This window comes from Lynx canadensis, chromosome C1 (assembly GCF_007474595.2).
Source record: "Lynx canadensis isolate LIC74 chromosome C1, mLynCan4.pri.v2, whole genome shotgun sequence".
NCBI lineage: Eukaryota > Metazoa > Chordata > Mammalia > Carnivora > Felidae > Lynx > Lynx canadensis.
In genome coordinates this window covers 98,471,278-98,532,225 of record NC_044310.1, presented here as the reverse complement: position 1 = coordinate 98,532,225, position 60,948 = coordinate 98,471,278, and the positions used below count along the sequence as shown (strand labels likewise).

At 49.8% G+C, this 60,948-nt stretch overlaps 1 protein-coding gene across 1 annotated transcript; it reads right to left on the bottom strand.

The window, feature by feature from the left end:
* Positions 1–1,056: 1,056 nt before the first annotated feature.
* VANGL1 (VANGL planar cell polarity protein 1) lies at positions 1,057–55,780 on the bottom strand. Its single transcript, XM_030324880.1, has 8 exons — positions 55,698–55,780; positions 46,546–46,749; positions 39,714–39,846; positions 35,027–35,634; positions 15,358–15,491; positions 13,705–13,837; positions 12,577–12,811; positions 1,057–8,206 (listed from the first exon to the last, which is right to left on the bottom strand). Exons 2-8 carry the CDS (start codon positions 46,614–46,616, stop codon positions 7,946–7,948), a joined length of 1,575 nt encoding a protein of 524 aa, XP_030180740.1. The 5' UTR covers positions 46,617–46,749; positions 55,698–55,780; the 3' UTR covers positions 1,057–7,945.
* Between the last annotated feature and the right edge of the window lie 5,168 nt (positions 55,781–60,948).

The following is a 60,948-nucleotide window of genomic DNA, read 5'->3' as shown; positions in this document are numbered from 1 at the left end:
GTCAAGTGCAGTTTTTGTTTTTCCAGGTCAACCTTAGCCTGTATAACCAGAAGATACTTGCGTGACACGTTGACACCAGCAGGGAACTGCCAAGTCTCTCCGGAAACAGGGACAATGCCCATGTCACGCCAATGCTGGTGAGCCCGGTCTCCGGCACTGGGCGTGCAGGCAGTGACTTAACTGGTGCCATTCTGGTATCTCTCACTCCACTTCCGTAATCTGATAGTTTATCATCTGATATTCTCAAAACTCTTCCAAAATTCCATAGCAGTAGAATGGGTAGTGAATGAAAAAGAGAGGACTCTTCGGTTTATGTCTGCAGGCAACTTTAATCTTTTCTCCAGCGGGGTTTGCTTGTGCAGACAGAAAGTATGCACGTCTTGGCCGATGGCCCAGAGAAACAGAATTTGTCAATAATCTATACAGTGAATATCTTCAAATCAATTGCTTTCTCTGACCCCTGTCCATGCAACAGGTGAGAATTTGATTGTGTGCTATCAGCATTCTATCCAGGTAAAAAGTAGCTGAGTGTAGCAGAAGGCAAGTTCCAATATTTCTTTGGAAAATAATCAAGTTCCTTTTAAATAGACCTACCTATCTGAAATCCCTCAATAATTAACATTGAATTACCAAACCACTCACCAAAACAATCCAATATTTACTCCCCCCCCCCCAACAAATCCAGGGTCTGACACTTTTCTTCCTCCCTACTTAACTCCAGGATCTTTTTTCACTTGCTGATTTATTCAAAAGGCCCATTTGATCTTCATTTTTAGACCCTACGATTTTAATGTCCAGTTATCTATTCATTTTAAAACATTCTCTTGAGCATAAAATGATCACAACAGATAGTTTTCATTACAGTGGCAATCCACATTTCATTCAATCTATCATTATAATTGTCTTGGTTTTCACGGAACCTTGACGTGTTTTTAAGAGGGTATCAAAATCATACAAGAGTGCAAATGTTCCCTAAAAAAAAAAAAAAAGAAAGAAAAAGAAAAACACCAAACAACTTTTTAGATTGAAATAATCACATGAAAAAAAGAAGCCAAATACAATTTGGGAGTTCAGTTTATTTTTCAAGTTTTACAGTATAAAAAAATGCAACATGTAAAATGTTTTAACAGTTAATTGGGATTGGGGGTGGGACCCAAAAGGGGACCAAATGACTTGGCTGCCAGGTACGCCGTGTCAGCTGTAAACACTAACATTGGTACTGATAGATGTCACAATGAGAAGACATCTCCTAGGACACATCTTGTGCATGTGTGTAAGTGTCCTCGTGTGGATGACTGCTGGTTGATCCATTCATTTAGATGTTCGAAAGGCCTCATCAGAGCCTATTCAGAAGTTCTCATACATACGTGGTGATGGGAGCAGAGACTGATTAGCAAAACTGCCCCCTCCCGGTTACAAAAAGCACAGTATCAACTACCAAGAAAGAACGCAAAGTCCCCCAGCCCCGTTTTTGCACAAACCATTCTGGCTCCCTCAGACAGAGACAGATGGTTTTGTCATGGAATCTTCCGGGTTGTAGATCCACAAGTGAAAATTTCTTTCAATACAAAAGCAATTTGTTGGCAAATGAACTTCTCTGAAGACCTGACTCGGCCCTGCTGGCCTTCTCTCTAGAGTCTTTGTTGAGTAAGTGGTCATTCACCAGGTGAGTGATGTTCACCACCCCCATGAGTCAGGACCCAGCTGTTCTCATTCTGGCTAGTGTCCTGTACTCTATACAACAGTTGTACTCACAGACGACTGCTTGGACATCAAGTTTGGGTAATGTCATAATTTAGGGATCTCAGGGGAGTTTGCTATTTAACTAAACCCTACAGCAAATCCATTATAAAAATAAGGAATTACCACCAGAGTTCGAATTTTACGATCATTTTTCTTGAAGAATGATGAACCACATGAAGCGAATATTCCATTGTTTCTATAACGGAGGGGCACCTCTTCCTACCTGGCCCCTGCAATGGTGACAGTGTGCAACGATCTGAATTCCCTATGACGTGAGTCAAACTAGACTTGTCACCCACAGATCCCATGCCTGGGTCCCATCACTAATTCCCTGAGCGACAGTCTCTGGTCCTCAGAGATGAAGCTTTCCTAGGCTTTGGGCTTTGGGGGGGCTTACCGACTCCTAAATGACCAGCTCCTTCAGAATGAAAGCTCATGTTACATGGGCAAACTCCGATAAATATAAGCAAACACAAAATCAGACAACTGTACATTCAAATATCTGTATGCAAAACTTATTTCAGTGCCAAAAGAAGTGCCAAAGACACTCTGAAGACCAAAGCCTTGGCATTTATCACATTTGTCCCACTGCGCCCCACCCCTCCCAGGCTCAAGGTAAGAGTGTTTTTATTCCCCTAAGACAAACCACTGGTGTTTTCAAGCTGCGAGACATCGTAATTGTAGATCCTCAGTGCCATATTGGAAGTAACCTTTCACTTAATGCTTCGGCTGTTAGAGATCTGTTGTTGTACCGGGGAAACTCTAAGACAACCCATTAAAAGAGATTTATTTTACAGGTGAAACAAAGCAAACTGGATTATCTAAATAAAAATGGGACAAGGCCTGGCAAGGGAGACTCACAGAGTCCCCAAATTCTATTTTATTTAGCAGTTTTACAGTTTCTTTTCTACCCTCTGGAAATCTGTGCCAATCCCTAAGGAGCAGCCATGCTGAGAAATGAGAGCCCCATCTTCGTTTTCCTGTCCTTTACGGAAAGCAAACAGCAGGAGAGAAAAAGGTAGTCTGTACTCCAAGGAACAAAACTTAAAGGCATCGGAAGAGAGGAAAACTGCGTTTCCAGAGTTCTGTTTCATCAGTTCTGTTAAAACTGTTGAGGGCAACTGTGGGGAAAAAGGGTGGGGTGCAAAGTGCTCGCTGAGAGCACCGACGTCACGGGGAGGCCAGGGACCCCCAGTTCCAGAGCTCCTGAGGCGGGGCCTGTGGGTGGTCTTTCTCCCACCCTAACCAGGTGAAGCAGAGCACCAGCGAGCAGCTTCCTCAGCTCAGGAAGAAGCCTGGTCCGCCCGCTGCCCACCTGCCCAAGCCAGCAGGATGGAGGCAGAGGGCCAGAGGGGCAAAAGCAAAGGGTGGCTGCCAGAACAACAGCACCTTGGTCGTGCTGGTTTTCCTGGGGGTGGGGCATTCTCAAATTCTTTCAATTAGAAATCGCAAGAAATATGCCAGCACCATAGAGAGGTTCCCCCTGGGGCCACAGCTCTGGTGCAAAGTGAAAGAATCGAAGGGATTCCACCACCTCCAAGGAACCCTCACCCCCAGGTTCAGATTCAAGGTCAAGTGTCCTCAGGTCCCTCCTCCACATTCCCAGATGCCAGATCATTTAGATCACACCTCGAGGTACAGAGAGCGAGGGGCTGGAATCAGACATTAGATTTGAAATCCCATTCACTAGCCATGAGACCTGAGACTGGTCCCTCCCTCCCTGATTGTCCTCCTTCTCACCTGTTAAACTGAGATAACCCTGCCTCCAAGGAGTTCCCGTTCTAGAACAGCACCTGACGTGATACCTGAGACACAGTGTCGGCACCCTTCTCTTCCTTGTCTGACCAAAATATGTTTTGTCAAAAACATGACCTGAAATCTAATTTTCTAGGCATCAACTTGGTTAAAGTGCAATACGGCAACTTCAATGTAGTGTCTAAATTACCTTGATTCACTACTGCCCTGAATACCATTTAAGAACTGTGCTATGGGCTTAAGAACGACTCATATTTTATTAACGATGGAATGTGATCACAAGGTTTCATAGTAAATTCACAGTAGTGATTTATTATTTTTTTTTTTGTAACAAGATCCATAAAGCATAAACACTACCCAGGAATACTTACATCACTTTACAATCGCAGGATCACTGCTGGACTATTTAAATATTATGTTAACATTTCTGTGCTACTTTTAGTAATCAGTCTTATCTTTTTTTATGAAGCTCAGTTTTTAAGTTATATTCAGAAACATAGAATAAGGCTTCCAAGGTAGTGAACTTGGAGCAGCAGAAAGCTTGACCTTTCTTTCTCTGCTTCTTACTGTTTTCAGGTCATAGGGTCCTGAGGCAGGAGAGAGTCTAATGGATTGTCTGCAGGACATCAAAATTTCCAGAAGACACTTCTATGCTAAAGCCATTTACTCCTGGGGAGAAGCCAGTATAACTGATGGAAAGGAATATAGGAGCCAAGGGAGAAATAACGGACTTTAGAGAAGCCTTCCGAAGGATTGGGTGCTGTTAGGAACTCTCTCCGCCATAGGGTATGGGGGAAACACAGACACCCTCAAGACACTCATCCATACAAACACACGCATCAATTACCTGCTGACAGAACTAACCCATCTATAGACAACGCAGATGTTCAGATGGCTAACATATAAACCAGACACCGCCTGTCTCGTAAATTACCCTCAAGAGAAATGCACACAGATATGGAAACACATACCCACAAACAAGTGTGCATCCCCATTTAGGGAACGCTACATCACAGAGCCCAGCCAGAGGGCGTGTGAACCAAGGGCCCGATTCTCTTGGTTTTGTGGAGTGACTAACACTCACTTCCCCAGGCAGCGGGGGTGGGGGTGAGGAGAGTCAGGGTAATTAATTCCTGCCATCTCGACAGACGACTTGCCACAGAGATACAGCCGTATCTAAACACATGCACGCAAAATGAAGGGGAGCCATGAGTAGGGTGAGAGGGGAGAGGGACACCTCATCTCATCACCCCCCCAAACACTGAAAAGGCGCTTGAACTCTAGCAATGAGCCACAATGCTGCATGTGTGCATGTGCGGGCGCGCGCGCGCGCACACACACACACACACACACACACACACACCTCCCCATCCCCCCCAGGGCCACCTACCTCCACCCGCCTCTGCACAGAGTTTCTCCTGGCCGTAGATGTGAAAGGGAAGGACAGAGAGGGAAGACGATGACAGCCAGGCAAAAACCTGGCCAAGCATTTTCTCAAGGGCTTTGTGAACTTCAGCATTAAGTATTCTGGCTTCTGACTTAACCGATAACGCAGAGGGATGAATAAACCACAAAGCCTTAGAGTTCCTTCCCCCTCTAGGAATGCAGACTTTTTAACTGTAACATGCAGTTCGTGGACGATTGAAAATTATAATCACCATCAGAAGTAGGCACCGAAGAACAAAAATTACCCACTGGTTAAAACAGCAGCAGGGAACAGAGTGATCTCAGGCACGCACTCCTCATCGGGGTCCTCTACTCCTCACATTGAACATTCATGTTTTAATACCTTAGGCTGAAAGTTATAGAAAATCTATAAACATTTAAGGCAAATGAAATCCTGACTCCTCTAATGTGAAGTCGCCTATATTTTACTAGCCCTCAGGCAGTTTACCCTCTTTTAAAAAGAATAGCCTATTGGTTCCATGGACTGAAATGAAAACGCATTGTTTTCGATTGTGTGACGCAGCTTTCTGAAACCTTCAATCTCTTTAATGTCACTTACAATGTTCCCACTGCACCAGCAACTCGAGTTATTAAGGTTTTGAAAGTGCAAAGGCTTTATCCAAAGATCCTGCATTTTATTTTGTTCTTCTTTCAAAGGGGACTCAATACGAAGCCAGTGTCAAAAATCGATATCCAATTTAAAACCGAAACAATAATTTCAGAAAGGCTGACATTCTCCTATGCAAAGACTGGGGGGAGGGAGGATGGGGGGAGGGGAGAGAGAAAACAAATTCCTTAATTTAAACCCTTTTTCACCCTGCTGGGAATACATGCACCAAGGCAGTGACACCAACGTAACTCCTGGGCTGGGGACTTAAGATCGGGTCGGAGGCACAGTATTTTAGGACGTTGATGAACAGTGTCATTACGAACTACGTGTCCTGTATATGAACTCTACGGACTTACGGCGTCTCCAGCCGCTGTGTCCCTCCCTGATGCAGAAGCCTCTGACACCCTTAGCCTGGGACATTAGAACTGCTGCACAAAGTCTCATCCACTTACACCTTTCCTCGCCCCATCTCCCAAAATAGATTTCCTGAGAAAGATATCATAAGGAATGTCCAGTTTGAAAGGACCTAAAGGCAACAGCTAGGAAAAAAGCACCATGGTTACATGGTATGTGTTTTTCATAAACAGAACCATGTAGTGACACAGCACATCCTGGCTCGAGGCCACACTGACTGGTGTCTCCTTTCTGCTTTTCCAACACTTGTCTTTTTGAGCGGAAGGCTGTTGATTCGAGAATGCTGTTTACTTTTTCAGGTACAGGTGCGTTACCAATATCCAAAGCCAATTGTGATTTTCAAAAATGATACACAAATACTGCACCACTTTTGGAACGCACAGCCCAGTAAGGGTATGTGCCAACACACACACACAGAGAACATTCCGACAGCACTCTCCTTTTCTAAAGCGAGGTGACTGAATACCCCCAACTTCCTGGGAAAAGCAAGGCCAAATACTTTGTAAAGGTTTGCCATGATACAGGAAGGCAGACGGAGGTACAGACAGGGGCTCCCTTACAGCAGGCCTCCGCCGGGTCAGCTTGCCACAACCCCCACCCCCAAGCCGCGGCTGCTCCCTCTGGCCAGGGGTGAGCCCACTGAAACCAGCGGCATTTCAGAAACCGATCACAGATGAATGGCTCGGGATCCTAAGACTGGCTCCCTCCCTTTCCTTCTCCCAAGCTCGGCCGCTTACCCAATCCCTCTCCCCACTTTCCCAATAACTACAAGAAATTCCAGCACCAGGGCCAAAGCAGCTCCTTCCCTGGTGCTAAGTGGCAGAGGTGACGAGTTCCACAGTGATGGTGGTCAGAAAGCAGGGAGTGGACAGCAGCAGCTGTCACTGCGCCGGGCACTGTTTCGTCTCCCGTGGCAGGGCAGCCGGCTCTGAAGCTTTGGTGAGGACTCATCTCCACGGGAAACGAGAGGCTCCGAGCTGCACCTGCCAGTCCCTGAGTCCCGGTGTCAGTCTTTCGCCTGGTCCCTATGAGCAGCCGGGAGGAGGACCGGGAGGGGAGGGGCTCCCACTGCAGCCTGGGAGGGACAGCCTAGCAGGCTTGCTCGCCCTGTGTTCTAGCTGGTAGGCATTCTACGCTTCCCTGTGCAAACAATCCCCGGGGCCCACTGGAGGCGGCACACAAAGCCTGCGAGCCCGCGTGAAGAGCCAGGTCCCGGCAGCCTTCCCTGGCCGGTGTGTGGTGTGTGCAGGGGAGGGCAGGTGGAGGGAGATGGGTGGGCAATCGTGGGGTCAGGAAAGGTCTACCTGCTCAACTCGAGGGAAGCAGGGTCAGAAACAGGACAGGCAGGTTTTCTCCTTGGGGGAGAAAACAACATAAAATCACGTAGAGCTGTAAACGGATAGTGCACATTTTCTGTCGTGACCTCTCTCTGCAGCACTTAAGGCAACAAAGAACAAAGATGAAGGCAGGCGTTTCCTGAACGGCCCGTGGCTCCCATGGGTGATGTGGTGCTGGACATTTACTTACACAAACACACGTGTGGACATGTCGCGTCTGGTTTCCCCGAACAGAATAAAGATGTGTTCCCCGGGAGCTCTACCAGGGGGTGGACCAGAAGTGACAGGAGGGCGTGGTCCTGGACGAGAGGCGGGGACTAGATGCTGTAAGGCGAGGCTCCTGAGAGCCACCAGCTCCGCTTTGGTTTACAGCTGTCACAGAAGCGCCAGGGAACAGCTTCTAGAGAAGTCCCATCCACAGAAGTCAGATGTCGTCAGTCACTGTTTTCCAGGGTGGACATCCCCTGCTTCCTTCCAAATAAAGTGCGGATGGTGAAAGGACACTGGTCTATCATCTGCCAGTTTCAGTCAGCGATGAAGAAGAATAAAAAAGGATGCCCCTCTGGTATACATATATATATATATATATCTCATATATTCTTTTTTTTTTTTTTGTAATAAAGCCACAAATATAAAACTTTTAAACTGAGGTCTCAGACTGTAAGCGAAGGACAAATTTGTGAGATTTGGGGTCTATGAACTCTTCCGAGAGTACGATGAATGGAATTTTCTTCACATTGACCACGAGGCTGAAGTCCAAGCATTTGAGGACGAAAACGATTCCATCCCGTAGTCCGTTAGTGACAGCCTCGTCACTGACCAGTCTCCACTGCGTCGAGAGCCAGCGCTCCTTGTCATACTGCAGGGTGGGGCCTGCGCTGAGGTAACGTTCCAGAAAGGCCTGGAAAAGAGGGGAAAGGCCATCAGGGAAGAATCACCCCACGCCCACGGCAGTGCCACCAGGGACCTATTCATCCTGTGCCGATGAAAATGTTTCCCAGCAAACCAAGATGGAACCCAGCTTATCACACCGTATTCCCATCAGACCCTCACAACGGAGACCTTGTTGGGTAGGGAAACCTCCTTGGATGTCCTCATTCCCCTCTGCCAACTTCCAACCAGAGATGGGGCGGGGTGGGGGTGATGGTGGCTGGCATCTGAATCTGCCCGGAAGCCATCGCTGAGGCACCAGCCCAGCCAAGGCTCGGCCCCACCACACATGCCACCACTTGTCCCTGTGCTGGGCCTGCCTCCTCTTGCACGGACAGCTCCTCAGGGCAAGGGCTGGCCCCGAGGGACACCAGGGAAATGTAAGCCTAACACATAAAAGGATATACTTGCATGCTTGAAAATGCATGCTGTACCACTCACAGGTTGTGTGACTGTGGACAAGTCATTTAACCTCCCTGTAAGTGGAGAGAGAAACAGCTCCTAACTCACAGGGCCGCTGTGGGGATGAAAAGATTACCTCCAACCATCGCATGGCACAAGGGAAACCCAACCAGTGTGAGCGATGGTGATCTCCTGTGGGACCAATGTGCACAGGGCAAGTCCGAGGGATGCCAGAGCCCATGTCCTTGTCCTTCTGCTCCAACAGTGCTTAGCTCCTTAGCTCCTGGGAGTTCTTGGACAGCACACCCTGCCCCCGTCCCACCCCAAATGGTGTCCACATGCACTGTTCCTCCTGGGCGTTTACATCTCCTCAGACCACCACCTGAACCTCTGGACACATGAACACACCCTCCTCCAAGCGCTTATAATCACTGGCCTGACTCCCGTGTGACATTCGGCTCAGCGGTGTATTAAATCAATAAATACACTGATTAAGCTGCAAGAAAAGAATGAGCCAGCAATTCAGACAGGATATATGGGGATATAGCACTCTGGTCCTAGACACAGGATGGTTTCTATGTGCATCCCCTTCCTTCTATACCTCACTCTGCTGCCAAGTATATTATTTCTGATCTGTACGCTTATATTCTAAGGCGGGAAGTACAGCCATGCCTCAACATCCTTCTAATATAAAAATAGCTCTTTCGGGGGCACCTGGGTGGCCTCATCGGTTAAGCATCCGACTCTTGATTTTGGCTCAGGTCATGATCTTACAGTTTCTGAGATTGAGCCCCTGCTTAAGATTCTCTCTCTACTTCTGAGCATCTGGATGGCTCTGTCGGTGAAGCATCCGACTTTGGTTCAGGTCACGATCTCATGGTTTGTGAGTTCGAGTCGTGCGTCGGGCTCTGTGCTGACAGCTCAGATTCTATGCCTGCTTCAGATTCTCTGTCTCCCTCTCTCTCTGCCCCTTCCCCACTCATGCTGTCTCTCTCTCAAAAATAAACATTTAAAAAAATTTTTTTTTCAACGTTTATTTATTTTTGGGACAGAGAGAGACAGAGCATGAACGGGGGAGGGGCAGAGAGAGAGGGAGACACAGAATCGGAAACAGGCTCCAGGCTCCGAGCCATCAGCCCAGAGCCTGACACGGGGCTCGAACTCACGGACCGCGAGATCGTGACCTGGCTGAAGTCGGACGCTTAACCGACTGCGCCACCCAGGCGCCCCTCAAAAATAAACATTTAAAAAAAAAATTTTTTAAGATTCTTTCTCTCTCTGCCCCTCCCCTGCTCATCCTCTCTCTCTCTCTTTCTCTCTCACAAAAAAGAAACAGCTCTTATGAATCATGAGAAAAAGAAATAACTCAGCAATTAGAGAAATGAAATTAATAATTTATAGAATAAATATTAATAGAAAATTAACATAGTAAAAAAGATGTTCTACCACATTAATAATTCAAGAAACAGGAATTAAAATGAAAAATATTTTTTTTCCTCTTATGTGGACAGTGATTAAAAAGAATGGTAACACCCAACACGTCAATTGTGTGGGAGAAATAAACAATCCTATCTCAGAGGCAAAAGTGTAAAATAGTAACATGCCTAGGAAGGACAATTTGGCAAGATCTGTACCTTTGATCTAACTGTTCCCTTACGAGAAATTTATCTTTCGGAAATAGTTACACAGATGCACAAAGACATGCAAAAAAGATATTTGCTGCAACCCTGTTTAGACCAGGGGTTGGCAACATTTTCTCTAACGTAAATATTTTCAGCTTCACAAGCCACACTCTGGCACAACTGGTCAACTCAGTCTGTGTAGAGAGAAAGCAGCCATACACGATATGGAAATAAAAGGGTGTGGCTGTGTTCCAATAAAACTCGATTAACAAAAACAGCTGAGCCCTGGTTTAAACTAGTGAAAGATCTTAATCCAGATGTGCATCGTAAGCACTGGTTAAACAAATCGTGCTATTCAGTGGAATAAGATGCAACCACTAAAGAGAACGAGTTAGATCTGTAGGACAGAGATCTGGAAGGTACGGACATGGGAAAACAGCCAAGGGATCGTTTTAAATGAAAAAAGCAAGTTTCCAAACTGCGTGTGTGTGTGCGTGTGTGTGCATAAGCTCCCATTTGTGGTTTGCTTTTTTTTCCACTTCTACTTTAGACAGACAGACAGACACACACACACCCCTCTGGAAGCATACATACGGACTCCTTATCACTACGAACAGTTTAGGGTAGTAGAATGGAGAGTTCCCTTTGCACATTGTATTTTTCTTTAACGCCTGGATTTTTACACAAAGAAAGAGTGTGAAATGAGTTTTAATTCAGAAAAAGTATACATTTTTGTTTTAAATGTTTATTTTTGAAAGAAAAAAAAAAGAAAGAGAGAGAGAGATATGGAGCATGAGCGGGGGGGAGGGGCAGAGAGAGAGAGAGAGAGAGAGACACAGAATCCATAGCAGGCTCCAGGCTCTGAGCTGTCAGCACAGAGCCCGACGCGGGGCTCGAACCCAGAAACTGTGAGATCATGCCCTGAGCCAAAGCCAGACGCTTAACCCACTAAGCCACCCAGGCACCCCAAAAGTATACATTTTTTAAACAAAAACAAAAGCAACCAGGACAGTAAGACATCTCAAATAAAAGGAAAACGGCTTCCGTTCCACATGGTCTCAGCTATCACTTTGCATGTGTAGATGTATCATACTCGTACTTTCTTGCATTCCGTTTTTTGTAACTTAATATTCTAACAAAGATTCTTCTATTTTTAACAGGTGACATACCGTGATTTATAAACCACTGTTCTATTTTTAAGTGATGGCCGGCGTGGAGTTATTCCAGATTATTTTGCAAAAATCACCTTCATGTATATTTGTATATGTATCTGACTGCGCTGAATACTTTTTCTAGGAGAGGAATTAGTGAGTCAAAGAAAATGGAAAACCTTACAGACCCCCACTGAATATCTCTGTATTGCTTTCCTGACGGTTGCTACTGATGAGTGACAACACAGCCACACGTTGTACACGTACAGGGCGATGCGTGTACATGGGCCCTTAGAACAAAAGCCACCAATCATTTCATGAGCACTGTATGCCAAGCTCATTTACTCCCTACCTTGTGATTTACACGTCGTGTTGCCACATTTAACATGACTTTCACACAACAGGCCTATCGGGTAGATGCTGCCACTGTCCCCATTTTATAAAAGAGGAAACAAATGTAGAGTGACTTCTACAAAGTCACCAACCAATCAACTGGTGGAGCTGGGATCTGAGCTCCCCTCTGTCTGGTGACAGGTCATTTACTCTATTCTGCTTCCTTGGCCACAGCCCTCTCTGAGATGCACAGCCGTTTCCTGCAATATCCCTGAAAACATGCTCACGTCATAATTCAAAACACCATTCAAGTAAAACTAACTCCACGACATCCAAAACACCTAACAGAGTGCTGGCATTCTTTCCTCCACTAATAACAGTCATTTATTCAGTCCTTACCATACGACGGGCACTGTTCTAAGTACTTCATATGAACGAGCTCTTTGAGTTCCCAAAGCAGCCCGATGAGGTAGGTATTAACCATTAGCCCCAGTGGATAGAGCAGGAAAGTGAGGCACAGAGCCATCGAAGCGTTTGCCCAAGGTGACCAGCTTGTTGGTGGAGGAGGAAGGTTAGAAGGAGTCTGCTCGGTTCCAGAACCCGCCGAGTACCTTTAACTACTGCCTATACCGTCTCTAAGTCAAAGTCCTTCCTCTGCGTGAACGTAGAGGCTGTCAAAGGGCCATTTAACAAAACCCAATCGCACCCAGATAATACAAAGTTAAGTGGGAGTCATGAATTCTCACGAGTCGGTGCTTTAGAGAAGACTTTGACCATATCGCTCCCGGGCACACCCGACAGCGGGACCTCCCAGGCTCAGGGACAGGTGGCACCTTGGGGGTCATGCTGTTGGTGATGCAGAAGGCCAGGTGCTGCAGGATGCTCTCCATGCTGTGGTAATGCTGCTGTCGAGTGGTGCGCAGGTATTTCTGCAGAGCCCGGGCCATGGAGGGGAAGATGGCCTGGGCGGCCTCCCGGGGGTCCATCACCTCCCCTGGGGCTTTCTGCTGCTCTTCGGCCTGGAGACGCTGGATGTGGATGAAGGCCTCCTCCACGGCCACCACCAGCCTGGCGGGCAACAGAACAGTCATCAGGACGGGACCCACTGCAGGCTTGAGAGCAGAGCGGTGCTAAAGGGTCTGGAAGGGCCCCCACCCGCCTCTGCGTCCCAGCCTGCCGCCAGCTCACCCAGGGCTCACCTCCTTAGCTGTCACTCCAGATGGCTGAGAGGGGACAGAGGGAGAAAGGAAGGCAGGGGAGCCAGAGGGGTGAAGAGGAAGGAGCCCTGGGACGGGGGGATGACCGCTCAAGTCGATTCTGCCACGAACGAGCTCAGGGGCCTCGCTTCAACCCTTCCATCTCCACAACGAAGGGTTAGAGGAAAAGAGCTGTACGATTACTCAAACTCTGGCCACACACAGGGCTCTGCACACGCTGAGGGGTGGCCGGCGGTTCAGAAGCAGCCTTGCAAAGAACCAGAGCTGTATCCCCCTTGATCCAGCCACCCACACCAGCGGCCTCGGGGGGAAAAGGAAGGAAGGGGCCCAGCATCCACGATGGAAACCAACTTTGTCCGCTTCCGTTCACATGATCAGAACTTGGAAACCAACCAGGGCCTGGGGGTGTAGGAGGGGGGCCCCTCAAAGCGTGGGCCACGCAGCCCAACGGCTTCAGCATCAGCTGGGAATTTGTAAGACGTGCAGATTCTTGGGCCCAACTCCAGCCCCACTGAATAGTAAGTCAGTTACTTTTGCAGGTGGGGCCCGGACCCTCAGATCCGTGCTTTAATAAGCCCTCCCAAGGGCGCCGAAGTATGAGAAACCCTGGGACGGGAGACACTCCTAAGGCTTGAGCGTGTCACGTTTACACATGGAGATTTCATTCCGGCAGTAAAAAAATAAAGAAATAAAAAGTCTACTATGACAGGGGGTTATGTCGGGGTGGGGTGGGGGGCGACAGACCTTGCTCTCCGCTTCTTCACCCGCCGCTCGTGCTCAGCCTCTTCATAATACAACTCGTTGTGGCTGGAATCTCGGCGCCGAGCGGCAGCAGCAATCATGGCCCGGGACTGACCAGTGGCATTGTTACTGGGGCCTTTGGGGAAGGACAGTGGAGGCGGAAGAACGGTTTTAATGCCATGGGGCTGCAAAGTACAGCAGAAAGCCAGTACCTCGGTCTGTCAGTACTGTCTACCCGCCTACCCGCACATACACAAATCTCAGAAGGAGCTTCCCAGGAGGGTGGACAGGACCTCCTGTACTCACATTCAGTGCGCTCCCTGGGGGAAGGAAATCTCCCCCAAGCCCCCTGGGATCAGTGGAAATGGAGAAAGAACTCAGGAGGAGATGATTAAAACGTTGGCCCAAAACAACACACGGAGTCCGCTGAAGAGGTTACTCACCATCGGCTACATAAAGTTTCAGTTTGGCCACAAAGGGTATGTGGAACATCACGTTTCGGCAACAAGACAACGAGAGAGAATGACACGCAATGGGGAGAACGAGGACAGAGAAAAAAGAAAGCCAAGGGACACGGACACACGGATTACGCACAGGACAGCAAGCCATGTTGGAATATCACAGTGGTCACAGTGTTTATTAAAAAAAAAAAAAAAAAAGGACTTGAGGTCTGGCAATATGGCCCGTCTGTTAATACAGACTTGGAACTCGCGGCCCTGTTCCCAGCTGCCCACAGACCACCTTCGCTTTTCAGAAGGACAAGGCAGATCACATGCTTTCTTCTGTATCAACTACTTAGTTAATAACTTGGTTTCACTCGTGGGAATTTATGCTAAGTTTTCAGAGCAGATGAAATTTACCAACCCTCTGGGAATCCCACCAGAGTGCATATCTCATGAAACCACCTCCCCCCGCCAAAAATGGGGAGGATATCGCCACTAAAAATTGACACCATCCATAAATCACTTGACTTGTTAACAATATGATCCTCTTATAGGGTCTGCAAAGCTCTTGCCCTGACCCAAGGCACTGAGCAAGAAATGACACTGTGTCCTGTTTCTTGCACTTAACCATCTGATAGCTCTGAAATGCAGCTCTGACGTTCCCAGGCTGGCCTCTGGCCTCCGGCCACCCACTCAGCCCCAGCTCCTAGCCAGGATTGAGAAATCCCTGTAAGTATCTCACCAGATGCCTGAACTACTGAAAGTTACGGACTCCATGGACCTAGGGAGCTGAGTCTGTGGGTAGCTTATCCAAAATTTCAAAAGCGGCTTTCTGAGCAGGATGCAGGAAACGTACATCACTATTGTTTTCAATCAGAAAGTCCCAAAATGAATGAACCTCCCACATGTGTGGGCTGTAAATCAACATTCCTTTGAAAGTATGTCTGCCTGCAGAAAGAGAGAGAGAGAGAGAGAGAGAGAACGAAAGAACAAAAGGAAGAAAGGAAGAAAAGGGAGGGAGGGGGAAGAAAAGAAAAGGAGAAAGAGAAGCAAAGCAAAGCAAAAAAATGGTTCTGAACTGAGAATGTACCATAGAGATGGACACTGAGGGGAGGGAGAACCAAACAGACGGACCATAAGGTTGAAGCTAAAGAGTTGCCCAAACTGTGCTCCCTAGATCCACCAACGAGAGACACCATTTCAAGGCACGTACCATCTACATTGTAGACTTTCAGCCCGGCCATGTGCTTGGCTGCTCGGAATTTGGAGGCTGTTAGGAGATTGGGGTTATAGATGGTGAAATCTTTATAGTAATTTTCCAGAACCACCAATGCTGCTCGCTGGATACTGAGAAAAGAGGGCAAAATTAATGCAATGCTTTTTCATTGAATAAGCAGGTCCTAAATGAAAAAAAAAAAAAAATCCTCTTCTGGAGTCAGGACACCAAGGGTAACCTGGCAGACTGGCAGTGGGTTTCACCACCCCATTTGTCTCCGGGACGAGAATTTAAAGGTGAGACTGAGCTCCATCATCAAGGGGCTCTCGTGCCTTCTCCCGGGCTATGTCATTAGCCACATCCCACCGAGACAACGGCTGAGAAAGGAATCAGTTATAACTTAGATTTGCTTAGGCTGCATGGAACTTTCCCGTTTTTCTCAGTTTACAAATGAGGGAAGCGAGGAGCCCACAAGGGTCAAGAGCCTTACAGATGGTGGCGGGGCTAACGGGTGAAGGGACCAAGTGTAGGTTCAGCTTTCTCAGGTCTCTGTGCAGGGGCTCCCTCTAAGCCCCATCGCCCCTGTTGTAAGGAAGGCTGGGCTTTCGGTTTTCTAGAAATCAGAACCAACCACAACCACACAGGGCAGAGGGCGCGTGATAGAAGCCGGCTCCAGTGGGGCGCCTGGGTGGCCAGGCTGGCAGCGCGGGGCCTGCTTGGGATTCTCTTTCTCTCCCTCTCTCTGCCCCTCCCCCATTTGCGCTGTTTCTCTCATAAAATAAATAAATATAAACACAAATACATAAGTGCATGATGCCTGCAGATATTAGTTAATCCCGATCCCTCCTCTGGGTTCCATCCTATCTGTCCCAGGTCAGCTGGAGCTCCGTGTTTCAGAGGGAGCAAGACCCCTTGAACCCTCAGCTGAGACCTTGACCTTTCCTGGTCTACGAGGCCTTCTGCCCTTGGCCCTCTGCTGTCTCTGGCCCTCAGTAGAGGCGTAGGCAGCGGGCTCTCCCTGCCCAAGGTCAGGCCCCTAGGAGCAGGGAAGAGGTAAGGCCAACAGGTACAGGGGCAGAGGAGGGAGGGCGTCCACGCTCCCTACTGGCGGCAGAAGAACCTGCTCTTGGTCAGGACACTCACCACCTCAAAGAAAAACTTGGGTTCATACAGCACTGATTTTTGCATACCGTCGTGTCTGAGTCCCACAATCATTCAAGGTAAGAAAACTGACGTTCAAAAATCTCTGACCAGGGACACCTGGGTGGCTCGGTCAGTTGAGCATGGGACTCCTGGTTTCAGCTCAAGTCATGACCTTGCAGTTTGTGAGTTCTAACCCTGTCGGGCTGTGTGCTGACAGTGTAGAACCTACTTGGGATTCTCTCTCTCCCTCTTTCTCTCTGCTCCACGGCTGCTCATGTGCTCTCTCTCTCTCTCTCAAAATAAATAAATAAACTTAAAAAAAAAAAATCTCTGATCGGCACACAGGAGAGCTGGAACTCCAATCTGGGTTTACAAACCTCCAGCCTATGCTCTTTCCTTGCGACACGTGGCCCCTGTGGGACAGTGTACGTGCTGACACCAACTCTACAAATTTATTTTTATCTTGCCCTGCTTATTTTCCTTCCTAGCCCCTGCTAAGTGGGTGAGATTACCAGGGTCACTCACAATAGCCCAGGTGCCAGGACAGGGTTGCCCTCCATTCCTGGATGGCCACTGTAACTCTCTGAGTGGCTCAGGGATGTGCACTTCACAGAAAGACAACACAGCCCCCTAACCTATCAGCTGGACACTCTGTCAAACCCCGGCTCGGCTCCCCTTGTTTGGCACAGAGTCTAAAAACGATCCAGAAGTCAATCAGCTAACCTCCCTGATAGCAGGGCCATGGCAAAGCTATCCCACTTATATCCCAACAGTGCTTCAGTCAATCACTGGTCTACCCTCGGCTGCTGCTTAGTATCAGCCTCGACAGGCACACTCACAGGAGGCTGGGAGAATCTGGCGAGACCAGCCCTGTATAATGGAAGTAAGAGTCCTACGAGCAAATGCGCGTTTTGAAAGCCCTAGTCATCCAGTCACACGGCTGCTCAATATCCCTTCCACATTTGAGTGCTTCCGTCTGCCCAGCCCCGGGAATGCAAAGGCAGGACGCAAGGGGCTGCTCGTTAGCCAGCCCTACAGAGAACCCAAGCCCTGTGACAGCTGATGGGAATACGTGTGGGTTGAGGGAGCGCAGGGAAGAGTGCAGGGAAGGTCCAGACTCCCTGAGCAAGCCGAGGGGTCCCTGAGACGAGGTTTTGTGTCACAGGTCTTAAGTCTGCTCAGTGGCTCTCCAGCTCAGAACGACCCGGGCTCCTCCTTGACGGCTGTCTCTGGTATTTTCCAAAGCGGGGCAAGAACTTCTTCACCCCCACCCCTCCATCCAGAGACTCTCTGCGGCCTGATCACGCGTGCACGCGCGCGCGCACACACATACACACACACACCCGCCCTCATAAGCACCCATCCCACCCCCTTCCCCGTGCACTGTCTCTCCAGAGGCTCCGGGCTCGGTGAGACCAGAAGTCCCCGCACACACAGTGTCTCAGTTCATGCACACAGACACGCTGGCGTGCAAATATTTCCTCCCACACTACCACATGCACGTGAAAGGTGAAAACATCCCTAGGCTCCTGGATTCCAGCTGAAAGTTATTTCCCTGATCAAAACTTAAAACTTAAAGGGCAACTCACAGGCTATTCTCAGGCCCGTCTTCAAAGCAAACCCTCTTGTGGTTGCTGGGTTTGGCTTTTCTGTCCAGCCAGGCCGCAGAGAGGAGCCCAGGGGATCCCGCTAACTCAGTCAGGGCCTGCTAGGCAGGAGAGGGAAAGCTGGATGGGAGCCCGGTGGCCCCATTTCCCAGCCTCTCTACCCCGAAACCACAGACAACGTGCTGTGCTGCCTGGAGAAGGGATGTTCTGCCCAGGCGCAGCTCCAGCACGGCTTCGCTTGCCGGGGTGCCCACCCCACGCCCTGCCTCCTTCTGGCACAGGGCTGCAGGCAGACACTCTCCAAACCGGGCAAGTCCACAAGCCTCCCTCGAAGCCCACTTACGCCAAAGCCCAGGCGGCCCTGGGGAGCGCGCAGGGATGGGGCAGGGAACCCGGGAAAGGAGCTGCTGACGTTACCTGTGTGGCTCTCCGAGTCCTCGAGAACCTTTGCTCAGGAAAACTGTTCAGTTCGGAATGAGGGGGGAAAAGTCAGGCAGTGCTCGCCTTCCCCAGGACTGTCACCTCCACAGAGGTACCAGAGTTTCCCAGAAGCAGCCACGGACCGGGCCAGCCCCACTCCAGGCTGACAAGCTGACACAGGAGCTGAGGGACTCCCCTGGGAAGGTTAGAAATGCCTCTAAGAGGGGTGCATGGCCTCGTCCATAGAAAACGAGGCCATGCCTCGTGCACCACTCAACAGATCTAGCAATGCCGGGTACAGAAAGCTCCACATAACTAAAAATAACGCATAACTGAAGTCCCAACTTCAAAAAACTGCTTGTGGGGCGCCTGGGTGGCTCAGTCAGTTAAGTGTCTGACTTCGGCTCAGGTCATGATCTTGAGGTTCGGGAGTTTGAGCCTCGCATCAGGCTCTGTGCTGACAGCTCAGAGCCTGGAGCCTGCTTCGGATTCTGTGTCTCCCTCTCTCTCCGCCCCTCCCCTGCTCAGGCTCACTCACTCTCTATCTCTCTCTCAAAAATAAATAAATAAACATTAAAAGAAAATCTTTTTTAAATGTTTGCAAAATCTGGATTAAAATGTGGGGCACCTGTGTGGCTCAATCGGTTAAGCATCCAACTCTTGATTTCGGCTCAGGTCGTGACCTCACTTGGGCTCTGTGCTGAGTGCAGAGCCTACTTGGGGTTCTCCCTCTCTCCTTCTCTCTCTGCCCCTCCTCTGCTCATGTGCTCTCTCTCAAAACAAACAAACTTTAAAAAAAAAATTCAATATGCCTTTTTTCACCTTTTTAAAGACAGTAACCTACACGTGACTTAAGCCTTGTTGGTGACTCAGGATGAATGTTTCATGTGTTCATTATGAGCTGTGCCACGTACATAGCCCCGTGAAAATGTCAGACCCCACAGGAGACAGAGGCCACCTGTCCCCACGCCCCACGCTGGGTACTCAAGGCTGTTTCTTCACATCTCTTCTGTACTCCAGCCTTCACTGTGGCTATCAGATTCCTTCCTAGGTGCTGTCTCCCTACCCGCCTCTGGCAATCATCTTTCTGTTCTCATACATCCTCAGCCTGGGTATAAATAGGGAAAAGGGCTTTGGCGGACCCAAGCGAGGAACTCTGCTCCAGCTAAGTGACATCCGCTATGGCACGTGAGTCTGAGGTCTATTTCAATCCAAAGCCTAAGGTCTTTTTCATGTCTATTCTGGATCCGGATTCATGCCGTGGACTGAGTCTGTCCGATAACTGACTGTAGGTTAAAAGTAACATGCTACTAATATGGCATTTGGCTTCCAGTAAAAGAGCAATTCAGCAGCCACTGAGGGGACATCCTGCAGGGCACCAGTGCTGGCCTCAGCCATGGCCCACAATGCCAGGATTCAGGAACACCCTTGTCCCTGGCCGTTGTCAAGGTTCAGTATCTTTCTGCGCCTCTGTCCTTCACCATCTTCCAAACTTGGGGTCTTCCAAGGCCCAAGCAGGCCCAATTTCTTTTAGGAAGCCTTTTCTAACTCTCTGGTCACCACTGATCTGTCCCTAAAACGCACAGCATCAACAGCCACCACACAGGACCTGTGGGGTTTTCAAGTGTGCTACTCTCCCTCTTCAGCAAGGCCATCAAAGTCCCCAGTGTGCAAGGGACACCTCCTATGATTTCCCCCAAGTACATACCACTCACTGGCTCAACTTGCTCGTGTAGGAAACCCCAGAATTCCAACAGGCATACGATCAGTCCAGAGCATGCATTTCATAAAACCATGGGGTTTCCAAGGCAAAAAGGGCCTCAGAGATGGAGGAAAGCAAATCTTTCAACTAGTCCCAGTCTCCAGACCAGACCGTCTCTGGGGACGGAGCGGGGGCAAGAACAATCAAGTTGGTGAGAAACCTGCCATCTCTCTTATCGCCGTCATATTCCGAGAACTAGTAATCTGACTAAACAACCCCTACGCAGAAACCCCGTATTACAGGCAGGTGGAGCCTGATGTACAGATTATAGACATGGCCTCACCCAAAACCCACGGCAAGGACCACCCCCCCAAGATGGAGAAGGCTGAGCTCAATCGATATCGTGTTCCAACATACACCCCTAGATCACGATCCAGGGAAATAACTGCTCACAGACCACACGGATTTGTGGAAAACAGCACGGTGATAGGCAGAACTGTAACAGAAATTCCCTTGAACCTGCACATAAAGACACGGACAGGAATGCCAGGTATGTGACAGACCACACGGACGATGGAATATTTAGGGTCAGAAGAGCCGACATCATTGCCAGAGCAAAAGCACACCCCTCTACTCTGCTTGGCCCAGGCTGACCCGAACTTGAACTCGCGGGAAAGACAGGCCAGCAATGGGTCAGCACACACATCTGAGGCAATTCAACAGCCACCTTTATTTACCTTTTTAAAATTTTTTTATTTTTATTTTGAAAGAGAGAGAGAGAGAGAGAGAGAGAGAGAGAGAGAGAAACAGCATTAGCGGGGGAGGGGCAGAGAGAAGGAAAGACAGAATCCCAAGCAGGCTCCGCCCTGTCAGCACAGAGCCTGATGCGGGGCTCGAACTCAGGAACCGTGAGGCCATGACCTGAGCCGAGATCAAGAGTCGCACGCTTGACGGACTGAGCCACCCAGGCGCCCCTCGACAGCCACTTTTAAATGTGAAACTCACTGCTGACAATGTTGCCTTCCTGGCCCACTTTCTTTTCAGGACAAAGACGGTGGAATGAGACGTGTCGTGGCCTCTGGCGTCTGTTACAATTGCCGTGGGAACAGAGACAAGGGGCTCGCCCTGCCCGTGCACTGCGGTGAAGACAAACACCTGGGAACAGAGTTCGTGCTTTAGTTCCTAAGAGCCTGAAAGACGTTTTTGAAAGATGAATCTGAAGGCCCAAACCAAATCAATGTCCTACACAGCTACGCTTGCTACTGTTCTCCACATCCTTGCTGTGGGAAATGTGCACAGAGCAGCTGGTACCGGGCTTTGGCCCCAGACAGCACGACTCTCGGCTCTATCGCTTATTCTCTGACCTTGAACTTCCTGAGTTCGAGCCCCACACTGGGCTCTCTGCTGTCAGCACAGAGCCCGCTGTGGATCCTCTGTCTCCCTCTCTGCTCCTCCCCTGCTCTCTCCCTCTCTCTCAGAAATAATAAACATTAAAAAAACTGGGAAAAGAAAAGAAAAGAAAAGAGGAGAGGAGAGGAGAGGAGAGGAGAGGAGAGGAGAGGAGAGGAGAGGAGAGGAGAGGAGAGAAGAGAAGAGAAAAGAAAAGAAAAGAAAAGAAAAGAAAAGAAAAGAAAAGAAAAGAAAAGAAAAGAAAAGAAAAGAAAAGAAAAGAAAAGAAAAGAAAAATTCCAGAGGCGCCTGGGTGGTTCAGTCAGTGAAGCGTCCAACTTTGGCTCAGGTCATAACCTCGCGGTCTGTGAGTTCGAGCCCCACGTCGGGCTCTGTGCTGACAGCTGAGAGCCTGGAGCCTGCTTCCAATTATGTTTCCCTCTCTCTCTGCCCCTCCCCCATTCTCTCTCTCTCTCTCTCTCAAAAATAAATAGCGTCCAAATTCAGCTCAGGTCATGATCTGGTGGTCTGTGAGTTCGAGCCCCTCATTGGGCTCTGTGCTGTAGCTCAGAGACTGAAGCCTGCTTCGAATTCTGTTTCCCTCTCTCTCTGCCCCTCCCCCATGCTCACTCTTGCTCTCTCTCTCTCTCTCTCAAAAATAAACATTAACAAAACAATTTTAATTCCAGGGACAGAGGGCAAGATCCAAATATGCCAGGATCTGACTGGAGTCTGGTGACACCTGTACTTAACTCCTGAGCTTAAATATCAGTGGAGACAAATACAAATTCTATGGCTTTCCAAGACTTTAAGGTCAGCTGGCATTTAGGTTGGGAGAAAAACCAGAGACCTCTACCTTCTTGCTCTCAAGGAGGACTTGCTTGCTTGCCTGGTTTAGGTGTATTTTTTTTTTAAGTATATTTATTTAGGGGCACCTGGGTGGCTCAGTCAGTTGAGCATTTGACTCTTGATTTTACCTCAGGTCATGATCCCAGAGTCATAGGATTGAGCCTGGCATCAGGCTTTGCACTGAACACAGAGCCTGCTTAAGGCTCACTCTCTCTCTCTCTCTCTCTCTCTCTCTCTTTCCCTCCCTCTGCCCCTCTCCCCAAAGTGCTCTCTCTCTAAAATAAATGAAGAAGAATCTTTGTACAGTTTATTTTGAGAAAGAGAGAGAGGGCGCACACACGCACAAGTGGCGGTGGGGCAGAGAGAGAGAATCCCAGTGAGGCTGCGAGCCCAACGCGGGGCTCGAACTCACACACCGTGAGCTCATGACCTGAGTCAAAACCAAGACTTGGACGCTTAACTGACTGAGCCACCTAGGCGCCCCTTCAGGTACGTTCGAAAGATTAAATGAGATACTACATTCCAAAGTACCTGGCCCGAAGCAAGGCCACAGGGCGCTGCCACAGGAAATAAGCCAGGACACATCCCCTCTGCACAGCTTTCCTTAGTGCCTCAGACCCTAGAGTTGTGCTACCGCCTGTTTTTACGCAGCGTCTGCTGCCAACCCCAGCCTCCTGCAAACCGGGCCCTGCTCCTGGAAGGCGCCCACGACGCACGCTGTGGACGAGGAGCAGACTCAGAGTCAGAAGGCCTAGACCCCAAATCTGCTCCCGCGGCCCTGTAGCTCTGTACAGTCCCTTCCCTTCCGGGGCCTGTTTCTCGGTCCCCGGAGCCGAGATGCCAGACAGCACCTAGGGCTGCGTGAGGATGTCCCGAAGAGCAAACGAAGGAAGGGCAGGAAAAGCATCTGTGAACTGCATGCGGCCACGGAATGCAAACGGTCCCGCTCCCAAGGGCAATGAGCACCTGGCAGCAAAGGGCTGAGGCTGGCTGCTGGCTCGATTCTTCGTGCGTCTCTGGGCGTGAAAGCACGACCTAAGCTTCCCTGCCCCTGAATCACAAAATGTTACTCTTCGCAGAAGGAAGAGAACCTTAATGCTCACCCAGGCAGAGACACAAGAAGCAAAGAAATCCGAGTCCATCTAGGCCAAACTCCCAATCCACATACCGATTCTCTTTATGGCGCTCCGGACGGCAACCAGCCTCTCCGTGAAAAGAAAGTTCTCTCTCACTTGGCCTTGAAATGACCTTCCTCTAAGTTCTACCCAGGGGTCCTGCCACCGCTTCCTTCTGCACCCAAACCCTCCTTTCTTGTGAAAGCTCATCAAATATTTGAAGGAAACAATTGTGGCCATAAACTTCCCCCCTTTTAACTCTCTTCCTGCGCAAATAAGGGCACCGAGGCCTAGAAACGCGTGTATGCAAATATGCACACATACGCATGCACACACAGAGAGCTCCCTGTTTTGTTCGCTTTTCCTTGGATTTGGTTGTGGCTTCTGTAATTAAATTAAGACATGCTATTAAAATCAGAAATATTCAGGTTTTAGAGCTCAGCCGGTCTGAGATCCTCGCGCTTTACAGGCTTTAATGTCTCTCCGGGCAGCTAGAAAGGTCCTCCCCTGACAGGGCCGGGTGGGGAGGCCTCAGGCAGGTTTTAGCCAGTTCTTTTTAAATTAAAAAAAATTTTTTTTCACGTTTATTTATTTTTGAGAGAAAGAGAGAGTGAGTGAGCAGGGGAGGGGCAGAGAGAAAGGGAGACACAGAATCTGAAGCAGGCTCCAGGCTCTGAGCTGTCAGCACAGAGCCTGATGCGTGGCTCGAACTCACAAACAGTGAGATCATGACCTGAGCTGAAGTTGTATACTTAACTGACTGAGCCACCCAGGTGCCCCTTAAATTTTTTTTTTAATGTTTATTTATTTTTGAGAAAAAGAGAGAGAGCATGAGCAGGGGAGAGGCAGAGAGAGAGGGAGACACAGAATCTGAAGCAGGCTCCAGGCTCCAAGCCATCAGCACAGAGCCTGACGCGGGGCTTGAACTCACAAACCGTGAGATCGTGGCTTGAGCTGAAGTCAGACATTTAACTGACTGAGCCACCCAGGTGCCCCTAGCCACTTCTTTTTAAATATTTATCTGCTCCCTTTATAGCTCTGTCAACAAAAACAGCTTTCTTCATGCGTGAAAAACGTGGAAGCATTTCTTACATGTTAGTGCCCCACGTAAATGACAGCTGCCATTAATCTGGTTACCTCGGTGTGTGCCGACAGGAAGGCACTGAAGAGGCAGGGTTCCAGTCACAGCAAAATCCGCAAGGGCTTGCTTTCAGGGCAAGTACTCATTACTAGCCGGCTAAGGATGCTGACACTCAAAAAAATCCTAACAACCAACCAGTCTCTCCAACACCATTCACAGGCTAGTATGAATTAGGAGCACCCGCTAGATCCCAAGGACCTGGAAACAGATGTGAAAAGAACCTTAAGAGGCTTAAGCTCCCATCGGTGGTGACCCACAGACTGTGACAGAACCTGTGACCAGGGGAGGGGTGGAGGGTTTCAGGTGAAGATCTGCGGCGGAGGCAAAGCGGAGTTGCTAAGCGTTAAATGATGGATGATGGCCACGCCGTGCGGACAACGGGCTGTAAAGTGAATTCCAGGCAGAGGAAGGGGTGTGGGCAAAGCAGGCTGGTGTGAAGCAACCCTCCCAAACAACTACAGTAACAGCGACAGGGCCACCCTGCTGAGTCACAGAACAGCTTTGAGACCCTGTTGGTGGGGTGAAGTGTCTCCCCAAATCCACGTGTGTACCCAGGACCTCACGACGGGATCCCTGCAGATGTAATTACAGCGAGTTAAGGTCCTACTGGTATCTTTATAAAGAAAAGGGGACACACACAGAAAGCGCCACGTGATGACAGAGCGCTGATGTGGACGCAAACCAAGGAGTGCCAAGGACGGCCAGCAGAAGCCAGGAAGACCAGGAAGGATTCAGAGGGAGCCCGGCCCTGCCAGGACCTAGATTTGAGACTCCTAGCCTCCAGAACGGACAGAAAAAACTGTTTTAAGCCACCCAGTCTGTGGTCCCACCGCAGCTTTAGGAAGTGAACACATGTATTTAGGGCAAGACGGATGGAGACAGGGAAACAGCAGGGCCAGGCTGAGAGGATGGCAAAGGTTGGAGACGGTGAGGGGGGACAGCGCGACAGAGAGGGAGTGTGTGGGTAGGAGAGAGGGAGAGCCGGCCAGGAAGATCCAGAGGATGCTAACAGTAAAGGCTGCCTGGGTACCAAGGCCTCCCTCTCTCCTACTACTCTTAGAGGCGTACCTGATCCGGTGACGGCTTTTTAGGCCTGAACCCGGGGTCTTTGAGAAAACGCTAAAATGGTTCGACTTTTTGTGACAACTCCCAGTGTGGGCGAGCCGGCAGATGGGCTCAGTTCTGACTAACTTCTCCCCACAAGAGTCAGCAAGGCCGCAGCCTGGATGTGTGGCCTTCGCTGTTGGCCTGGACGTAGAGATAAAGTGACTCTGGGGTGACCAGGAGTCAGGACAAGGTGCAGCAATATTCATGCCGAGTCCCAGAGATGCGAGTATAATTAGCCCCTCAGTGCCGCTGCCACCTCTCCTGGGAACCGCGCACACAAGCGTTTGCATCTCTGGCCCCTCCTGCCTTTTAATTAAAATGTTTGTCTCGAGACTGCCTTTGGGAATGTGGCTTACACGAATCCCACACAGGGAACAGGCAATGATCACCTTGGAACTTGAGGACAGGGAGGGGCGAAAATGGGAAACGGCTTGTGTTTACTGACAGACCTGGACTGGACGGTAGAAAGAGCTGGGCACAGGCCTGGATTTTCAGGGACTCTGTCACAATGGGCCAGGTGCGACACACATTGCTGCCTGAGATCCTGGGATGGGAGGCAGACTGCCGACCTTGACGGAGGCCCCACAGCTGGGGCCCTGTCCCGCTGGCGTGGCCCAGGGAGGCTCCCTTCCAGGGTGCGGGCTCCCCAGCCACACAGAAGCTGCAGAAACCTAGTTCTCTGAATCAATATTTATGGGTTGGAAAGTGTCCCTGGCATAGGCACCAAATGGGGCTGCACGCAAGCCCTGCAGGGGCTCCCCATCAGGAGGCAGAGACACTAGAGGCCGGGAGCAGCTCAAACGGGGTTGGTCACCAAGGAATGGCCTCCAAAGTGCAGTCTGGGGGAGCACCAGAGCCCTTCTCTCTGCACTTTACGTCCCCCCTCTTAACAAACGATCACCCTGGAAAATACCCTCCCGAATGTCAGGCAGGCCACACTGGGAACATGTGCAGAGACCACGCTCTGCCTCCCTGGGAGGAGTCTGGGAGGATGAGAGGTAGCTCACGGCTACATACACCGGCCTGGTTCTTCTGGTCTCAGGAGCCAGACAACAAAACGCTGTCCCGCGTGTTTCCCTTTTAGGCCACGACGCCATGATCCATGGGGCGGGCGGTTCTGAGTGTGGCGTCAACACTTGAGACCTCCTTCGGAGGTGATCCCGTCATGGCGGGCTGTCCCCTTGGCGGCCCTTCCCGCAGCAGAAATGCTGGCAAACCTGAGACACGCCTCCCTGTAAGGGGCAGGTTTGGCTATTGCCACGGTCTGCCCGAAGAGTCCGCAGCCCTGCTTCCGGGACAGGGCACCGACCCCATCACACCGCCACCTCCCTGCATGGTCCAATTTGGGCCGCACCTGCCGGCCCTGCCTGGGATGGAAATTCAGCTTTCTCAGCGTTTCAAATTACTGAGCTGAATCATACCAGATAAACATCAAAGACAACTGCCTGCTTGGGGCTAAGACAGAGATTTAGATAGGAACTACAGTACCTCCAGACCCACTTGGGATGCCTGACTGGCATTCTCTTAGCCAGCCTCCCATTTCTCAGCATCCCTCTGGCCTTGGGAAGAACCACGGGAGCAGAGCATGAAAAGTCAGGAATTCTGAGGGCCATCAGCCTGGCCCACTAGACCTCTGCCGGCAGAGACAGAGCCAAAACGGGCACAGAGCGGAGCCGGGCAGTGGCTCTGCAGGACAGGGAACGCAGACACCTGTCCATCCGCCTTCTTGTGTGTTGGCATGTCCTAGCCACCTGTGGCCCCACGGGAAGGCCATCTAGACCAGTTCTGCATCCACGGGCTCCTTGGCCATTCGGTGGCTGCGCTCTGTGAGGGTTGGCCCCTCGGGGGCTCAGAGCAGGGCTTATGGGCAGACACTGTGCAAGGGAAGCCTTCCCAGCTGTGGCCACTGCCAAGAGGCAGCTGTCCAAACACAGGGCTGCAGTGTCCAGAGTCTCACACCCTCATTACAGCCACTTCGAACAGGCACCCCCGGGCCAAACCGCAAACGGCAAATTCTCCCACAGCAACGCAGATCCGAGCAAAAACCTTTCCACTCTACTCCTCAGCTTATACTCATTTTTATCCTTTGCTTTTTTAGGGGACTGGCAAACGTCTTCGATGAAAAGCAGTTAAACAAAACACACCTCTCTAAAAATGAAAACTGTGTACGAAACCATGATCATAAATGACATGAACCAAAACCCCCGGTGGTCATTTAAAAACACTCCCCAGCTTTGCAGCCAATGGTGCTGGGTCCTAACCAAACCCGTTGATGCCAGTCTTGAATGTGAGAGGGAGGGCCCACAGCTCAGCGGGATGGTCAAATCTGATCGGCGGTGTAATTACCAGCTTGGATATCGCTTGACCCAGGATCACAGACCTAGGATTTCAAGGGGAGGTAGATCTGCCCTGGAATTACTGGAATAACCTTAATCTCCCCCAGAGACTCTCGCTTTCTCACTTCTAACTAGAAAACCCAAGTGCATTCGAGAGAAGCAAGGCTCCCACTCGAGCTGTGAGGACGCAGGCGTGAGCCGGAGAAGGGACAATATGAGCTCTGTTTCATCAGGGTTGAACTGCGCTCATTGATCCCATGGTTTCCTGGGGCTCTGGGCTCAAGAGTCACCACTGTGTCATGTTCCCGTCTTAGCTCGGGCTGCCATAACAAAATACCATAGACTGAGTGGCTTAAACAACAGAAACTTATTTTCTTAGAGTTCAGAAGCCCAGATGTCCAAGACCAAGGTTTGGCTGATTCAGTTTCTGGTGAGAGCCCTCTTCCTGGCTTACAGATGACAACCTTCTCATGATATCTACACATGGCTGTTCCTCGATCCGTGAGCACAGGGGTGAGAGAGAGAGAGAGAGAGAGAGCATATGTGTGTGTGTGTGTGTGTGTGTGTGTGTGTGTGTGTGTGTAAGCTCTCTGGTGTCTCTTCTTATAAGAGCATGCGTTTTATCAGATCTATGACCTCACTGAACCTTAATGACTTCTTCAGATACCCCATCTCTAAATAAAGCCACACAAGGTTTAGAGTTGCAACCTATAAATTCTGGGTGATACAATTCAATCCATAACATTCCACCCCTGGCCCCTAAAATTGATGTTCTTCTCCCATGCAAAATATGCCAATTCCATCCCAACAGCCCAGAAGGTCTTGACTCATTCCGGCACCAGCCCTAAGCGCAAAATCTCATCTAAGTGCTGAGACTCAAGGTATAACCTACAGTGAAGCAAAGATCCCACTCCAGCTGTGAACCCGTGGAACCAGACAACTTATGTGCTTCCAATATATTAATGAGATAGGGATAGGATAGGCATTCTCATTCCAAAAGGGAGAAACTGGAGGAAAGGGTTGATGGGTCCCAGACAAGTCCAAAACCTAGCAAGGCCAATTCCATTAGATCCTAAGATCTTGATCTTAAGGGTAATCCTCTTTGGTTCAACACGGTGTCCTCGGGGCTCAGGGCTGGCCCTGCCCAAGCAGCTCTCAGCAGTGGCCCCAAGTGGGGGACCCAACCTCTGAAGGCAATGAAAAAGGAACCTGGACCTGGGGCCTGTAGTGGGAGTGGCAGCCCGATGATCTCTGGATCATCTTTGGGGTCATTCCTCCCTATTCGTGAGGATAACACATGTTCTCAGCCTTTCTTCATTCTACACCCCCTTCTCTGTATCTGTTAGTCCCAGGTGACAGTGTTACTACTGGGACAAACCCATCTTCCCATCTTTATTCTTGGCTTCTGCTGGAATGGCTGATCAAATCCTGATTAAATCAAACAGAGCTTGGCTGGCTCAGTTGGTAGAGCGCGCAACTCTAGATCTCGGGGCCATGAGTTCAAGCCCCACATTGGGTGTAGAGATTTCATAAACAAACAAACTTTAGAAAACATCAAACAGTTGTGTGACCACACCCTTGATGTTGTTCTCTTTAGTATCCACTTCATCATTTTTTGCTATATGGATAAGCTGAAAATTTTCCAAACCTTCAAGTTTGGATTCCCTTTTGCTTAACGACCTTTCCCTTCTGCAACACATCTCCTTGTCACATTTTACTATAAGCAGTTAAGGAGGACCCAAGCTGCATCCTCAACACCTTGCTTAGAAATTTCTCAGCTTGGGGCGCCTGGGTGGCGCAGTCGGTTAAGTATCCGACTTCAGCCAGGTCACGATCTCGCGGTCCGTGAGTCCGAGCCCCGCGTCGGGCTCTGGGCTGATGGCTCAGAGCCTGGAGCCTGTTTCCGATTCTGTGTCTCCCTCTCTCTCTGCCCCTCCCCCGTTCATGCTCTGTCTCTCTCTGTCCCAAAAATAAATAAACGTTGAAAAAAAAAAATTTAGAAATTTCTCAGCTAAACATCGGGGCTCCTGGGTGGCTCAGTCAAAGCACCTGACTCTTCATTTCTGCTCAGGTCATGATCTCATAGTTCATGAGATCGAGCCCCTGGTCAGGCTCTGCGCTGACAGTGCAGCGTCTGCTTGGGATCCTCTCTCTCCCTCCCTCTCTCTCTGCCCTCCCCTGCTTACACACTGGCATGCATGCTAAGTAAATAAACATTAAAAAAAAAAACTATTAAAAAAATTCCTCAGCCAGAAATCCAATTCCATCATTCACAAGTTCTCCCTGCCACAGAACACCAGAACATGAACACAGTTCAGCCAAGTTCCTTGCCACTTTATAACAAAAATGGTCTCTTCGCCACTCTCCAGTGACATGTTTCTCATTTCCACCTATGAATTTTGGGGGTGGGACACAACCGCCCCTTTCAACACAGCAATGCTACGATCATGCATGACCATAAACCTGCATTGTTTGAAAAGCAATCCGTGAATCCTTTTTTCTAAAGCACAGGTGATTCTATGGTCAGTAACCAGACCCTTGATAAAAAGGTGCAGGGTCGGCACCAATTTATAAGATACTCTCCACGTGAGTGAATGAAGCATGCCTAGAAACCCACACAGTCAAAGCCTGCTCGCTGAATTAGGTACAACGGAGCTTCAGCCAGATGAATATCTCACAGAACACGGGTCACTGTCAACAGGCAAGAGTTCTACCTGCTTTTGTGGTTCCAGTCTCTCTGCTGATGACTCCCCGCTACCACTTTTCCTTGATGTTCACATGCCTCCCTATAGCAGCTCTCCCTTGAAATGTGTTACTTGTGGACTTGTTTGAGGTACAGAAGTCGGTAAGCAAACGTTAGAACTATATGCAAAGTAAGAACAAGCAGACTCTGAGAATGGGAGCCCGAGGTGGCTGGGGGAGTCGGCCGCGTACCGCTATGGTTTCAAGGCCCAGGTTTTGTGTGCTGACTGACTGAACAAAAAGAACCAATGGGCTACGGAATGGCTGCAGAGCGCAAGCCGGACATCTCTGGCAATCCTCTCTGCATTCTCTCCTTTCCAGCCCTGCAGCTGAGAGTTCAGTAGAATCACGTATTTTAAAAAAATCGCCAGCACCCAGCCTGGCCCACGGTGAGCAACTCCAAATTGCTGATGAGTTCGTTCATGTGTTCTTAAAGCAGTGATGTGAACATGGACACATCTATCCAAAGGTTAAGAACATTCTGGAACCAGACAGCCTGGTCTCAAACTCTGGCTCCCACAATCACAAGCAGACAACCAGCTTAACTCTTCTGTGCCTCAGTTCCTTCCTCTGAAGATGAGGATAATGGTGCCTCCCCCAGGACTGTTCAGATTAAATGAGTTCTGTTAGGAGCGCAGAAGGAGCTCGGCACATGGTAAGGACCAGGTGATTGTTACCTTAGGGTTTCACTGTAAACTGCTCTCCTACATCTCAGATTCAGTCAATTCGACTGGCTTCTACGCTCCAACATTCACAGTATTTGGCTTTAAAGAGCTCAAAACTGAGAAATATATTAATTATGATAATCAAATGCCATTTGTCTCTCTTCTGGATTTCTCCCCAAATGTGGTCAGATCGAAACTTACCAATATTTGGTGACATCCTGGAAAAGTCAGCAGCTCATTGTGAGAATGGGGTCAAGGAGGTGACCAGGGAGGTGTGCATGCATAATTACAAAGCAGATGTGCTGAGACCCAGGGTGCTGCAGGGGAGGGGTGGGACCCCCAGGAGGGCACACAGGTCCCTGATCTGTGTGCAGCTTGGGCTCCCCTCTAATTTTTTTTAACGTTTATTCATTTTTGAGAGAGAGAGAGTGAGCGCAAGCGAGCACACAAGCAGGGGAGGGGCAGAGAGAGAGAGAGAGAGAGAGACACACACACACACACACACACACACGTGAGGCAGGCTCCAGGCTCTGAGCTGTCAGCACAGAGCCTGATGTGGGGCTCGAACTCACGAACAATGAGATCATGACCCGAGTCAGACTGACTGAGCCACCTAGGCTCCCTGGGTTCTCCTCTGTAAAGGGCGGCAGCCCCATACCACCTGCCCCACCCTGGCAGGGCAAGAGAGGGAAATGACAGCAGACATCTAAAAAGCCCCTGTCATCCCCAAGGCACTGGACAAACGTTAGTAATATCTTAGTCTATTGACAATGTCTCACTTCGTACCACAATATTCTTTTATTTTTCTGGAAGTTTTCAAATAAGCCCATAATTCCATTCTTGCCAACAAACAGGGCCACTGTACCTTTTGTGAGAGCTAACGAGGAGCATATTTGCTTCGAGAAACGAAAGAACAGGCATTCTTTTGACAACTGTCAAAAATAGCTCAGTCGATTCAAGAAAATCATCTTTGAGGACAAAACAAGGACTAAGAACTCACCGTGGCCCTGCACCTAAGCCCATCAGGTCATTGCCACGGGGAAGGCTTTACATAAAGGGAAGGGAGAAGGGCCGCGCACATCAGCTGATCTGATTCCCGGCCTCGCTCTTTGTCTCTCTGGTTCCCCCACCCCTCCCGTTTCCACACTTTACGAAAGGGTTTAGAAGTTCTATTTCTGGCCCCGTGACTCTTCCGGCCACCGCTGGGCGCAGACCAGATTTAGCCCAAGAGTCGGCGGGTGACTGAGCCCACACGGTGCCAGCAGGAGAGGTGCCAAGCCCGCTCCAGCTCGCACAGACCGGCTGTCACGGGGGCGGCCAGGCATTCCTGTAGAAAAGGCGTCTCCCCTTCCCCAGCCACCTTTCCACCCCAGAAGCAGGGTCTCCACCTGAGGACAAAGAGGGCCTTACTGAAGGCAGGAAGAGGAGGAAAACAAAGGGCCCGGAGAGAAGCCACCAGGAAGACCAGGGCACCCCCTCAGTACGCTCCCCCCCGGGGCCGCTGGCAAGGTGCTACGCTCGGGTTTCCCTGGGGGCTGGGGTTAGTGGCTTCAGGGTTGGCAGGGAGAGGCTGGGCAGCTGTCGGTCATGGTGAGAACAACCGAGAAGGGTCCGTGGGCCCCAGGAGCATCGCAACAGAGCCCTGAAGGTAGCCATCGCGCATCAGGAGCCCCAGTGCCGGGCTGCACACCTGACAGGTGTCTAATGCAAGTCTGCCGGTCATTCTCCACCGCAAAACAGGGGGAAAGAAAGCAGAGATGAACAAGCAGCAGCGGCTTACTTGCCTTCAGAGCCCCACGGGCATCTGTGAAGGACTCAAAACACAGGATTCTGCTGTGCAGGGCGCGTGACTCAGACATCAATTCCCTCCAAGGACCGGTCAGGATGGCAGCAGCTTCCAATGCTAACCCACCACCCCCTACCGCCCAGGCCTGGGGTGGCCCAGGTGAAGCCAGAGGAATGAAAGAGGGTGTGTGCCAACACTGAGCCGGTTTGGCCCAGCTGCAAACCAGGGCTGGGCCACCTTCCTGTGTCCCAGCCAGAACTATGACAAAGCCCATTGTTCTGAGATCCACTAAGGTGCGCCTGCCGATACTGGCCGCTTTGCCAGCTGCACGATCAGAGGCCGTAATGGCCACAATTAACTAAGGGCTCACCAGGTGCCAGGCAGGTTACACACCTCAACATATATCGCCCGAGGAGGCAGGAGAGCCCGACGAGATGGCCAAGTCGGGCATCCCAGGCTATCCGTTCACCGGGAGCCCTGTAAGTGCCAGCTATATGCCACGCTCCGGGGCCAGACACTGGGGGTGCGATGAGAAGGAGACACGGCCCCTGTCCTCAGCCCCTTCCTCAGTTGGTGGGAGAAAACAGACAAATAGTCCCGTACACACAAAGTGAGACATACCATGACGAGGGCATTAACCTAGGCCCAGCTTCACAACAACTAGGTGACTGCGAACGAAGGCCAGCCGTTACTAGTTTCTACACATTGTTTAAGTGTCCTAATCCCCCTCATCTGTAATACTGGGATGAAGAGGGGCGCCTGGGTGGCTCAGTTGGTTAAGCGGCCGACTTCGGCTCAGGTCATGACCTCGCGGTCCGTGAGTTTGAGCCCTGTGTCGGGCTCTGTGCTGACAGCTTGGAGCCCGGAGCCTGTTTCAGATTCTGTGTCTCCCTCTCTCTGACCCTCCCCCGTTCATGTTCTGTCTCTCTCTGTCTCAAAAATAAATAAACGTTAAAAAAAAAATTAAAAAAAAAAAAAAACTGGGATGAAGAGTACCTATAGCAAAGGGTTCTGTGAGGGCTAAACGTGACAATCTACACGAAGCGCTTACCTTGGGATAAATAAAAATAAATGAGATAAAATACGACCATCGCTTTTTTAGTTGACCACCAAGGAGATTATATACGCAGATTTAAAGTATGACATCTCAATGTATTTCTAACTTTGTCCCACATACGTACATTTTCAAAACACTCAACTCACAAGTTCAGGGTCTCCAACCTGCACCTGATTCGTTACTGGAGGGTCACTAGGGTGGCCGTATAATTTAGTGCCTAGACCAGGACGCCTCTGGGCGTGGAAAATAAAGGAACAATGAGCGATTCTGAGCAGCCTGGAGGTGCTGGCCACTCTGTCCACTGCCCACAGGCCAATTTCAGGGGCAAGGCCAGCAGCCATCACTAGGCATCCTTCCTCCAGCTCTGTTGGGAGCTGCCATGTTTGAGAGCTTGCCCAACAAAACTCCAACCTGGATGACAGGCAGCATTTGTGTCACCCCACCTGGCAGTCAGGAAAGTCCACGGACAGGGACACCCCCCCACCACACACACGCACACTCACACGTCTTCCCAGAACCTCAGGGAAGGAGTCAGACTCTGGTCCTGGCACCTGTCCTCACCCCTCACATGCGGCCTCCTAGAAAGACGTCAGTCAGCAGCCCTTACCTCAGGTGTCCCAGGCTGTAGAACCGGGACTCGCCATCGGTGGAGCGGACCACTTGCAGTGTGAACATGGGCTGCAGCTGCCTCAGCTCCAGCAGGACGATGGCCAGGTAGTGGATGAAGAGGAGGGCGTCCACGAGGGACACCGCGTACTGCACGATACCCTGGTAGTTGCGGTCCCGAGAGTCCAAAATGCGGACCCCATAAAACAGCCAATAGGAAACCACAAAAAAAAAGATGAGGACCAACAGAAGGGCACGGAACACGAAGACGCGCGGCACGTCAGCTCTCTGCTTGCGGAAGAAGAGCGCCCAGGTCCCGATGAGCAGGATGAGGAGTTTGAACGCCACGGAAATGAAGAGTCCCTCACAAATTGTGCCACAAGGCTCCAGCTCGTCCCTCCACAGGATGGGGGGTAACAGGATGAAGGCAATGGGGGTGAGGAACACCAGCAGTCCAAGGACCGAGGCCACGGTGAGGCCCAGGTAGCGCCTGCAATCCAGCCTCACGCTGTCTTCCATATCCTTGCTGATCCTGGCAATGTCCTCCTGTGATATGCTGTGCTCTGAGGTGCCTGTGATGGCCGTCGTGGTCTCTCCCCAGTTGTCATCCTGACGGGGAACACAAACAGGGAGCGTGAAGAGCCACAGGTGGCAGGTCACTGGTAAAAGCCACGAAGCAAGCATTTGGACACGCGGTGCCCACGGAGGGCCCTCCTCTCTGAACCAGCCCACACCCACGGGCATCCCAGAAAACGGAGGCTTAAGTCTTCAAATACAGGAAGTTTTGACCTGAACGGTTTTCACTGGCATTTTTCCAAGGGGGTCATATACTGACCTTTCCAAACAGAGAAAACGCAGTCTACCCTTTTGGTGTGTTTGTTGGGGGATTCATTCTTATCATGTTGATTATCATCCCCCGTGCTGGAATCTCTGGAGAGGCTTTTTGGCCCAATAAGCAATCCCGCCGTGAGACTGACATGTGAGGGCTCACCCGTAACATAAGAAAACTCTGTTCTCGCCTCAGTTCATGGCTGGGTTACGAAGGCCGACAAAGTCCAACTTCCGGAAGTGAGGTATTATAATACCCCCCAGCAGCTCTGAAGAGCCAGCGACCTTCACTGCTATGTACAAATCACAGCTAACCTGTAACTATTTTTTTTTTTTCTTCAAGAAGTATCAGTGTCAAGCACTCCGTGACAATGTTTCTCAGCGAGCAACCTAAGCAAATTCAAGTACGGATGGCCAGGACAACTCACAACTTCCTCCCTACACCTGGGTGGCTCAGGTCATGATCTCATGGTTCGTGAGTTCAAGCCCCACATCGGGCTCTGTGCTGACAGCTCAGAGCCTGGAACCTGCTTCAGATTCTGCGTCTCCTTCTCTGTCTGCCCCTCCCCTGCTCACACTCTGTCTCTGTCACTCAAAAATAAATAAACATTGAAAAAAAAATTAAAAAAAAAAAACAAAAAACTTCCTCCCTAAACACACATTCTCACTGACACACGGAATACAGACTGGTACAGAACTACCAGACTATTGCAGTGTCTCTGACTTTTGTGCTTTCCTCTCTCTTTTTAAAGTCTGAGGTAGCTTCCAGTTGGAGCAAGCAGTCTCTTCCTTTACCAAGATCCACTTGTTAAGATTTTCAAACAATTCTGCTATTTCGCTGGCAAGCAAACCTGACTTCACTACAAAGGCAATGAAAAGCCACAGGGGTTCCAAAGAGGTTTTTGCCTCAGAGATTTGTGTACATGATTTAACTTGGAGAAAACAGTCTGATGTAGGGACAAGCTGGGTGAAATTCATGCGTAAGACACCAACTTTGAAAAATCTAGTTTAAGTTGACAGCTGAATCAGCAAGAATTGGGATCTCATAACTGAACAAGAACCTTAGATCTAGAAATGATCAGAATCACGATCTATGAACAGATCGTGACAAGGACTGGTGGGCGGTGGCAATGGTCTTGACCGATGAACAAACAGGTCTTCGACTTGGAAGGTTACACGTATCCCATACCACAAACTCTCTAGGACAACAGCCAAAAGCCACCAAGACTCTCTCACACATGTCTGAGGGAAGTACCGAATGGTCCAAGCACTCTTGAAAACGGGTCTGGTAGTGTCATACAAATTTCACTATATGCTGAACTGTATGATCCAACAATGCCACTCCCACGGTTTTATCCAAAATCAATGAAAATACACATCCGCAAGAAGACCCGTGCCAGAACGTTCTTAACAGCTTTATTCACAGTAGCCCCAAATGGCACACCTCAAATGTCTATCTATCACCAGAAGGATGGGTAACAAACTGTAGTATATTCAGATGACAGAATACTACTCAGCGAAAATAAAAAAGGATGAATTGCTAAAACACACCAGAACTTGGTAAATCTCAAAATCATTATGCTGACTAAAAAACGTCTCAAACAAAAGAGTACGATCCCAATTATATTAAATTCTAAAGCAGGCAAAACTAACCTATGGCGGTAGAAATCAAAATAGGGTCTGTCTTGGAGAGGTGGGGGTGGGGACGGGAATTGACTGGGGAGAACATGAGAACTTTGTAGAGGAATAAAAACGTATGTATCGATAGTATAAGTTCTCTGGGTTTATTCAACTGTTTGAAATTCTCAAACCCTACACTTGAAATCTGTTCATTTCTGTGGGTAAATTCCCTACAATGAAAAAAAAATCACCGATATAGAGGAAAAAATAGCCACAACGTCAAAAGTCAACAACTTGTGGGGAGCCTGGGTAGCTCATCCGGTTAAGCATCCGACTTCGGCTCAGGTCATGATCTTGCGGGTTCGTGAGTTCGAGTCCCGCCTTGGGCTCTGTGCTGACAGCTCAGGGCCTGGAGCCTGCTTTGGATTCTGTGTCTCCCTCTCTCTGTGCCCCTCCCCTGCTCGCACTCTGTCTCTCTCTCTCTCTCAAAAATAAACAAACATTAAAAAAAAATCAACAACTTGTAATATAAGGTGAGTTCACAGCCTACATAAAATAACTTACTTTATAACACCTAGAAAGAGTGAAACATAAATAGTGGATTCCATGTTGTGTACTGGGCCTAATATTCAGTTGATAATCAGTGTGGAAGTAATTATTCCTAGTGTCTCGTGGTCATTTCGTTGACCACCACGCTGCTATGGTTTAGCCAGCGTTTCTAACTAAATCCCCTGAATGGATGTACACCTTGTGCCTAAAGAGCGTAGCTGTCCGAAGCGTCCTCCGAAGCTTGGGGTTCTTAGAACAGAAAGGATCTAAGATCCTCTAAATCTGATATCTAAAGAGCCTGAGGCCCACAAAGGTCATGACTGCCCTTGGTCACAGAGCTGCTGAGAAGTACCGCCTCCAAAAACCCATGTCAGGGCCTTTCCCATCACATCAACTTAGCGTAAACACGAACAGCTTCCCGGCGAGCTCCAAGGTGTAGAGAAGCGGCAAAGAAGAAATGTCCTCCCAGCGGGCCGCCAGCACTGCGGAATCCACATGCGGAAGGAAACTGCCGCCCTGCAGCACTTCAAGGGCGTCCAATCTCAGGGTCAGCCAGCCAAGGCCACCCCTCTGGCCCTCCCAGAGCCGTGGCAGATAGTGCAACGTTCCTACTGACGACATTTACTCATCACTGGCCAAACTCCACCTTCGTCCCACAGCTGAGCGTTGGGTTCTGAGAGTACCTCGTGTGCTCTGAGGAATCCCAATTTCAGCGCCTCTGTCTGCTTAAAGATGCACGTATGTGTGCAGCTGCAGGTGTGAGCATACATCTATTCGGGGCCAAGGCTGTACGTGCATGTATTTCAAGAGCTGTGCAAGGTATGCAAGCGTGTTTCTGAGTACAGCTCAGATGTTTATTTAAATCAGGCGGGCTGCCAGATAGTCAGGACCCAGAGAGAAGAACCCACACGGTGTCTTTTAATACACTGCCAATATTTTAAAACTGGGTGACTTCACATAAAATCCTGATTTCCAGCTCTTCTTAAGTACCAGTACACCCAGAAACACAGAATTCCTGCACCCCTGAGCAGTAAGACGTGTCCAGAGCTGGGGAGCTGCTGCTCCTTTGACAGAGGAAATGCATTCTCTAGTTTGCCACAGACCCCAACGCTCTACGCCTCTGTCCGGACGCTGAGGTGCCCCACAGTTTGCTGCTCAGCCCCCAGCCTGCCTGATATGTGTGTGTCCCTTCTCTGTGACTGAGGGCCTACTTCATTCTTCCAGGTTTTCCTACCGGGCATCTAAGTGTCCAGCCCCCGATTTATTTCATATATCTCTTAGCGGCCAGTCTGGGCTCTCTGAACCTCTTCTTCACCATGCCACTCAGGGCTGCTAGAGAGGACATTTCCTTCCCTCCCGTACTGTTCCACTTTGGAACGAGTCTCTGGAGACGACAGCCTGTAACTTTCCCTTTCTCTGCCCTGTCATCAGCCCGGCTGGCTTCTTTTCAACACCATAGTCAAAGCAGGCCAACCAATCGCATTTGAGAACAATCCCCAAGGCAGCCAATGGCAGGACAGGCTGTCCTTAGACCAACAAGAAACCACGAGACATAGATAAACTAATTATCATGCTAGAAAAATAAAGATAAAAACCCAAGAGAACCTACTGCAACAAGACTTAGGAAAACATTTACTGAAAAGAGTCTTGATCCAGTGGCAGTGTGCTTACAGACTGCCTTTGATCCTTACCTGAACTTCCTCTGTCCGAGTGGAATCGTTTGCCAACAGGGGCTCTCCAGTGGGAGCTTGAATGGTGACAGATTTTTCTGACCCTCTGCCATCTTTATTCCGGGGTGATTTGTGTCTCTCTCTATTTCTCTCCCTGAAAAAAACAAAAATGACTGATCATCAGCTAGCACGTTTATACCACGTGAATCACTTCTCATCAAAATACATTGCAGATTTGATTTTGAGCTTAGAAAAATTCTACACACACACATATACACACGCACGCAGCCAATACCCACCCACGCCACCCACCTACAAGGAATAAGCTCATTTTTACTCCCAACTTAGTATTTTCCTCCTGCCATCCAAAGACCCAAAACAGAGACTGTCACTCCACCCTCAACAGTGGAATTGAAAATACACCTTTTCAAAGCCTCACACTGTGAATTTTAGAATTTCTGTAGCTGACTTGATTTGCTTACAATCTGCCTAAATTCATTTTCTAGGACTTTCTTGTGGGGGCAACACTGCAAAATGTTTACACTTTGGTCTGTCCAAAAAAATCTGGGACACACTGTCACCCTACACCTTTGCATAACACAAGAAGAAAGGAAATTCTAAACCAGCACAGAGAAGCATTTACTTCTCATTCCTAGAAATTCAAACTGAAAGTCATTCCCGTAGCCTCTGGCTGAGTCCAAAGGACCCAGAGGAACACAAAAAGCTAGTACAAATGACACCAAGGGGTGCAACTGTCTATGTGTGTGTATGTTCAGGCTTCCTACGGAAAACAGGCTGCTGCCTCATTTTACCCCAGATGCACTTCCTGGGTGGTCTTCCAGGGCAACCGTGAGAGCACCCTGCCTCGGGTCAATGTTGAAATTACAACAGGGATCAACTACTGTGTGAAGCTGAGTGTGGTCACAACCTGGCCATTAACCACCTACGGAAACTGGGACTCCCACCCCCGTCTGTGAACACTCAGTTCAGGAGCCTCCCCCAAAGGAGCCCCTCGGTGGCCAAGAGTAAGCTCCCTCAACCTCCGGTCTTATAGGGCCTCCTTGACATCGGTCCTCCCTCAAACACTTGCCCTCATTCCCAGGGCCCCCCAGGCAGGGCAGAGCACTGCACACATAGACTCTGGGGACATCAGTCAGATCTCAGGTCTGCCCCTATTCGATTTGCACAAATTATTTAACTTCTGAAAACCTCAGTTTCCTTATCTATTGACATGGGGATAATGATCATACCCCACAGATAATGTATGCAGATTTCAGTACAGGGGCCTCGAAGGAGATATAAAAGGAGCTATTAATACACAATCCAACTCCTTCTCCACAGTGTCCTGTTAACCTACCATTTACCAAACAAAATCACATACAGACTTCCTGGGGGCAAACTCCTACCTTATCAGTACCTCCCTAGGATAATCATTGGTTATTTCCTTCAAAGAGCAGGGAGGCTTTCTTGGTCCCAGAAGTTCTCAGTGACAGCATCTCCAACTGCTAGAGCATAACTTATCATCCCAATCTATTGCTAAATTAGAGTCTAGAAATACACGTGCTCTGGTCAACTTGGGTGTTTTATTTTAACCAGGTAACGAGGGCAACAGCAGAGAATCTGTCTGTTTACCTAGAGATGCATCCATCAGTGCCAATCATTCCACTCCCACTCCGAGTTAGAGAGCACCTCACGGTGTGCTTCAATTCATTAACTTCATTCAATCCTAACAGTGACTGTCTGAGGCTGGTGGCCTTGTCCCTGTTTTACAGATGAGGAAACTGAGGGTCATGGAGGTTAACTGACTTCCCAAAGTCGTAGTGAGCGGCAGAGCAGGATGTGAACCCAGGTCTGCTCCCACCACCGCGTCTCATACCCGCTACGCTGCGCTGATCTGCAGATCTGGTGGCACGAACATTCCTAATGCTCATCCTGACACCCTCTGTTGGATGAACTACCAGAGCCATGAAATCTGCCTGTGGAGCTACTTCTGACGGCCACAAAGGCACTGTGAACTTGGACAGCACGAAGCGATGGGCCCCACGCTCTGGGCTACCGAAGACACTCACTTCAAAAGGACCCAGTGTGCGAAACAAAAAACAAGTTGGGAGAGCCTTCCCACGTGCCTGCGCAGTCTTCAGGATGAAGAGTGTGGACGAAGCCTAGAACCCCCGCTCCCCAGGGCCTCCATCGGCCAGACCCAGGAGCCTCCCCTTCCACCCTGTGTTTCCACCATCCCCAACCGCTTTCCCATCCATCACTCTTTCCGCCGTCAGCCAAGTCACATGCTCCCCCAACCCGTCTATCTATTCACTAGTCCCAGGGGTCAAATCCTGTGACAGCACAAATTCCACTGGAAATCAAAATTCTTTCACTGAGTGCCAAGTGCTGAGCCTGAACGTTGCCAAGGCAGAAAGCAAGTGGGGAGGCACCCAGGGATGGAAACAGCCTCTCTAGGGCCAGCCATCAACCTGACCACCTCCACCCCCTGCGGCTCTTAAAGGGCCCCGCAGCACCCAAAGGAGAAGTGACAGCCTAACCATTCCCCTGGCGACATCTGAGGTAAACCAGACAGGAGCCTACTATCTGATAACCCCGGGAAGGTTTCTCATCCCCCAGAGCCAGATACCCTAAACCAGTGCTTCCCACACCTGCACAAGGATGGGATTTAGGTACATTCGCTGGCCCCACCCCTAGGGAATTCTGGCAGGCAGACAATGGGAATCTGCATTTGTCACCAGCACCCCCCCCGCCCCCCCCCCTTGATTAAGATGCGGGCGGTCCGGGGAAACTTGCCGCAAGGTGCTTCCCCCCAAATGCTCTGGGGAGGAGGGTTGTTGGGGGTGACTGCCTGGCAGCCCGGCTGTTTGTGACATGCCTGTATACAACAGGGGCTCAATAAGGGAGCTGTGAGTGTAACGCCTGGCCTTGCGATGTTGTGGCGTAGCATGGCTTCTTTATTAAAATAGCGTTAAGCGGATGAGGCTGGGGACAAGGCTCAGGCCAGCGTGCGTTGCGTCAGGACACAGCATCAGCAGCGGGGTCCGTCAACACTGGGCCGGTGCCTGTGGTCACACGGCTTTTACAAAAATCACCGGTTGTGAGTTACCACTCCGGGAAGGTGTTGGAGCCAGTCCTAAATGGAGAAGTCCAACAAAATTACTGCCATTCGGTGCTGTCCAGGGTGCAGAGCTTCGAGCCGCAGGATGGCCGCCTCACTACAGTGGGTGCTTACATGTCCATCTCTACGGCTCCAAATGCCGTGTCGAGTGCACTCCGGGAGAGGGCTCCCCGCTGTTTGCGGGATCTAAGAGTGGAAACAGGAGACTGAAGCAGGGGGCTGGGTAAGGCCACCACGCCACAAGAGGGCTGTGACAAAGCCATGCACGCCAGGGAGGGTCTCCGGCTCCGCCTCAGTGGTGTGGATCACCGGTGTGCCGGGCAGCTGTGTCAGCCACAGGAACTGGTGTCTTTACCTGTGAGTCGGTCTCTATGCAGCATCTGCCCATCAGAGTCCAGATCAGTGCAACTGTCCCGTGTGCGTGCGGGCGAGAGGGTGGAGAAGCCAGCGACAGCACGCAGGAGGCCCCAGCACGTGTCTGTACCTGCGTGTGTGTATGTGTGTGCAAACGCATCTACCCAGGCGGCTCTAGAGCTGAGCCCTTGGGGGCTGCTGTAAAACGCCCTTGCTCCAGCCAGAACCCCCATCAATTCCTGTTCCGTTCCCACCACAGTCGGCATTTCCTGGGAAGACTATTCAGCTCTGTGTCTGTTGTTGGTCTATTTCTATTTGGGGAAAGCCGGCCCCACCAGTCACTCCTCCCTTTCCTTCTCTACCACCACCCACTACCTGTCCTTTCTCTGCTGACTGCGGGGCTGGCTGGCCGCTTCCGGTCAGCATGGAGTTGGGTGGGAGGGCTGGGCACCTGGCAAACCGACTCTGGGGCGGCCTGGGAACAAAAGCACCAGTTCCCTCACCACTCAGGCAGCCCTCTTTTGAACAATGCACTTCAGCACACGAGGGTCCTAGCCTGAGGGTCCTAGCAGGTACCTGCCAAAGGTTCATTAGCATCACTGTTATAGCTGTAGCATGTAACTCCAGGAACGCAAAAGGTAAGGCAAGGTCGGCTGAAGTCCGCACCATTTTCCCAGCAAGTTAACTGGACACCCCCTGGAGACAGCAGACATCACAAAACCAGACCACTGACCTCTTTGTTAAAAAGGAGTCACTTGTCATCTGTTTGGAACCCAGCCAGTCCCCCAAAGATGATCGCCGAGTCACTGGGCATATCAAGTTTGGTACGCTTCATTATTCCTGAGTTAGGGGCCTACTAAAATTACCAAAAACCAAGGTCCCTCCCCTTTTCTACTTTTCATTCAAATTTCTGACAAATCCCTGAGCAGCCTTCACGGGGACACTCCTGGGGGACACAATACCCTTGGCTGGGTCTAGGGCCTGCTTATGTGCCAGTGAGGGGTATTATTACCACTTAATATTCTTTACGCCCGGACAAAGAACTCCCTGGCATCCACCATCCACAGACTACAGGCTCGGTCCCATCGTCAGTTACCACACCCTCCAGGGCTCTCAGAGAACTCACCGCATGTGGGTGCTGTTTTTCCCCATCCCTTCACCCAGAGCTTTTCTAAATAGGTATTCAGGAACATTCCTTGATTGCTTTATTAAAAGTCTCAGCTTGTCCTATCATTCGCCAAGGACTTTCCGCATGGGTCCAAAAAGGCACTAAGAATTCCGCAGGCTGTTTTAATTGGAAGTTATTGTCTCTTAAAGTCACCACGAGAGCACCGCTGTATCAATTTCTGGGGGGCCCCTGAGAGGCTGGAGGAAACAGCAGAGCACAGCCTGGGGCCTTGAAGTGTGACAGTTGGGACACACATACAGGCAGGGGAGGCCAGAGATGGTTCCTACTCAGAACACGTCTTCCCCGAATTATCTCCAAGCACCAACAGAACCCCAAATTCCTACTTCTGTCACCACCATGTGGAAAAGGGAAGCTTGGCACACTGACAAGGGAATGGCTTTCTCCAGTTAGAGCCAAAGATCTGATGTTTCCAAAGAGCCGTTTCTGGTGTTTTAGAACTCGTCTGGTACATGTACCCAGCGGCTGAAATTTGTGATGAATCTCTGATCACCAGAGGGTTTCTGACTTTCTCGGGATCTGGGCTCATCTATGGTACTTGAAGCCTCACTCAGCAGGCTTCTGTTCCGCATGCTGCCAGAAAGGCTTACCCAGGGTCTGGGGCAAGCTCATTCACATCCCTGCCCCACATTTTTAGGATTAAAAGACCAACACATGAACATTTAGAAAATAATGGAAGTTTCAAAAACAACAACAACAACAATCAAAATCTTAATAACCCTATACTCAGAAACAGGACAAGCATCGTCAATGTTACCATTCATTTTCTCATAAAGAATATGTAACTATTGTAACGTGCAAAGTTTTGACTCCTGTTTTTTTATAACACAGATTCATAAACATTGTCTCGGGTCATTAAACAATCTTCGGAGATTTTTGTCTTATATTCTTTCATTCCGTTCATATTCTTAATTACGAAACACACCCTTAGGGAAGACTGAATGGGTACAGAAAGATAAAGCGTAAACAAAACTGCCATCAGTCACCATCTCGTGTCTGGACCCTTTCCTGTGGGTGACCGCTGCGGGCAGCTTGGAGAATATCCTCCCAGACCTCCCGCTGCCTGTGTAAATCCAAATGGGCTCACAAACGAGTAAGTCAATTAGACAGACACATCTTACTGCCGTTTTACAAAACAAAATCCCACTCTGCATTCAGCTGCTTGTATGAGGAACTGCTTGGTCAGCGAAACACCACCTCCACTACCGTTCCCAGCCCACACTGGGCTGTGACCACAGCTGGACCTCTGGGCTGTGGCCAGTTGGGACCTTTGAATGTAATGCTGACATGCCAAGGCCATTAACAGCATTGATACGGCCACGGGATAGTGACCTCCTACCTTGTGCTGTGTTAAACGCTTTACATGCACAATCTAATTTAATCCTCTCACTAGCCCTGTAAGTAGGGTTCTGCTATACCCATTTCACAGGTGAGGAGTCTAAGTAAGAGGCAGCACATAGCACAACTTTACCATCTGTATTCTTAACCAGTTACAGTAGCACCCCTCCCTCCCTCCCTCCCTCCCTTCCTTTCTTCCTTCCTACCTTCCCTTGTTCCTTTCCTCACCAAACATTCTGCAGGTCTGGAATACTGCAGGCTCTAGGAACACCAGTGCAGACCTGTGCACTTTGCACAGAGGAGGGCAACAGGGCCCCATCACCTCAGATGGCGTTTTTTTCATAACCTGGGCCTGTTCACTGGGAAAACTAGTCAGAGAGAGGGATGGCACCAGGCCAATCCCACCACCTCCTGCATTAACCTCACAGCAAATGCCTAGTGGACAATGAGTCAGCAGCTTTGGGTAAAAAGCAACAAATTAACACTTTTTTTTTTTTTTTTTAACTTTCATTTACATTCTCGGTAAAGCTTTGGGAGAACTGTCATCTATGAGAAGCACTTAGAAATGAAAAACATTTCCACTGCAGGGAGAAACTTTAATTTAAAATCAGTTGTGAACACTTAAGGTCGTCAACCGTAATGGCAGCTGTAAAATATACATTGGTGGTATAGTTACCCCCCACGCGAGTTAAATGCCCTTAACGTCCAGCAGCTTCTCACGCACCGAGGGCTGAACCTCCAGCCATCAGCAGCCCTGCAACCTGGCTTTGCCATTTGAAAAGTGAGTCTTGAGATCTGGACCCACCTGCCAGGGTCCCCAGAAGGAAATGTGGAACAACCCAGAGCTTACATACCCTTGTCTGTGAGATTTTTTCGAATGACTTGAATAGTAAGAATATCCAGAGTATGTGGATTCGGTATCCATAGCAATGGGGAGCTTGGTCTTGATGAAGGAGCGGGCAGTGTTTCTCCTCAGAGGTAGGGAATTTCACCTACTCGCCTCCTAAGACTGCAAAGGGTCTGGAGATCCAGGAGCCGCTCTTCGACAGGAACAAATTCTAGGAAAAGTGGAGAGGAAAAAAAGAGATTTACGGTCAAAGGCAACCCAAAGATCTTGGAAGATAAATGACGGCAACCACCTCCTCTGGGGTCTCTATTATGGAACAGAGTGAGCAAGGAAGAAGTGTCTGAGTGTTAAATGCACCGCCCAGGCAGCAACGAGCTTCCCCGGGTGTCTGGGAGGCAGGTGCGGGGCAGGCCAAACCCCTTCCACAGCAGCAGGCAAACCAGAGCCGGGAGAGACCTGGCCCTTGGCCATTTCCTGGCCACAGCCTCGCTGCATGGGTTCAGGCTGGAGGAAGTGACTTCCCATCCCACAGCCTAGACAGTGCCCAGCCCCCACTGCCAGTTTGCTGGTCCCAAGAACAATACACAGGGAAGCAGCTTTTAAGGGATGTTGCTTGCAGTTGCTGAAAATCAATGAAAAAAAAAAAGAAAGAAAGAAAAGAGAGAAAAAGTTTTTTGTCTCTTTAATCCAGGAATCCAAACACCTGAGAATTTATCCTAGGGAACGAATTTTTTTTTTTTTTTTAAAGAAAAACTACTACTGTATCGTCTGTAACAGTGGAAAGTGAGAAATCATCTAAATGCCCCCAACGCAGAGGAATAGGTAAGGAAAACATGATTCATCCACCCAAAGAAAAATCATAGAGCTGTTTAAAATAATTACGAAGTATGGAAAGTTTTACAATATAATGGTAAATTTAAAAGGCAGACTACAGGGGCACCTGGGTGGTTCAGCTGGTTAAGCGTCCAACTTCAGCTCAGGTTACGATCTCACGGTTCGTGGGTTTGAGCCCCATGTCAGGCTCTGTGCAGACAGCTCAGAGCTTGGAGCCTGCTTCGGATTCTGTGTCTCCCTCTCTCTCTCTGCCCCTCCCTTGCTCGCGCTCTCTCTCCCTCGCTCTCAAAAATAAATAGATGTAAAAAAAAATTTTTTTTAATAAATAAATAAATAAAAGGCACACTACAGGATTATAGATACATCCTGAATCTGGGTTACAGTTACAATCATATAAAAGGCTTATGTAAAGATGATTAAGAGGGAACATCAGAAAATGGAAGTAGGTGATTTATTTGTTGCTGGCTCCTGGGTGTTTCCCCAAATTCATTAGATATTGCATTGCAATAGAAATAAATGGGAAACATTTCCAAGTACATTCCTGAGCCCCACATGCTCAACCTTGACTTCTAAAAGCCTGAGAACCACAAGTCTGTCTGCCCCTGTATCCCTCACCCCAGAGCTGGTCTCCGCCCATTCAGGGCCCCTCCTTCCAGTGCAAACAAAGCCAGTGAGATAAGTGTGGAGAGAAAACAAAGGAGCTGCAAATGCCAATGCCCTCCCCGCCCCCCACAATGACCCTGCCAACAACCTGTAAACCTGGAGGCCCTCAGCCTCAAACACTGCTTAGGATGCGTCTGCCCTCAGCATTCGCTCTAAGTGAGGCACGTTCACTTCCAGGGGCTGTGACCCTGGGGGAACCTCCCTGGGCCTGGGTGTCCAGACTCATCATTTCTCCTCTGCCATCAAGAGCCCAAGGTGAGCAGTGGGGGGACATGGGTTCTAGCCAGACCTCTTCACTGTCCAGGACGCCCTGGGAGGGGCCGCTTGCCTTGAAGTCGGCCTCAGTTTCCTCATCTGTCAAACTGGGATAAATCAGCCAGCCACTGTTCTCCCAGGGGTGATCTGAAAATGGAAACAGATACAGTATCGGGAGCTGGCTTCCAATCCCAGGCTTTACTCCCTTATTGGTTATGAAACCTCAAATTACTAAACCTCTCAGTACCAGGAGCTAATTAGCTAATTCTGGCTAAATGCTGCTGGCCTGTCTCAGAGGCAGGTGACCCAGGCCCTGAGACCTGGGCTGGTCCTGTTCATGCTTCCCAGTCATGACATCTCTGAGCCACTATTCACCCACCGCCCATAAAATGAGGCCACTTCACATGAGCTCCTCCTAAGGTTGGTGAGAACATTAAACCAGGCTCCCTGCGGAAGGCACATGGCAACCCAGGCTTCATTCCCCTCCTCCCTCCGCGCAAGGATGTCATTCCAAGTCCTCATTAAAACCTATGGCCATCTATTAGGACAACTCCAGGCACGTCCCTCAAAGGAAATCCTGGGCTCCCGAGTGCCCTCTGGGGAAGGGCTTTACCTGACTACCGGCACCCACGTCCACGTTCTCCCACAAGTCCTGCCTGTACTCATCAAAGGGGTGGTCTGTATCTGCTGCCACTCCCTCCCTCTCGACGGTCACCCCAATCCTCCTCCCTCGACACTCCACTGAACTAGCTCTAAGTGGGCCAAACCCAAAGGTCACAGCCTCGTCCTCCTTTCCCTAGACCTTCTGACCCCATTTCTGCATTCATCTACCTCTGCAGTTAGCAAGCAGCCACAGGAGACCCCAGTAAGCGCTGCTGGGACACAGCAGAGACAACAGCACATGCACACGGCCCCCGGCCTGTCGTCCCAGAGCTCTCTATTGCCCGTCAGCTTCTGACTTGATGGTACTGGTGCTACCATTTCTCCAACGCGCCTTCCCTCTCCCCCCATCGGGTTATCCCTTCAGTCTCAAAACTCGCCCTTTCTTCTTCTTTGTCCACGGATTTATTCTCGCATAAGCTCCTTGGAGTCAGGAGCTATGATTTGCCTACACCAAGATACTCTGAACGTGGTAGGTACTCAACAAATACTGAAAGAATCCCCAGGGCACATCTCCTACTCGGCTACCTCTTTCCAATTTCCTCTGCCGGGGGGGTACAGTCCAGCCCGGTGCCACTTCTGACAGTCTCTTTCCTGTGACTCGCACACATCCTGCTGTCACTAAGTGCTGACGTCAGTCCTCAGGAGCCTCCGTCACTCTCCTGGTGCTCAGCCACCCACTTCCCCCAGGCTCTGTGGACAGAGGGCTCGTGTATTACGAAGCCTGCAGGTCTCCCCACAGAATCCAGTCTACACAGAGCTCGGGCCCTTTCTCTTAAATCACGCTGTCTCTATTTCAGCGATCTACTCTTGTCCAAGATCTGAGTAAGGATTAAGCACGAGCAACAGCAGGCAAACGGACAAAATCCCGGGTGGACTCATTTTAAGGGCCAACGAAAGAGCTTCGATATAGCCCACAGGAACACCCATGGCGAAGCTTATCACTGCAATGCTATGTTTCGGAGACAGTTCGCCTCTATGCACAAGAAAGTAGCAGGATTCAAATAAGGTCAGAGGGATGCCTTATCAGGAAAATAATAAAGTAATGAAAAGGAATCCGGTTCCTGGGGTAATAAACTGATAGGCTGCTACACTGCTACACTGGCCTATCATATAAAGTCATATAAACATGTAAACATAGGGGTGTCTGGTGGCTCAGTCAGTTAAGCGTCAGACTCTTGGTTTCAGCGCAGGTCATGATCTCACAGTTCATGGGATCGAGCCCTGCATCAGGCTCCATGCTGACAGTGCAGAGCCTGCTTGGGATTCTCTGTCTCCCTCTCTCTCTCTGCCCCTCCTCCACTTGCACATCTGTGCACGCGCCTGTGCGTGTGCTCTCTCTCTCAAAACAATAAACTTAAAAAAAAAAAGTATAAATATGGATCCTGGAATCTGGAACTGTCCCTCTATCATCCTGGCCCCAGAGATGACCCACACTGGCAGGTGCATAGCACCCAGAGTGATCTTTCATATCACAACGTGGAGGTCATTTCTCTGCTTGAAACCAGTCCATGGTGTCCCAAGACAGTTGGCATAAACCAAAATCCTTCATTTGGTGTGTGGGCCCTGCCCACCTCCCAGGCTGCACTCTTCCTTCTCCAGCTCCAGGCCCTTCAAGGCACCAGGCTCTCCAACTTTGGCTCAGGTCATGATCTCACAGACTGTGAGTTAGAGTCCCCCATCCGGCTCTCTGCTGTCAGCACAGAGCCCGCTTTGGATCCTCTGCCCCCCTCTTTCTCCGCTCCTCCCCTGCTCACGCTCTCTCTCTCCAAAAACAAACATGAAAAAAAAATTCAAAAATAAATAAATACTACTTCTTTCAAGAGGCCCTTCGGGACCCTCCAGTCTACATGAGGCCCCTTCACAGAATCCTATACTTTTCCTTTATGTCACAATTTCTAATCATACATTGCACGATTACTTAATGTCTGGCTCCAGTGGAGACTGTAAGCACCACCAGGGCAGGGACCACATTCATTACTGTCTGTTCAGCTCCTGAAATATACCAGGCAATCAATAAATGTGTGCTGAGTAAGGGTTTCTGTGGCAGACCTCAGGCCGTGAAGGCCACAGATCCACTGTGGAAGAAACCCTAGCCATTGTCTAGTTTACATTCTCAGTTTTACAGAAGAGGAAAGTAACGCAGAGATTAGGTTAGTGGTGATGTCAGAACCACCAACTTTTTGCTCACACAACAATCTCACTGCAGACACACTAAGTAAAAATCAGCAGCAGTCTCGTTCAGCTGCTTCCCACAAACACCCTGACTACCCCCTCTCCCCCCCCCCCCCCCCCCCACTGAGCGTTGCCCTCCTGCCTTTCACCCCTGTAGTACCAGCTATAGGCACTGCTTGGGTGGGAGACGGAGGCAAACACCAGGAAAGGGTGAGGGCTGGTCAAGTGACATCTCATGAAGGCCAGGAGGGCAACACTGGGACAGGTGCACAGGGCACTTTTGACTGCATGGCAGCATCTTAAATTCTGGGATTCCCAGGCACAAATGTCAGAGAGAACCCCCTTCGCCATGCTTTATTAAAAACAAATTGAAGGTCACTGGCCTCAGAGGATCTTTCCCTAAAGTCAAGTTCACCCACATAAAATATACCTGACTACTACTTAAAAGAAAAACACAGTGTTCAGAAAATCATATGGGGGAAATAATATGTTACGGTAATGACAGTGGTAAACATAAGTTAACCTTGACGAAAAGGAAATTATAAAAACATCAACGGCTCTGCCTACAGCTATGAAGTAATTACGGGCACTCTGGTTTGGAGGGTAGAAAGTTATCTTGTGAGGGGTATGGACACATACACTGTATTTATTTTTTTTTTTATTTTATTTTTTTTAATTTTTTTTTCAACGTTTTTATTTATTTTTGGGACAGAGAGAGACAGAGCATGAACGGGGGAGGGGCAGAGAGAGAGGGAGACACAGAATCGGAAACAGGCTCCAGGCTCTGAGCCATCAGCCCAGAGCCCGACGCGGGGCTCGAACTCACGGACCGCGAGATCGTGACCTGGCTGAAGTCGGACGCTTAACCGACTGCGCCACCCAGGCGCCCCACATACACTGTATTTAAAGAGCCACTCCGCTCCTTCTGCAGTAAATCCAAGGGAAAGAAGTTTCTGGTGCAATCGTGTTTATGCATACTGTGCATATTACTTTTTATCATACATAGCATGCTAAAGGGTTTACTCCATTAACTTTTTTTTTTAAGATCTTTTTTTTTAAGTTTATTTTTTTCAAGCTCACAGAGTGTGAGCGGGCGAGGGGCAGAGAGAGAGGGAGGCACAGAATCCGAAGCAGGCTCCAGGCTCCGAGTTGTCAGCACAGAGCCCGCCCCAAGGAAGGAATACCTTCTTCCTTAGGAAGAATACCTTAGTATGGCACAAGACTTCCCTACCAATTGCATTACACTATATGTACATTTTTTGGCCAGTGCTACTCTACCTCGAACTAATACCATTAACTGTAGCTAAGTAATTTAGTGACATCCATTCTGTTCCTTGGGCCTCCTTTTACTAGTCCCAGGTGGGAAGTGACTATCAAAGGGATCAGAGAAAAAACTGTGTGTTCCAGTGGGTTTATCTGGAGGGCCTTGGGGTTGTAAGTATGGGAGGGTGGGAAGGGTATGGCAAAGCCCTGCAAAACATTTTGCTGAACTTGTGAACTTGTGCTCTCTAAACCATAAAACACCCTCCAGGTCGCTGATGGGGGGTCAGAAGGCCTGTGGCATTTGTGACAAACCCAATTGATATTTTCATTACAACAGACCTCTGATAAATTCTGGGCCACTATACACAAGCAAAGAAAATGTTAACCTCATTTTTTTTTTTTTTTTTTTTTTTACCCGTTTTGCCAAAGATTTCAACTCACCTTCCTCGAATAACTGCTCTTGGCTCCAGTCGCTAATTACCCCTGGAACACCCCCCAGCAGCAGGGTGTAGATTTCTGAAGAGCTGTGAATGGTTAACATGTCTGGGGTTCTATGATGGGTATCTGTTTTCAAGTGACCCCCTTATCCCCTGCTAGATTTTTAAGCTTCAAAAAATAGATTTGAGGGGCACCTGGGTGGCTCAGTCGGTTAAGCATCCGACTTTGGCTCAGGTCATGATCTCTCGGTTCGTGAGTTTGAGCCCTGCATCGGGCTCTGTGCTGACAGTTCAGAGCCTGGAGCCTGCTTTGGATTCTGTGTCTCCCTCTCTCTCTGTCCCTGTCCCATTCATGTTGTCTCTCTATCTCTAAAAAAATAAACATTAATTTTTAAAAAACAAACATTTTTATGAGTACTACCTCCTCTGTAAATCCCATGGTGCCTAGTCCAATGATTGCTGTCCAATAAATGGCATTCAGAAAGGCACTAATGGGGACAGCAGCATGCACCTTTTCATCAGGCTGCAGGCGAGACCAAAGCCGCTGGCAGAAACATGGTCCACTTAAACCTGTCTTGTCCACCTTCTGGAAAATGGCATAGCACGATGCCCACATCACATGCCCACACACAGCTAGTCCCCTAACCACAGCTAGTTACCTTACAAAGAGAGAGCATGACAATAATAATTTAACAGACTACAGTTACTTGTGTGCTTACTATGTGTTGCGGACCATTTAAATCATTTGCATGCAATATCCCACTTAATCCTGAGAACAACAATGTAAAGGACATCAGATATTAATGTCATGCTACCGTTAAAGAAAGCGAGGTCACAGTAAGTGAAGGAGCCAGGGCTTGAACTCTGAGAATCTAATTCCAGAACCTGTGCGCTTAGCCACGGAAAACGAATAGCAATACAGCAATTACCAGAACTGTTTATTTACACATTGGAGGGCAGGCAACCATCATAAATTGTCCCAAACCACACATAACCCACAAAGAATTTTGCAATTTCAACTCCTGCTCACAGGCCCGGTGTCCCAAGCGTTGTAGAGAGTCCGGAAGAAAAGAATCTGAAATAGCTGCATGTCCAAAGGTAGAAACTGCTTATTAAAATACAATGGGATAAGCACCCATGTAACCCAAAAATGCCGCTGAGGTCTGGGGTGACAAACAGGGTGTTTGTGTGTATCGGGGGATGGAGGGGAGAATAACTTCCTCACTCAACGTCTGTTAATTCTTCAATAGACTAAGGTGACACGGAACTGGTGCTTGGTAAGGAAACTTTCCTTTATGGTTCTGTCCTGGTGCTCAAACACGTAAGACAATAAAAATGTACTGCCTGGCAAGCAGTCCTTGCAAATATGCCGTCTCAAAATGCTGCCATTCTACTTACAAATTAAGTTGCAACCAAATAATGTCACTAATTACCTTGACAGACACCAATGTTTGGGAATTCTAAAGGCTCATGGATAGGTGAAGAGTGTCCTTTTCTCTGAACTGCAGAATAAAACAGTTTCCTCCCACAAATCAAAGCCCCAGCTAGATCACACTGATTTAATTCAGCTCTAAAAACTCTAATTAGTAGTTACATAAAATGACTAATTACTTTTCCCTGGTTTTAGGCAGTTTCTGCCATGTCACTTTAAAAAGCCTAGGAGCTGTGTAATCAACCCACCCGGAGGAGGAAGAATGCTAATTAGCATTGTTGATGGGTGACACAAGCTATAATATTTTCCAGCAACTCTGTAAAATTCATAAACATATCAGTGAAAACGGCCAGATTCTTTACAGCTTGCTGGCTTTTGGCATAAAGGTCTAAAAATACATGCACTTCCAACCACAGCCTGGTCCAAAGGGCTCAACAGAATGCACGCGCCAGCCACACAATCATCAGAATATTAAGCGCTCTGACATCTCTTAACGAGGAGCTAAACGGGCTCACGACACCTCCTCGGCTGGGCCTTGATGACCTGGTTTGAAGACGCGAAAACTGAGCAAGAGATTTCTCAGCTCCGAGGCTCAGCCGCTCACCTCCCGGCCGCCAGGCCACGGCTCCGCCCCCCGCCTGCCTCCGCCGGCGACGCGTTTAAATTTTTATAAAGCTTCACACTTCTCTGGGCGCGTTGCTTGGGGGCAGTTCAAAGGCTGCAGGAGGAAGGGAGGTCCTGCCCGTGGCGAAGGCTGCCCCGGTGCGGTGAGATTTCCTCCAACGGGGACACCTCGGGCGGGGACTTGCCGGACGCCTTCTGCTCCACCCCGGCGTTTTTGAAAGTAAACTCCTACCTGCCTGTTGCGCTCTCCCGGGCGCAACCGGACTCGCCCCCCCCTCCCCCCCAGGCCTCCGGGGCCGGCTCAGTTTTGCAAGCGAGGTGCGAACACAGGCCGGCTCTGTGCCGGTTTCTGGCCCGGGGCCGGCAGCTCCAGGGTCGAGCCCCGCGGCAGGGTGGGAACCGCGGTGCGCGCCCGACTCCCAGGGAGCGCAGGGCGGCCCGGCCCCCCGCCCCGCTGGGCCGGTACAGCCGCCCGGGTGCCCCGGGAAGGTCGGCCACTCCCCGCCAGCCGGCCGGAACGCGCACCCCGGAGCGCACCCCAAAGTGCGGCCGGGGCAGAAGGCGGCGTCCGAGGCGTGGGGAGGGAGCGCCGGGGCGGCGGGGCCGGGGCCGGGGCAGGAGGGGCGCACCTCGCGGGCTCGGGAGAGGAGTGGGACCCCGGAGGCACGATCCGGGTGCGGTGCGCAGGCGGGGAGCGGGCTCCCGGGCGGGAGGCGAGGAGGGCGGGGACCCGGGGTCCCAGTCCGGGGTCGGGGCGCGGGGTCCCGCGGCGGGGAGCGGCTCCGCGCCCCGCGCCCGGCCTCCCGCGGGACTCACCTCCGCGCCGGCCGTGCGGGCTCCCCGGCCCGCGCTCTCGGCTCACAGCGGCCCCGGCTCTGCGGCCTGCGCTGGGCTCCCGTAGAGGCAGAGCCCCGCCGCCGCCGCCGCCGCTGCACTGCCGCTTTCCGCTTCCTGTCCCGGCGCCGCCCCGCAGCCCGAGCCCAGCCCTGCGAGCCCGGCGCGGCCGCGAGCCAAGAGCAGCGAGCGCGGCCGGCCCCGCCGCGGGCCCGGCCCACCTGCAGCGGAGGGCGGGACCGGCCGGCGTCTCCCGGCCCCTCCCCGCCCGCGGTCGCTCCACACCCGAAGCTCGCACACACTCACACACGCGCGTGCACACTCATGCACACACAGGCCCCAGGGACTGACCACACACACTCACTCAATCATTCGCTCACTCACTCATTCATACATCGTTAACGCATGTCCCGGCCTCGACCCCACCCCGCACCCCAACATACTTGCACCCTTGAACGCTCGCGCACACACGCACACACATATTCACAATCATGCACAAAATCCAAGCCTATTTGCCCTGACCGGGGCCCCGCATACATTCACACAGACCAGGGACTGACCCCAACCCCCCCCCCACACACACACTCATGTACACACATCCCAAGTACTGAGCTGCAAATGTCCAACCAATACACGTTACTCACACTTAAGTTCACACACAGCCCAGGAAATGAGCCCACAAATAACCATACACCCCCACACCCCCACAGCCAACCCTCTCCCTTCTCCTCTGACAGAGCAGTCACTGCCCCCCCATCCCCACCCCAGCCAGTTTTCTGGAAACTGCTGGAAGAGCACACCTCTGAAGGCACACAGCCCCCGGGGTGGGGGGCTCAGTCCGGATTCAACCCCTTTGGCTCCATCTCTGAGTCTGTTTCCCTGTCCAGAAAGTGAGAGGATGGGAATGCCAACCTTGCAGCGTCTGGGGAGGATGATGGAAAGTGGCTGGTGCCCAGGCAGGCGCTGAACAGTTGTCATCTGTTTATTTGAATATCTGCATTCTTCTTACTTAGTTGTGTCGCCTGGGTAGGGCTGAGCATCCCTGTGGAGAGTCTGGAATCCGGCTGGAACCCAAAGTTGCTCACGTGACAAGCTCTCGTGTAGAGGCATGTCTAATGAAGCACTGTGGGCAGTTGGTGTGGGGAAACACACGCCCACCCTAAGCTAGCTTTGAGGGGGGGGGGAACTTCAGCCCCAAAGCCCACACTGTCCCCTCACCACCTCTTGCCCCATCCCTCTCGTCCCCATTGTCTCTCCCACATGTCACACTTCTTCAGAGGACATCATATGCTCAAAGTGCCAACCTTGAACCCCACCCCCAGCCTGCCACCCCAGGACATCTGCCCACCCCTCACCAACCTGTCACCTGTCTCCAGAGGGCAGGTGCTGCTGACGCGGGTAGCCACCTTCTTAAGGGTAAAACCAGTTGTCTATCCACCGTGCTCAGGTGCAGAAATGTAGAGCTTTATAAAAACATGTGTCTTTCGCGGTGCCTGGGTGGCTGAGTCAGTTGAGCATCCAACTTCAGCTCAGGTCATGATCTCACGGTTTGTGAGTTCGACCCCCGTGTCGTGCTCTGTGCCGACAGTTCAGAGCCTGGAGCCTGCTTCAGATTCTGTGTCCCCCTCTCTCTCCGCCCCACCCCTGTTTATGCTCTGTCTCTCTCTGTCTTTCAAAAATGAATAAACATAAAAAAAAAAGTGTCTTTCATCTTTACAACATAGACTCTTCAATGTTAGAACAGGCCAGGGATTTCCATTCCTAGTTATGATGCTCCTGGATAGCCCCCATGAAATACACAAATCCTCACTAAATTTTCCTGGGAAGTGATTATAATTCACCGTAGTTTATTAAATCTAGCTACCGTTACTATGTGCTTTCGGGGGGAAGGGGAACAGTGTAAAATAAACTCTATTTTAAGGTAATAAATTTGCATTTAAGTGCTATCCACTCTATGTTTTTTTATTTTTTTATTTTTTTTATTTTTTTTTCAACGTTTATTTATTTTTGGAACAGAGAGAGACAGAGCATGAACGGGGGAGGGGCAGAGAGAGAGGGAGACACAGAATCGGAAGCAGGCTCCAGGTTCTGAGCCATCAGCCCAGAGACCGACGCGGGGCTCGAACTCCCGGACCGCGAGATCGTGACCTGGCTGAAGTCGGACGCTTAACCGACTGCGCCACCCAGGCGCCCCCACTCTATGTTTTAATTCAATAATCTCAAGTATCCAAGTGTAGAAGGTAAGAGTTGTAAAACTTGTCAGGAGCTGAATGGTGGTCTGTGTAACCTGGAGGCTTGCCCTGGCTTCTGTTTTCTATCCTAAAGAGGATCAGGCTTATTTAGCTCTTACCTAAAGTTGAATCCTCCAACTTAACCTGAATTAGTAGCGAAGGTAAAATTGTGGGTTCCAACGGCCACTCCATTGTTTCAATTCTCCATTTGTGCCAAACTCAAGTAGGGGCGTGGGGTACAATGTGTTGGGTGCTCTCAAGACTCCTGCATGACTGTATGTTTCACCAACTCATGTGTGTATTTCTCCCTTCCTGACCATGCTCATGGTATCCCCAAAGCCTAGAATGCTACTCACTAAAATTCTCCCTGTCCGCCAAGATCCAGCTCAAAGGCTACCTCTTACCAAATCCTTTTCCGGTTCTCACAACCAGGAAACACTCCTCCCCCCTATTTGAATTCACACAGCACTCTGGGTTTTTTCACTTACCTTCTTAGCTTCTATTGGTTATTTGCATTTCGCTCCCTAATAATGTGCAGCTACCACGTCTTACCTTTATTTTCATCCAAGATCTTTCCACATAGTAGTTGCTTAAAAAAAAAAAAAAAAAGCTTAGCAAATAAATGAGTGACTATAAAATACCACTTGCCCTTGAGAAGTTTACAATCTTTTTTTTAAGTGTTTGTTTATTTATGTGGGGAGGAGGGGCAGAGAGAGAGGGAGAGAGAATCCCAAGCAGGCTCCGTGCTGTCAGCGCAGAGCCCTTCGTGAGGCTCGATCTCACAAACCGTGACATCATGACCTCAGCCAAATCAAGAGTTGGATGCTTAACTGACTGAGGCACCTAGACACCCTGAGAAGTTTATAATCTAACCAGGGAACAATCTAATTGAAAAGTTATGGCATGTACATAAAGATAGTCAACAACAGAAGAGAATACAGTACATAAAATGCTAAATGCACCAAAAGCATAGTTTTTAAAAGTCCCTTATCCAGCCTCAAGAATTCTGAATACACCTGAGAAACAGCAGTTACAGGAGAAAGTCCTCTGATTAACAAAATAGACTGTATAAAACCCATGCTTTAAAGTGGGTAGACTTTATGAGTAGGAGAATCTCTCATATCCTCCCTTAGATACTGTCTATACTTAGTTTGCAAACATTTCTGATAAACTTCATCATCTGATTTCTAAACCCACCGTAGATAAGATACTTATCAAAGCAGAACAGGGGATGACCTCAGGAGACCCCAGGGTCTGCAAAGGTCATTGTTAAGCTTGTTTAATTCCCAAATTCCTGCCCTTTTGCCAGTTACCTCTCGGCACACTGTCACATCACAGAATAATAGTGATGAGCCTGAGTTATAAAGATTAGATGGATATTCTGTATACAGTACTGTAAGAAGACAGGAGGGGCGCCTGGGTGGCTCAGTCGGTTGAGCGTCCGACTTCGGCTCAGGTCATGATCTCGCGGTCCGTGGGTTCGAGCCCCGCGTCGGGCTCTGTGCTAACAGCTCAGAGCCTGGAGGCTGTTTCAGATTCTATGTCTCCCTCTTTCTCTGACCCTCCCCTGTTCATGCTCTCTCTCTGTCTCAAAAATAAATGTTAAAAAAAATTTTAAAAAAAAGACAGGAAAAAATGCAAAACAAAAATTTTTTTGAAAGATTTCCATCCAAAATGTTTGAAATGTCATAAAGTGCTGATTCTCTACAGAGATGTTTTCTGTGAAAAAGGCCCATATGTAAAAGCCACATCTTATCTAGGTTAATAATGCCAGTGATGAGGTGCTAACCTATGGGTTATTAGTGTCTAAGGAGAGAAGTGACAGGGACCTGGATGGTCAGTCAGGGTCAACTTGTCCTTACTTTAAGGAAAGAAAGAAGTAGGATAGGCAGAGGTAGATGACAGTTGGCTGGAATGGTGACTGGCTTATCTCAAGTGCTTAATAAATATGAGTTGAATAAATGTGTAAATAGTATTTCTGTTTAGAGTGTGGACAGGGGTGTGAAGAGACAAGTGTCTGGGATACAGTCAAGGGCAGTAGCAGATAAGCACTCATGCTAAACACAGCACATTTGATATTGAGTGGCGGGATTAGAAGGTAGAGAGAACTTTGAATCTAACTCCAGTGTTTGAACTTTTTTAAACAGGCTAGCAACAACACCATAAAGTATTCATTCATCCATCCATTCATTCAAAAACGTACACTTAGTATCTACCACAAGGCAGGCGATGTATTAACTATTAAGGATACAAAGATAGGTAATGTAACTGATCAGTGAGTCAACAAATATTTACTGAGCACTTACTATGTGCCAGTCACTATTCTAGGCTCTGGGGATACATCATAACAGACGCAAGCTTCTGCCTTGGTAAAATACATATTCTAGAGGGGAGACAGAGATGGACAAAGCAACATGTGTATTGGGGTCATATGATAACAAGCACTACTGAGAAAACATAGCAGGAAGAGAGAGAAGGGATGTGGGCGGGCATGTGCAACCTCACTGTCCTGCAGGAGCCCAGGCTGCTGGATGAGGCTACTGCTTACAGCCTTGCAACGCATCTGAGAGCGCTGTGACTGAGCCAGTCCCAGGACGGGAGCTCAGCCTGCATGGCTTCACCTGGCCATGACCCTGGGAGCAGAACTGGAAGGATGAGTATTTGGCAGATAATGAGGGAGGCAACATTCTGGGCCGAGGCACAGAAGTGTGACAGAGCATGTCCAGGAGGCCGTATCAGACAGCAGCGTGCAGTGCCGACGAGCTGGAGAGTGGGGCAGGGGGTTATGCAGGAGGCAGCGTGGAACTCAGATCTGGAGGGCTGAGGCGCTCCGATGCCGGTGGTGTCATGGGGGGAGGACAGGAAGGCAGCATGCACCTGCGAGCAGTTCCGCAAGGAGTGAACATAAGGGAGGAAGCAGGGCTGGCGTGAGTGAGAGAGGGGGTGGGCACAGCCTGGAAGAGGGGGCAGAATTCCGAAGGCTTTACGGGGTGGAACGTGGA

Excerpts from the sequence above, each read along its gene's own strand:
- VANGL1 (XM_030324880.1), bottom strand. The coding sequence starts at position 46,616 with ATGGATACCGAATCCACATACTCTGGATATTCTTACTATTCAAGTCAT. Across the intron at positions 35,635-39,713 it reads CTCGGACAGAGGAAGTTCAG|GATGACAACTGGGGAGAGAC; the intron begins GTAAGGATCAAA and ends GTTCCCCGTCAG. Across the intron at positions 12,812-13,704 it reads GTGAAGAAGCGGAGAGCAAG|GCTGGTGGTGGCCGTGGAGG; the intron begins GTCTGTCGCCCC and ends GTTGCCCGCCAG.